This window comes from Pinus tabuliformis, chromosome 1_2 (genome assembly GCF_031772625.1).
Source record: "Pinus tabuliformis cultivar Carrire ecotype Pingquan chromosome 1_2, CPIR1, whole genome shotgun sequence".
Lineage (NCBI taxonomy): Eukaryota > Viridiplantae > Streptophyta > Pinopsida > Pinales > Pinaceae > Pinus > Pinus tabuliformis.
Window position 1 is genome coordinate 1,205,965,742 of NC_142298.1, and position 72,089 is coordinate 1,206,037,830.

The 72,089-nt window shown below is 34.1% G+C and overlaps 3 pseudogenes; all 3 read left to right on the top strand.

Annotated features, from left to right (window-relative positions):
* The first annotated feature begins 18,835 nt into the window (after window positions 1-18,835).
* On the top strand, window positions 18,836-19,518 carry LOC149210597 (hyperosmolality-gated Ca2+ permeable channel 4.1 pseudogene; annotated as a pseudogene).
* Window positions 19,519-23,096: 3,578 nt separating this feature from the next.
* LOC149210598 (hyperosmolality-gated Ca2+ permeable channel 4.1-like) lies at window positions 23,097-46,690 on the top strand (annotated as a pseudogene).
* On the top strand, window positions 27,683-28,759 carry LOC149210599 (hyperosmolality-gated Ca2+ permeable channel 4.1 pseudogene; annotated as a pseudogene).
* Window positions 46,691-72,089: the final 25,399 nt, after the last annotated feature.

Sequence of the window (72,089 nt, forward strand, 5' to 3'; positions counted from 1 at the left end):
ACAGGAAGACGCAGGCAACCCGTTGTCACAGGTGCGGCCCCGCTCTGTGCAGACGGCAACAGCGCGTCCAAAGACGCACTGTGCAGTACTAAGAGGGTGCGTCCGTCTGGAAAAATGAAGAAAAACCAAATCTAACTAAATCTAAAGCTAAGCCACCCAAATACTAATTCTCACAGTCAAAAATCAGAAAATAAAAATGATTTTCTCAAAGCAAAGTTCATATAAAGGAAAAGACTCTCTCATTAATGGATTCCCCAGTGGAGTCGCCAATTTGTCACACGGAATCTGTCAAGGGTGCGGACACGACTGACCTTCCTAGAAGTCTAAGACATTCTAATGACAAACAAGACAAAAAGGAGTGATCTTTCTCTAAATACACCTTTTATAACATGAAAACTACAAGTGTTTAGGCTTACCTTATTCCAAAACGCTGTTATTGAAGTCCGTTCTTGACGATCCGGATGAGCTCCTCCTTCAAGTCAATTCCTGCAACCACAAACAATCAAACAATTACCAAGCACTTGCATTTCATATAATAAAACATATATCCAACATGCAGACCAAGGAACACATGAAATAACTCATTAACACAAGCTATTGAGAAAAATAAACCAGTTTGTATTAATAACGAAACAAAGAAACTCTTACAACCTGGCCTTGGTGTTGTGCAAGTTCCTCCCAGGGTCCATCAAGGGTTTTCCTCTACTTTGACAAAGCTCACCCTCTCCCAAGTAGAATCAAGTGAAGACAATCTCTCCTCACAAAGGCTCTAATGGAAGACCTAAATCCTGCAGCATTTACCCAAAGAAAATGTATAGCTCCAACCTCCTCTCCTTCTGGCTCAATGCCTTTATTTATAGTGCTGTAAAGAGGTTATTCAGGTCCACTATCAATGGGATCATCCCCCTCTATGGGTGGGATAGCTCCCTTATTGATGGGATAAGTTCCCTCTTAATAGAGATACATGAACCAACTGGAGGCGCATCCATTCCATCAAACCGACCTCTAGAATGTTCTAGAAGTAACCACAAGTAACTTTTTTAAGATGAAACTTGCGCATTTTGCCTTTTACAGAAGGACGCACCTGTCCTTTGACATACAGAGCGTCCAAAGACGCAGACTTTGTGAACATTGCCAGCGTCCCCGCAGGTAAGGCTAGAGAGAACCTGCGACCCCAGAGATAAACATAATTTTTACAAGACTTTCTCTCTTCTTTGAGTTTGAGATGGATAACAGAGGCATGAGACTTGCCTAAGAGGGTAGCATGACTGTTGATTTGAGCCATACTAACTGTAAATAGTCAAGGTGACATTTTTTAGTGTAACAGATTGCCCCCTAAAGTGCGAAGCCTGGAATAGAATAGGGTTTTGTAATTCTAGGAAGGGTGAAGCGCTTTATCATTTCAAGGATTTCCTTGTGGATGGCCTGGTTGGAACCTGCAATTTTCAACACAAAATACATGGATAAGATTATATCATCACTGAGGTAGGCATTCCCATACTCAGATTCAAAACTTTAACTAATGGACTAACTATTCTGATACAGGAATGATCTTGGTTGTTAGATTTTGGAAATTCTCATCACATGAGTTTACACAGAAATTGGTTCACTTCAGATCAAGATGTGAATGGCAGTTATGTGTTTATGGGTAATAATGTATCTTGTCAAACTATTGGGGTGGGAAATGACATAATTAAAATGTATGATGGTACACTTAGAACATTGAATGATGTTTGACATGTACCTGAGTTGAAAAATAATTTCATTTCTTTGGGAGTATTGGACTCAAAGTTTTATAAGTTTATAGGTCAAGGTGGAGTGTTGAAAGTTTCAAAGGGTGCCTTGGTTGTTATGAAGGAAGAGAAGATTGGAAACATTTACAGACTTAAAGGAAGTACTTAGGTCAGTGAGGTAGCAAATGTATCTGAGAAGGCAGAAGAAGATACTCACCTATGGCATCAACGATTGATTCACATGAGTGAGAAGGGCCTTTAGGTACTGATGAATCACAAATTATTTCCTAATTTGAAATAATTGATTTTGGATTTTTGCAAACATTGTGTATATGGAAAACAATGTAGAAATTTTTTAAAGCTGGTGATCATAATAGTAAAGGAGTTTTGGACTATATTCATTCTGATCTTTGGGGACCATCTCCTAAAATATCTTATGGAGGTGCATCTTACTTCGTAACATTTATTGATGATTACTCCAGGAAAGTCTGGGTCTATATGTTAAAAAGAAAGGTTGATGTATTTAATGTTTTTTAACAATTTAAAGCTATGGTGAAAAAAAAAACAAGAAAAACAAGAAAAAAAATTAAACATTTAAGAACTGACAATGGCAGTGAATTTACTTCCTTAGAATTTGAAAATATTGCAAGGATGAAGGGATTGTTAGACATAAAACTTCTGTCTATACTCCTCATCAAAATGGCGTTGTTGAACGTATGAACCAGAGTATTATGGAGAGAGAAAGAAGCATGATCAACAATGCTAACATGCATAAGGAATTGTGGGCAAAAGAAGTATCCACTACTTCTTAGTTAGGAAATCGATCACCTTCAATTGATATTAATTATAAAATTCTTGAAGAAGTTTCATTGGGTTAGCCTTATGATTATTAATATTTAAGAATTTTTGGTTGTAATGCCTATGCTCTTATTCCAAAGAATCAACATTCTAAGTTAGACCCAAAAGAAAAATGTTATGTCTTTTTTGGATATGGCGATGTTGTGAAAGGATACAAGTTGTGGGATCCTTCTTCACGTAAGATAGTCATTAGTATAGATGTAACATTTGATGAATCTTGTCTTTTAAAATCAGATGTTGATAGAGTTGAACATGAACATGTATCGCCAAATTATAAAATTTAGTTGGAGACTCAACTGTTATTAGAAAGTCAGAAGGAAGAAGAGACTTCTGAAGTAAAAGGTGAAGAATATGTAAAGGAAACTATAGAAGTCAGGAACCAGTGCAACAACCAGTCACCTTAAGGAGGTCTACAAGGGAAAGAAGAACACCCAAAAGGTATGAAGATTTTGCTTCATCTATTGCGTTGATTATTGAATATGAAGAACCTTCTTGTTATCAGGAAGCAATGGATGATGTAGATAATGAAAAATGGAAGAAGGCTATGGACGAGGAAATGGATTCCTTAGCCAAGAACAAAACCTGGGATCTTGTAGAACTTCCTAAAGGGAGAAGTGTTGTCGGATGTAAATGGGTCTTCAAATTGAAGTGAAATGTTGATGGAAGTATTGAAAGATATAAGGCGAGGCTGGTAGAAAAAGGGTATTCTCAGGTAGAAGGTATTGACTTTCATGAGATTTTTTCACCAGTCATAAAACTTGTTTCTATTCATACTGTGTTAGCACTAACTGCATTACTTGATCTTGAGTTAGAACAATATATGTTAAAACAACTTTTAGTCATGGAGATTTGGATGAAGAGATTTATATGGAACAACCAAAAGGTTTTGTAAAAGGTCGCAATAGAATATTAGTTTGCAAGCTCAAGAAATCATTGTATGGACTAAGGCAATCTCCCAGGAAGTGGTACAAGAAGTTTGACGCCTTCATGGTGAGACAAAAGTTCACCAGAAGTGAGTATGATCATTGTGTGTACTTTAAAATTTTCAATTACATAATCATTATCTTGGTTCTGTATGTTGATGATATGCTTATTTCAAGAAAAAACACAGAAGATATTAACAAGTTAAAGGCTCATATTTCTTGGACATTTGATATGAAGGATATTAGAGATGTAAAACATATCTTTGGAATGGAGATAAACATAGAGAGGAAAAATGGAAAGCTTTGGTTATCAAAGTAGCAGTTGTGGAGAAAATACTTGCAAAGTTCGGTATGGACAATATGAAACATTTTACTATTCCTTAGGTTCCCATTTACCTTTATTTGGGTTTGAGTCCTAAAATTGATGAAGAAAAGAAGCGTATGTATCGTGTACCATATGCAAATGTGGTAGGCAACTTAATGTATGTGATCGTATCTACAAGACCTAACATTTCGCATGTAGTTGGAGTTGTCAATAGGTTCATGGAAAATCCAGGAGAAGAACATTGGTGAGTAGTGAAATGGGTGCTTTGCTATTTGAAAGGCACAAACTACCATTGTATCATCTTTAATGGTTGTGGAGATTCATTCTATGGATATGTGGATACTGATTATGCAGGTGGCTTGGACAAAAGGAGATCTACTATAGGATATGTTTTTACTCTTGTAGGTGGAGGAATTAGTTGGATGTCAAAGCTTCGAGAAGCAATTTCTTTTTCCACTACTAAAGCAAATTATATAGCTGCTTTAGATGCCTATAAAGAGACAATCTGGTTGAAATTTCTACTTGATGATCTTGGAAGGACGCAGGAGAAAGTGAATGTATTCTGTGATAGTTAGAGTGTTATTCATTTGGCTAAAAATCCAACTTATGACATAAAGACTAAGAAAACTGATATTAGATACCAATTTATAAGACATGTGATCGATGGCAGAAAAGTAGCTCTCAAGAAGGATGCCACGCAGGAGGATTGTGCAAACATGTTAATGAAACCAGTATTGGTAGAGAAGTTCCAGTGGTGTTTGGATTCTCTTGGATTGCAGAAGATATGATGAATGGGCATGGGCAAGGGATTAGGAGAATTGTTTTCAAGGTGGAAATTGTGAAGAATGACAATAATTATAGTTAAAATGTAATTAACTTAGTAAATTTGGGTTTGTCATTTAGACAATTTTGCAACCAGAGGGAGTTATGTAGCGAAGTTTTTCATGTTAGAAAATGATGATTTCCCGAGAGGCTAGATGTAATGGTTGGAGAGCCATTTTGGACCTCGAGCAATAATAATTCAAATCCCTTTCCCCGCAGAGGTTTCTTTGACACATTGTCATAGTTTTACGATGTAAATTCCTTGGGTTTTTTCTTGTGTGATTCAATCTCATTATGTGCATTTATTTATTATTTATATATTTAACGAGCTCGAAGACCAACATCAAGAATACTTTGAAGAAGGTTATCCTAAAAAGGTGGATAGAGCCATAATGTCACCATATTTGGCTTCTTTGGATGACCTAGTACATGATATGGTGAAAGTTCGTGATGATATTTCATGGTTGTAGGCTCATGTCCATAGAAGAACAATTTCTCATACTGCTTTTATTTTGTAGCTCACCACTTGCAAAACTAAGTGCATTATAGACTGTTGGAGGAATTATTAATGCTGAGGCAATGGAAAATGTTGAGTTGAGGTTGGCTTGGGTGCAAAGCTCCAACTGGGAAACAACTTTATTTTTCTAGTTCTTGCCAAATGTGTTATTTTTTGCGAGCATGTACTTGATTATTCCTGCAACTCTTTCTTCACCTTCCAAATTTGAAAGCCATTTGTCTGTTTCAGGATATTATCAGGCCACATTGGTAAAAACATTCTTCTTTTTCCTAGTCAATTCAATTTTTTTGTGGGGATTATTGGAGTCATCCTTGGATTTTTTTGTGCACATGCGTTAAAGGAGACATAAGCAGTTAATTTTGTGAAATTTTTGGGGTGAAGAGAGTGAAGAGTGAAGTTTTTTTGGTGGAAGTATATCTACGAGGTAAATTAAAATAAAAAGGGTGTATTTGATAAAAAAAAAGGGTGAAGAGCAGGTGGAGTAAAACTATTTGGGTATTGTAGATGTGGTAAAATTTATGTGTATGATGTGGCAATATTGTGTAAATCAGAGTTGTGGAAGTGTGGTGAAAAAGTGTAAATTTGAAGGAGCGTGTTATGTTGAGGAAATAATTGATTGGTGAGTTGCCCATGAATTTGTAGCTGATTGTGGGCAAAGAAAATGTAAAAGTGAAAAGGAGCATGCATATCAGTCATGGGTCACCAAAGGAGAATTAAACAGTTCCAAAGAGAACTGAAGCAATTGAGGCGAAAGAATCAAAGGGAAGAAGTTGCAGAAAAATTTGGAATGTTTCTAGCAAAAGAACCTATACATGAGGATCAAAATGTAGAATTGGGCCAAATCAATGAAGAATTTGAAGAAACTGATGCAATATTGAAACGATTAATGCCAGTTTTTCCATCTTTCTCAGGTAAAAATTTTGAGCTCTGGGCAATTAAAATGGAGGGTTTGCTTGGTTCAGTAGATTTATGGGAATTTGTTCAAGAAACCTCTATAAATTCTCAAGATAAGAGTAGAGGTGCAGTAGCATTGTTTCTTATTATATCAGCACTGGATGATAATATCTTGTCTAGTATTTTGAATGAATATGGTGAAATACATAATGCAAAAATATTTTGGGATATTCTTGAAATGAAGTACAATATGAAATGGGGTGAGAAAGCTTACAAAGATGATGTTGGGTCCCTATAATACTAGTGATTACCCCATTACTATTATAGTTATACCCCTTATTTATATTGTTGTGCCCCTATTACCCCCTTATTGTTATTTCTGTGCCCCATAGAATCCCTCTATTGTTATTTTTGTGGCTTTATATTATTATTGTTAGGTCGGCTGGATTATATTGTGACTCCTTAGACTCCTATATATAGAAAGGAGGTTTTGTCATTTGAATCATCAAGGAATTGTTCATTTATGTAATGTAAAGGAGGTTGCCCCCTCGAAGAGGCTGAATTCTAAGGCGTTGATCTATCTTTTCTATCTTTTCTTGAGCTGGTTTCATAACATTTGGTATCAGAGCTTTGGATTCTAGGGTTTCGCTGCTCCAAACAGGTCATCGTGGCATTTTTTCTATAACTTTTTTCTGTGACGTTTCAGAAGTCACAAAAAAAACCCATTTGAGAAGAATTCACGCTGAACCTTGGGTCCGAATTTCAGAGCTTTTCGCGCGATATTTTCGGAGATATGATCTGAGGAAGTTGGTCTTTTTGCAGACTCCTGAATTACATTCAAAACAGGTGACCTGGGGAAAATTGTCATAACTTTCTCTCTGGGAATCAGATTGAAATTTTGTAAGAAGGTACAGAAAGAGGACGGACTGTAGTTTCTTGTATATCATTTTCAGAACCAAATATCGAAAATTGTACACGTGGCACTTCATACAACTTCGCTCTACTGAAAGTCTATAATCAGGTCATCTTGGGAGATTGTGCATAACTCTTTCTTGGAGAATCCAATTTGGATCAGACTGGTGGCATTGGAAAGAGGACACAAAGAGCTACTACAGGTCACAAATTCAGAACTAGATGATTGGAAAGTACAGAGATACATCAGAGTCAATATCGAGCTCCTACAAAGTGAAAAAAGGTGTGTAGATTTTTTTAAATTTTTGCTTAAGCTTGGTTTGAAAATTTATTTTGAAGGAATTCAAAGGGCATAGTAGAGCATTATTATCGGTAACTGATGCCCCGAGGAAAGAAAATGCAAACACCTAGTAAGGAACCTGAAAGCTCTAGCATGACTCATGAAGAAGAGGAAGAAATGCTACATGATATATCAAAATTACAAGAACAAGTGCAACAAATGTCACGCTCACAAAAGCTAACAGATGCTAAGATAAATGGCGTGGAAGCTAAGATAAATGGCGTGGAAGCTAAGATGGACAATTTGAAGATAGATTTGAACACAAATTTGAAGACAGGCATGGCAGATTTGAAGACAGATTTGACAAATTTTCTACAAGAAATACTTACTAATGGTGAAAAGGTAGTAAAGGAAACTCATGATGAGAACAAAAGAAATGTTAATCATGATTCCATAGACGCTAATGTTGGATCGAAGAATCACCATATTCCAAAAATCGATATGAGGAAGTTTGATGGCAAGGATCCCGCCACATGGATATTACAGATGGAGCAATTCTTCGATCTCAATAATGTGCAAAACACACAAAAGGTACGTATGGCAACTGTATATTTGGAACCAAATCAGTTTGTATGGTATCAATGGCTTTTTTCTCGTAAACAATTTATCACTTGGGCAATTTTTACGGAAGAATTGATAGCACATTATGAGGATACAAAAAGCAACACTTTTTTTAGCCAATTGATAAGTCTCAAACAAAAGGGTTCAATAATGGAGCACATTGAGGAGTTCCAAAAATTGAACATAAGGGTAAAAGATATTCCAGAGGAGCATAGGATTGATGTGTTCATAGGGTCTTTAAAGGATAATATCCAACATGATGTTCGCCTTTGGGAACCTGATTCATTAGAGAAGGCATTCAGGTTAGCAAGAAAAATGGAAAGCAAAATTATGGCAACTAGGAAGCATACCACTCACAACTATAAAGATGGAAGTGTTGTTGCCCCTAGTCTTCCACAACCTACAAGGTTGACACCACAACAATTGGAAGAAAAAAGAGCAAAAGGGCTTTGTTACAATTGTGATAGCAAATACACAAAAGGTCATAAGTGTGCTGAGAAGAAATTATTCTACATAGATTGTGAAGAGGAAGAAGAAAAGGAGCAAGAAAGGTCAAAAGAAGAGGATATATTCCAGGAACAAAGCCTAGATGAAGAACAAATAAATCCGACCATATCTTGTAATGCATTGGCGGGAATTACCACTCCTCAAACCATCAAGATAGAAGGACAAATCAAGAAGAAAAAGGTAATAGTGTTGATTGATTCAGGAAGCACCCACAATTTTATTCATTGTAGGGTAGCAAAAGAATTGAATTGCTTCCTATATCCAGCACCAGAGTGTCAAGTGATGATTGCAAATGGAGGAACAATAAATTGCTCTGGAAAGTGCCATAATATCAAGCTATCCATGGGAGAATATGTATTGACTAGCCCAATGCTTTCCATTCCAATGGGAGGTGCTGATGTTGTACTAGGAGTCCAATGGCTACAATCCTTGGGTACAATAGCTTTTAATTTTCAAGAACTTTTCATGAAATTTTCTGTGGAAGGAAAGGAAGTTGAATTAAGGGGTATTGCAGGGAAACCAGGAAAGATAATCAGCTCTAATGGCATGACAAAGCTTCTAAAAAAGGAGCAAAGAGGTGTAATTGCACAATTATGTTCGCTAGATGTTTCCACATTGGAATCATCTATTTCTCCAGATCTCCAAAAAGTCCTGGACAATCATTCCAAGGTATTTGAGACTCCCAAAGGTCTCCCACCTATGCGTGATCATGATCATGCTATTCATCTGATTCCAGGAAGTGTTCCTCCAAACATCAGGCCGTACAGATATCCCTATGTCCAAAAAAGTGAAATTGAACGTATGGTTGCAGAAATGCTAGAGGCTGGTATAATTCAACCGAGTCAAAGTTCTTTCTCAGCTCCAGTAGTATTGGTGCACAAGAAGGATGGATCATGGCGCATGTGTCCGGATTATAGGGAGCTCAACAAGCTCACTATTAAAGATAAGTTCCCCATTCCTGTCATTGATGAATTACTGGATGAATTGCATGGATCAATTTACTTCACCAAGTTGGATCTTCGTTCGGGATATCATCAAATCAGAATGAAGATTGAAGACATTCCGAAAACGGCATTTAGAACTCATGAGGGTCATTATGAATTTTTGGTCATGCCTTTTGGCCTTACCAATGCACCTTCAACATTTCAAGGTTTGATGAATTCAATTTTCAAACCATTCCTTAGAAAATTTGTGTTAGTATTTTTTGATGATATACTAATCTACAGCAAGTCTTGGAAGGATCATGTTGAACATGTTGACAGGGTGCTACAACTATTGGAGGAGAAACAATTATATGCAAAAAGATCCAAATGTTTCTTTGGAGTCCAGGAGGTGGAATATTTGGGTCATATTGTATCTCATGAAGGAGTTAAGGTAGACCCTAGCAAAATTAAAGCCATTAAGGAATGGAAAATCCCCACATCCATAAAGCATCTGCGAGGATTTCTTGGGTTGACAGGGTATTATCGCAAGTTTGTTAAGAATTATGGGAGAATAGCAGCACCTCTAACAACATTATTGAAGAAAGATTCATTTTCATGGACTCCGGAAGCAACAAAGGCCTTTGAACATCTTAAAGAGGCAATGTGCCAAGCACCGGTCTTAGCTACACCGGACTTCACAAAAACCTTTATTGTGGAATGTGATGCTTCAGGAAATGGAATTGGTGCTGTTCTAATGCAAGATGAAAGACCCATTGCTTTTGAAAGTCGTCCAATCAAGGGAAAGTTTTTAAGCAAAGCTATTTATGAGAAGGAAATGTTGGCAATACTCCATGCACTTAAGAAATGGCGACCCTACCTAATGGGAAGACACTTCAAGGTAAAAACGGATCATGATAGCCTTAAATACTTTTTAGAACAAAGATTATCCTCTGAAGAGCAACAAAAGTGGGTCACAAAGATGTTGGGTTATGACTTTGAAATCATCTACAAAAAAGGGAAGCAAAATGTGGTGGCAGATGCACTCTCAAGAAAGGATGAGGATGTGGAAGCATTGTTGTGTGCCATTTCTATTATCCAACCAGATTGGATAAACGAAGCAAGGGAGGAATGGAAGAATGACGAAGAAGTGTGGGCACTTATTCGAAAGCTACAACAAGATTCCAGTACTTCTGATACATTTAGCTGGCAAAATGATTCGTTATGGTACAAAGATCGCTTATACCTCTGTAAGAATTCCCAGCTAAAACAAAAGATTCTTATGGAATTGCACACTTCTCCCTTAGGAGGGCACTCAGGATTTTTAAAAACTTACCACAGGGTTAAGAAGGAATTTTTTTGGGATGGCCTTAAATCAGATATTCAAAAGTTTGTGGCGGAATGTTTGGTTTGCCAACAAAATAAAGTTGAAACAATTAAGACACCGGGTCTATTACAACCTTTATCCATTCCAAGCCAACGTTGGGAGGAGGTTTCAATGGATTTTATCACAGGTTTACCCAAGTCTGAGGGAAAGAGTGTCATCATGGTGGTAGTTGACAGACTTACCAAGTATGCACACTTTTGTGCATTATCACATCCATTTAAAGCCAGTACAGTTTCTACTGCATTTATGGAAACAGTTCAAAAGCTACATGGAAACCCAAAGATTATTGTAAGTGACAGAGATCCCATTTTCACTGGAAATTTTTGGACAGAATTATTTTCTTGTCTTGGTACTCAGTTAGCTCATAGCTCATCTTATCATCCTCAATCTGATGGGCAAACTGAGATAGTAAACAAATGTTTGGAAGGATATCTTCGTTGCTTTGTATCTGATAAACAGACACAATGGGTCAAATGGTTGCCTCTGGCTGAATGGTGGTATAACACTTCCTTCCATACAGCAACAAAAATGACCCCATTTATGGCACTTTATGGGTATCAACCACCATCCATCACATCATATTTAAGAGAAAATTCTAAGGTTCAGGCAGTGGAACATCACATCGAACATCAACAACAAGTCCTCCAACTCTTAAAGGATAACCTCGTGTTGGCACAAAATAGAATGAAACAACAGGCAGATCAACATCGCAGTGAAAGAAGTTTTGATGTAGGTGATTGGGTATTCCTACGGCTACAACCATATAAGCAAATGTCCCTAAAGCAAGCTAAGAAGGATAATAAATTATCACCAAAGTATTATGGTCCGTACAAGGTGTTGCAAAAGATTGGTACTATGGCATACAAATTGGAGCTTCCTGCAGCTTCTCGATTGCACCCAGTTTTCCATGTTTCATGTTTAAAGAAGGTTATAGGTGACAAGCTCCCAATTCAAACAATATTGCCAGAACTTGACGAGGAAGGAAAAATTATATTGGAACCGGAAGCAGTCACAGAAACAAGAACTCGACAGCTACGAAATCGATCAATTTCAGAGTATCTTATCAAGTGGAAGAACTTATCCGCTGAAGATTCCACATGGGAGGATGAGAATTTTATGCAGAAGTATCCAGAACTACTCAAGCGTTGAGGACAACACTTTTTTGAAGGAGAGGGGCATGTTGGGTCCCTATAATACTAGTGATTACCCCATTACTATTGTAGTTATACCCCTTATTTATATTGTTGTGCCCCTATTACCCCCTTATTGTTATTTCTGTGCCCCATAGAATCCCTCTATTGTTATTTTTGTGGCTTTATATTATTATTGTTAGGTCGGCTGGATTATATTGTGACTCCTTAGACTCCTATATATAGAAAGGAGGTTTTGTCATTTGAATCATCAAGGAATTGTTCATTTATGTAATGTAAAGGAGGTTGCCCCCTCGAAGAGGCTGAATTCTAAGGCGTTGATCTATCTTTTCTATCTTTTCTTGAGCTAGTTTCATAACAGATGAAGGTAGAGCTTTAGTAGTAGATCTACTGAAAAAAAATTGAGATTGCTGAGAAAAAAGTTTTGGAGGACTCAATAGCAACATATGAGTTGAAGAAAATGAATATCCTCTTTGAAGTAGAGGTGGTGAATTCAACAACTATGGTTGCTAATGTTAAAGAGGAATTTGCAAATTTTGATGATGGATATTTGTTTTATGAAAATGAATTGCAGGTTATATTTGAAAAGAATTTGATTGATAAACTATTGTTTGTTGTTGATAAAGTGGAAGAATATGAAGAGGAAATTGTAGCTGCAATTAAAGGGACAAGAAATTTTGAAGGTTCCAAAATTGATTATGATGCCGAGATAAAGTTTATTGAAAATGGGTTTGAGAAATCTTTTGAACAAATTGCTGTAGGTCTCAAAGCAGCAGCTAGAATAGTGAAGGCTCTTGAAAATGAGCACAATGGTAAATCAATGAATGATTCATATGATATGGAATTGGAACCAGTGGAGGACACATTTGAAGAAGTTCCTGGTATTTTAATATATTGGAGCCTAGAGGAAATAAAACATTATTATGGATTGATGAGGCAACAACCAAGTAAACAGGAAACTAGTGATGATGAAAATGAACTTGTTGAGAAAGGAGTTGAGATGGATTGGTATCATCCTAGTTGGAATAAGAAGCAATATCCATACTTCATGATCTGGAGTAAGAAGAAGACTAAACATGTTGAAAGTGTCAGAGTTTGGAGCAGCAAGTCGAAGAAGAAATTTCATCAATATGTTGATGCAAAGAAAGTTAAAATGAAGTCATATTTGTAAGCCTAGCTGAGACTGAGACCAGCAGGCATTCTTATGCATTGTTGAAAATCCATTTCTCCATTAAGGGGGGATGTTGGAATAATGTAGAAATGATATGTCTAGATAGAGTTGATGAGTTGTATTCTCGTAGTTAGTGTTGAGTCTATCTGTCATGAGTTGTGTCTTCGTAGTCTGTGTAAGTGAGTTGTATCTGAGTCATAGACTCTACCTTACATGTTGTTATGTTAATTGAGTCTAGTGATCCCATCATTATATAATGGGACACATTCTGATGTATGTGATGAAATCAGTATACATGCTTAGCCTTGAATTAATAATATGTTTCGTTGTGTCAACTTTGGATTTTCTAATATGGTATCAAAGCTAGAGAGAGATATATAGTGAGGCCTCAAATCTAAGAGCAAGAAGCCCATATCTGTGAGGGCTATGAGATTGAGGGTTGTGAGATTTTGTTGTTACATGGCTTCTCTCCAATTTTTTGGTATAAGTATGAGTATGAGGAACACTTTTTGGGATGGTTTAATTCCTTCAAAGTGGTTCCCATCGTCAACCTCTCCCCATGAGATGAAACAGAAAAGAAACATATGGATTATTTTGGTATAAGTATGAGTATGAGTATGAGGAACACTTTTTGGGATAGTTTAATTCCTTCAAATTGGTTCCCATCATCAACCAATCCCTATGAGATGATATGGTGGGGACTAAACCCCACACAAACAAATTGGTCTACACCTCATGGGTATATGAGGGATCAAATCTCTCGAGGTGCAAACCTTTCCTCAAGCTTTACAATAAAAAAAAAAGGTTTGCACCTTGAGAGATTTGATCTCTCGACACTTAATAAATCCAGTGTTAATATAGATCTAAGTCGGTTTAATTATTAATAATTAATATTAATAATTTAATGAAGTTTTTTATTCTATTTTATTTTTATTTTTAATTTTGAGTAATTCTATCGAGTCCAAATGTTTTAATTAATACTTATAATTAATCATTTATTTTTTATTTAATTTTACTTTTATCTAATTTGAGTAAGTTAGAATGTACATAACATAACATAACCTTACGACATTTCTTCCATATTGAGTTAGAGAAACTCTGGACGCAAAGACTTTTGCGATTTATTTTTTAATTTATTTTAAAAATATTAATAATGGAAATTTTCCAAAGAATATTTTCAAAATTGAGCTTGATAAAGTTTGTTAAAAATAAAACAAACACTATGGAGAGGAGGGCAAGGATTAATGAATAGGAAGAGAGAAGATATTGGACTTTGAGAGAGTTCTTACTGCCTCAATCCTTTGAATTCCCAATTAGAGGATGACCAATTAGAGATGAGAACACTCTCCTTCAGGTTTCTAGGGAGGATAGACCATAAATCAGGATCTCATACTGGGAAGTTGTAGGAAATTATGGAGTTATGTTCTTTCCAACTGATCCATAGAAGGAAACCTAGAAAAAGGATCTAAGCCCTCTTGATTATAAGGATGGAAAGGGGTGAGGAACTCCATGAAGATAAAGTATTGGTGATGTTGGATGGATCTTTGTTAGTTTGTCCAAAGAGTGTTATGGATCTTAGCCATAACTGGTTTAATAGAGGGCTATGAGGGAGATTTGTAATTCTTTTTGTGCTCAACTTAGAGTTGACAGATGTCCCTTTTAAAATAAAAATAAAATATTTTTAAATAAAAAAACAATATCGAGTATAATAAAAAATGAAAATACATGTTTGGTTAGTTTAAATTAAATGCATTATAAAACATCTATAAGGAGAAGTAAAAATATTTCGCTTTTACTCTCAACCAAAAATAAATAATTTATGAGTGTCAACAAGTATGTGTATTTTTTATACCTTTAAAAACATTTTAATACAAGACTCTAACAAACTATGTGAATATCCATGTTGACTAATTTATTTCAATATTAACTTCATATATATTTATACCAACATAGATCCATCTTAACCATGAATTGAGAGGGATCAAATTTCTTCAGTTGCAAATTTATTTTAGAGTGCAAAAAACAATGTGTAATTTTTCATTGTTTAAATTGTATCTTTAAATGCTGTAGAGATTACATAGCATATGCATTGAGCCATTTTATCAGCACAAATTAAAATAGTTTTTTTGTTATTAATATATTTTTAAGTATAAGTCAATATTAATTCATAACCTATAATTGATATTTTATTCTATAAAACATTAAAATATCTTTCTATTTTAAGAATATTTTATTTTTATTTTAAGAGTGACACATTTCAACTCCAAGTTGAACATGGACATACTTACACATCATCTTCACACTGGGTTGTGGAATGAACATGGCCATACTTACACATCATCTTCACACTGGGTTGTAGAATAAGCCTCTCAACTCAATTATTCTATACAACATTAACATTTTTTCTTTTAATATTTTTTTCTTTATATAGATATATATGAGGTTGATATCATATTTTTGAAAAGTATAAGGTTTTAACATCTTACTCACATATTTTTTTACTTCTAATTACTTTACATGAAAATATATTAGATCATATGGACAACTAATTAAATATGCATAGCATATTTTGTTCGCTTTGTTTTTCTATTTAGAGAATTTTTATTTTTATTTTAAGAGGGACACATGTCAACTCCAAGTTGAGCACTAACATACATACACATCGCCTTCACACTAGGTTGTAGAATGAACCTCTCAACTCAAAAAGAGAGAAAATAAAATAAAAATATTTTAATGTTGGTCATAATAAATATTTTAATAAAAGATAAATTAAAAGTAAAAAAAATCAAGAGTAATGAAAGGGAGATATGTAATTCATTTAATTCTTAATATGAAATTAATATATAATATTTTAGAAATATTATTATTAGTAATAAAATTTAATGTAAGTTCTAAATGAAACATTTCAATATCCATGTTAAATAAAATATTTAAATGTCATGCATACTTTAAAAAAATAAAAATTATGTACATGTTATATAAAATAATTTCAAACCATATATATATATATATATATATATTAAATTTAAAATGTTTTAAATAGTTTTATTATACTAGGCTATGTTGTTTTTTGGGTCTATTATTTGGTCAACTTTATTTGAAATCTATGAGTTGAAATCTCAGGTTTAAGTTATTTAGTGTACACATTCAAGTGTCCAAGTAAATACTTAAATAAAAAAAATAATTAAAGACAAGAAATTTTTAAGATATTAAATCCATTTATACATCAATACAATTTAAACATGAAAAATTACACACAGTATATTGTATAATTTTTAGATAAATTAAATGTATAAAAATCTAAACTTTTATTCAAATTTAACACTCTAAAACAAATTATCCCTCAACAATTTTTATCCCTCTCAACTCTTTACTAAATTCATAATTAAAATACATCTATACTAATATAGCTTTAAAATTTAAAACATATATAGAATTTTGAAAAGCTATTGCTTGGCATGCGTGATGTTTGCAGCAACATTATTTACTTAATTATGGTCCCTATAGCCATATAACTTCATCCCTTGTCCATCGAACATTGTTCCTTTAAGGTGACTCGTGTCCTGAAACTTCCGCTTAAAGTCTGCTTGTAGTTACAAGAGGGTGCAATTGGCATTGTAAGAGACCATTCCTTTTCTTTACGTAAAATAAAATACATCAAATTCTATGTTTCAACTTTAATCACTTTATCCGTACAAAGTATTATTCCACTCTCTCGTGCTCACTGAACTTGATTGATTTGATGACGGACCCCACAATACCGATGGGTTACTCAAAGGCTGTGGCTCCAGTCACCACGGTGACCACATAAAGAAAGATGCAGATAAAAGTAACTTATGATTACCACAATTTTACCACACGCACATGGCGATAGCGTCATCCTCCACTTACTTTGGCTCGATATGGACATTAGATAATTTGAATTATGCTTTAGGTGAACTACCTTAAGTAGAGTGTTATATAACATGACTTTTTGGGTTTGGCATCGAGAATTAAATTATTAAGACTTCTTCTTCACCAACTAAGATCTCAAGTAAAAAATGGAAATTCACACCTTTATTGATTATAATATTTATTTTAAGCAACTAAATTTATTTATAGAGAGTGATATAATTGCATAAATAAATTTCAAGAATTTATAAACAAATTAGCTGAATAACCTTTAGTACTGTAATATTTTGGAAAAGAAATTGTTTGTTTAATTGTACATATTGTTTAAATGGCAACAATTTTGTATTTATAAAACACCCATTTCAGGTTCATCCTTTGACCAATATATGTATCACTAGGACCAGGGAGGCTTAGTCCAGGGTTGTAATGTGAGGTCCTCTTCATGTGGATAAACACCTTTTTAGTTCTTTTATTGAAAAAAGTAATTACCAAAGTTTAGGGTAAATTTGAAATCACAAATGCCTTGTATAGTTGTTAGTGTACTTGTGATCAACGTATAGGTAGCCTCAAGGAGGAAACCTTTTATCATTTCCTTTTTCAAGTATTGCAACAAAAGATATGAATTCCTTGTATAGTTCTTAGTGTACTTGTGATCAAAGTATAGGTAGCCTCAAGGAGGAAACCCTCAATCATTTCCTTTTTCAAGTCTTATAACAAAAGATATGAATGTCGTCTTACATAATTGATATGTCAAAGGTTCGATTACTACACATTCTCTCTCTTTACATTTGAAACTAGACTCAATTTAATCCCACTATAGTTGAGTGAACTTTCCCATCGTATAACAATTACGCCGTAAGGCATTCCCCTTTGAGAAGAACTGCCCTAGCTGCCACTCTATACTGGTTTGCAGCGTTGGATTAATCGTTAGACGATTGAATAAGGGTGTGTCGTAAGATGAATAGTTAGCAAATAATTAGGGAAAAGATAGTTAGTTAAAAGACAATAAGCCTTGGCACAATTATGGAAAAACTGAATCACCTCCGTCACAAACAACTTAGTGAACAATGGCATCGAGACTACCTTTAGATCTAGAGACTCTGCATTTGGATCTTTACCAATATGTTTCAACCTATCTATGGTCGCAGGAGAAGAGATAAGAGCATATAAGCCAATTCAAGTTTTAGAGCCAACACCATTTATTTTGCTCAGGTCCAAATCTAGATGCCTAAGATTCCCCAATTCATTTGTGTTTTCCGTAATGCGCTAGAATTCCAAAGGATTCTATTGATAACCAAGTTATTTGAAGGAGCCTTCTGTCTGCTTTGACGGTTTGGATTGAATGACATGTTTTCTATTCATGAGAAGGGGCTTTGAAGTCAAATCTCAAAGCTGATCATTTTCCATTTCGAGCTTGCCCAGATAAAATACAAAGACTTCCCAGGTGTGTTTGATTAGTTTTTCTCCCTGTTATAATTTTGTTGTTCTTGGTTTTTGATATGAAGGAAGAAGGCCATATAAGACCAGAATTTAATATTTTCAAATCTAGGGATCAACTTTGGATGGTGGGCAGCCATATGTTGTATTTTTTGTGGTATTTTGTCCATATTTTGGAGCTCTTAGGAAACAGTTTTTGTTTTAATGTTTTATAAGGGATTTGATTGGTTATTTTTGTGTTTTGGTCTCCATTTTGCATGAATTTGATGAAGAAGTGATGATTCTGAGAGATTGGGAGCCTGGTTTGAGGCCTTATAGAACTTTTTATTAAACCCTTGTCCTTTGGCTTGAACCAAACAAGAACATGAGGAGTAGGGAATCTATTATGTCTCTAGATTAAACTGTGTAGATTCCAGGATGGCCTAAAAACTGTTTTATATGGGCTTCATTGGGATATTGCCGCTATTGTATATATTTGGATCAACCATGATGGTTGTAAGTGGGAATTGTGGATTGAATGGCACAAATGATAGTTTAGTTATACCAGAGTCCCCGACCCCATCCAGTGATATAGGAGGAGAGGGTACATGGTATGGAAATATACAATATCTTTTGAATATCTCTTCCATTGGGACATTGTGTTGACTACTTCTATTTTTGTTTGTGAAATTGTGGAGCAATCACAAGGTGTCAGGACCTTCTAGCTTGGTTGAAAAATTATTGGAAATCTGGAATACAACTGATCAACAAATTCCTCAAACCTGTAGGGCTAATGCAACACAATTTCTTTATGTGGAGGGTGGAAGTTTTGTTGCCTTTGCTCTGATTTTTTTTTTTTAGCAATTTTTCTTCTCCTCTCGCTTAATATCTATGAAAGAATAGTCCCTATGGAAGATCAATTTCCAAAACCTACTATTAGTTATATTAAGAAGGGTTCTCCCTTATTATGGATGCACATATTGTTTATGGTGGTTGCAGTTACTGTGGTTCATTACTATATCAAAGCACTTGAGGTGCGATTAAACACTACAAGATTCCATGATGGAATTTTCTTAATTGATTATGTCTTTGTTTATACTCTTATGATCCAAGGAATTCCAAAGACACAACACACTTTCAAGAGACTACTTCAAGTGTTAAGAATGACAACAATTATAGTTAAAATGTAATTATCTTAGTAAATTTGGGTTTACCATTTAGACAGTTTTGTAACCATATGGAGTTATGTAACGAAGTTTTTCATGTTAAAAAATGATGGTTTCCCGAGAGGCTGGATGTAATGGTTGGAGAGTCATTTTGGACCTTGATCAATAAGAATTCCAATCCCTTGCCCCGTGGATGTTTCCTTGACACACTGTTAGGGTTTTACCACATAAATTCCTTGTGTTTTTTCTTGTTTCAATTTCCCATTATGTGAATTTCTTTCTTATTTATATATTTAACGGGCTCGAATACCAACAAGTGGTATCAGAGTTGTAAGGCTGTGAGGATCATGAGGCAGTTGTAAGGAAAAATTTGAAACCTAGAGCAAGAGTTGAAGAAGTCTGCCGCCATAGAGAGACCGACCTAGATGAAGCGTTTCTAGAAAGGGAAAGTGAATTTGTCTGGAGCCAATAATGGAGTAGTTGAGTGGATGAATTTGACTCTAACCAGATCCACCACCATTAAATTTAGAACCTCGTAAGAGGAGCAGACGATGGAAAATTCTATGTAAGAGAAGTGGACGACGGAAAAGTCTACAACATTTTTTTTCTAATTGAGGGGACGCAAGGGAACAATTCATTGGACTTCAATTGGGACGAGGGAAGAAGAAAAACGAATAAAGGAGCTATTTTTTTTAAATCAAACAATCATTGTTTCTTTTTTAGATAAATTTTTAGGGTTGACTGCAAAGAAGGAGAAGTTTTGAAGTTGTGTATGTAGAACATGTCTGTAAAATGAGAGTCACACATAAGGTTAAGCCTTAAGGCTCGTTGTGATTGAGTGCTGCTGGAAATTAAAGGAGGTCAGACCCTGGATAACCACCAGGAAGTAATAGTGAGGTATTTTTTCTTTTTAAAATCTTGCAGCAGAAATTTACACAATATATATATATATATATATATATATATATATATATATATATATATATATATATTGTGGTAGAAAGAGAAATTCTCTGAAGCATTGGCTGAAAATAATTTTTGGTGTTTATGAATATCATTTTTTTAAAGAAATTTTTCTCTAAACAATAAGTTTGGAAAAGGGTTTCTTTAACAATAATATTTAAATGGGTTTTTTTGAAGTAAAAAGAATACCTTGAAATTTGTAAAAGGGTAGCAGTGAAACACTAGTAAACCAGTGAAAGGAAATTCAAAAAAACCCTAGCTGAAAATTTTGAAATAAGGAGACAAGAAATTTAAAAGAAAAGCCTAGAGAAAAGAAGAATATTTTAGAGAACCTAGTCATTAATAAAGGAATCTTGAAAGAGCCTGTGTAGGAAGAAAATGACTAAAATGATTAATGTTAAGTTTGAGGTGGAGAAGTTCACTAGTAAGAACAACTTTTCATTGTGGAAATTGAAGGAATGGGATTTTCTAGTGCAACAAGGGTTGCACAAATAATTAGATGGGATTAGAAAGAGACCTGTTCGCATGACAAATTTGGAATGGGAGGACTTGGATGCCCGATCTCTCAGTACCATCATATTGTGCCTAGTAGATATTTTTGCAAACATTGTGTATATGGAAAACAATGTAGAAAAACATTTAAATCCGATAATCATAATAGTAAAGGAGTTTTGGACTATATTCATTCTTATCTTTGGGGACCATCTCCTAAAACATCTTATGGAGCTATATCTTACTTTGTAACATTTATTGATGATTACTCCAGGAAAGTCTGGGTCTATATGTCAAAAAGAAAGGCTGATGTATTTAATGTTTTTAAACAATTTAAAGCTATGGTGGAAAAAAATAAAATAAAAGTAATTAAATATTTAAGAACTGTCAATGGCAGTGAATTTACTTCCTTAGAATTTGAAAATATGGCAAGGATGAAGGGATTGTTAGACATAAAACTTCTGTCTATACTCCTCAGCAAAATGACGTTGTTGAATGTATGAACCAGAGTCTTATGGAGAGAGAAAGAAGCATGATCAACAATGCTAACCTGCATAAGGAGTTGTGGGAAAAAGAAGTATCCACCGCTTGTTATTTAGGAAACCGATCACCTTCAATTGCTATTAATTGTAAAATTCTTGAAGAAGTTTGGTTAGGTTAGTCTTGTGATTATTCATATTTAAGAATTTTTGGTTGTAATGCCTATGCTCTTATTCCAAAGAATCAACATTCTAAGTTAGACCCAAAAGAAAAATGTTGTCTTTTTTGGATATGGCGATGTTGTGAAAGGATACAAGTTGTGGTATCCTTCTTCACGTAAGATAATCATTAGTATAGATGTAACATTTGATGAATCTTGTCTTCTAAAATCAGATGTTGATAGAGTTGAACATGAACATCTATCGCCAAATTATAAAATTCAGTTGGAGACTCAACCTTTATTAGAAAGTCGGAAGGAAGAAGAGACTTTTGAAGAAAAAGGTGAAGAATATGTAAAGGAAACTATAGAAGTTCAGGAACCAGTTCAATAACCAGTCACCTTAAGGAGGTCTACAAGGGAAAGAAGAACACCCAAAAGGTATGAAGATTTTGCTTCATCTATTGCGTTGATTATTGAATATGAAGAACCTTCTTGTTATCAGGAAGCAATGGATGATGTAGATAGTGAAAAATGGAAGAAGGCTATGGACGAGGAAATGTATTCCTTATCCAAGAAGAAAACCTAGGATCTTGTAGAACTTCCTAAAGGGAGACGTGTTGTTGGATGTAAATGGGACTTCAAATTGAAGCGAAATGTCGATGGAAGTATTGAAAGATATAAGGCAAGGCTGGTAGAAAAAGGTTATTCTCAGGTAGAAGGTATTGACTTTCATGAGATTTTTTCACCAATCGTAAAACTTGTTTCTATTCATATTGTGTTAGCACTAAATGCATTACTTGATCTTGAGTTCGAACAATATATGTTAAAACAACTTTTCTTCATGGAGATTTGGATGAAGAGATTTATATGGAACAACCAAAAGGTTTTGTACAAGGTCACAATAAAATATTAGTTTGCAAGCTCAGGAAATCATTGTATGGCCTGAGGCAGTCTCCCTGGAAGTGGTACAAGAAGTTTGATGCCTTCATGGTGAGGCAAAATTTCACTAGAAGTGAGTATGATCATTGTGTGTACTTCAAAAGTTTCCATTACATATTCATTATCTTGGTTATGTATGTTGATGATATGCTTATTGCAAGAAATAGAACGGAAGATATCAACAAGTTAAAGGCTCATATTTCTGGGACATTTGATATGAAGGATATTGGAGATGTAAAACATATCTTGGGAATGGAGATAAACATAGAGAGGAAAAATGGAAAGCTCTGGTTATCACAGTAGTAGTAAGTGGAGAAAATACTTGCAAAGTTCGGTATGGACAATATGAAATCTATTACTATTCCTTAGGTTCCCATTTTAACCTTTATTTGGGCTTCAGTCCTAGAACTGATGAAGAAAAGAAGTATATGTATCGTGTACCATATGCAAATGTGGTAGGAAACTTAATGTATGTAATCGTATCTACAAGACCTAAAATTTCACATGTAGTTGGAGTTGTCAGTAGGTTCATGGAAAATCCAGGAGAAAAACATTGGTGAGTAGTGAAATGGGTGCTTCGCTATTTGAAAGGCACAAGCTACCATTGTATCACCTTTAATGGTTGTGGAGATTCATTCTATGGATATGTGGATACTGATTATGCAGGTGGCGTGGACAAGAGGAGATATACTACAGGATATGTTTTTACTCTTGCAGGTGGAGGAATTAGCTGGATGTCAAAGCTTCAAGAAACAATTTCTTTGTCCACTACTGAAGCAGATTATATAGCTGCTTCAAATGCCTATAAAGAGACAATCTGGTTGAAAGTTCTACTTGATGATCTTGAAAGGATGCAGGAGAAAGTGAATGTATTCTGTGACAGTTAGAGTGTTATTCATTTGGCTAAAAATACAACTTATCACAGAAAGACTAAGCACATTGACATTAGATACCATTTTGTAAGACATGTGATCGATGGCGGCAAAGTAGCTCTCAAGAAGGTCCACACACAGGAGGATTATGTAGACATGTTCACGAAACCAGTATTGGTAGAGAAGTTGCGATGGTGTTTGGCTTCTCTTGGCTTGCAGAAGATATGATGAATGGGCATGGGCAAGGGATTAGGAAAATTGTTTTCAAGGTGGAAAAAGTTAAGAATGAAAATAACTATAGTTAAAATGTAATTAACTTAGTAAATTTGGGTTTATCGTTTAGACAATTTTGTAACCATAGGGAGTTATGTAACGAAGTTTTTCATGTTAAAAAATGATGATTTCCCGAGAGGCAATATGTAATGGATGGAGAGCCATTTTGGACCCCGAGTAATAATAATTTAAATCCCTTGCCCCGCGGAGGTTTCCTTGACACACTATCATAGTTTTACCATGTAAATTCCTTGGGTTTTTTCTTGTGTGATTCAATCTCATTATGTGCATTTATTTATTATTTATATATTTAACGAGCTTGAATACAAACATCAAGAATACTTTGAAGAAGGTTATCCTAAAAAGGTGCATAGAGTCATAATGTCGCCATATTTGGCTTCTTTGGATGACCTGGTACATGATCTGGTGAAAGTTTGTGATGATATTTCATGGTTGCAGGCCCGTGTCCATAGAAGAACAGTTTCTCATACTTCTTTTATTTTTTAGCTCACCACTTGCAAAACTAAGTGCATTATAAATTGTTGGGGGAATTATTAATGCAGAGGCACTCGACAATGTTGAGTTGTGGTTGGCTTGGGTACAAAGCTCCAACTAGGCAACAAATTTATTTTTCTAGTTCTTGCCAAATGTGTTATTTTTTGTGATCATGTACTTGATTATTCTTGCAACTCTTTCTTCACTTTCCAATTTAATATTTTTGTGGGAATTTTTGGAGTCATCCTTGGAGAGAACCCTTCTCAATATGGGTCGATGTTATATGGATGGTGATGATTGCAATAAAAGTGAGAAATAAATGAGCACATATTTCTTGTCTAAGTCTTGTCTTTCTTCTCTTTCCTTCCTTATTACAACCACTTTCTTGGGCATATCTTATGACTTGCTAGCCCAATTCCTTGGATAAAGAAAAAAATGTAGAAATTTCAAAATAATGACTTGATACAGCTAGCTCGATAAGAAGCCGAGGTCCACCTCATAGAGAGCCAAGATGACAGTTTGGAAGATTCTTTGTTATCTGAACATTACTTCAGTCTTGACAGTGGAGATAACTTAACTCAAAATGGGAACTTAAATGGTCCTGAACTACAAGCATGAGATATTTCAGTTTATCTGACAGCAAGAAACCCTCATTCAATGATGAAGAATTTTTATTTTTCTCAATATTATGCATTTAATATGATCATCTTTTCCCTAACACCTATTTATTTTTCCTTTGCACCACTTATGGTAGTGCCTCTAGGTTCATCTTACTTTGGGTGTAGGTATGTGGTAGGAAAATATAAGTTTCTATTTGTATATAGGGTCTGAGAATTTCCAGTAGGAAATGATGGAAAGCCCATGGCAACCATGCTAAAAATAATGCAAGTTTGTGTGGTTTTGTTCCTACTTTCTATGTTATTCTTCTTCTCAGTCCGGGGAGATTTTGGGAGGAAAAAAATTAAAACAATGAAGAGAGACCTATCAACCTTGTTGTCGCTACCTGATGAGCTAACATTATCATCCAACTTTAAAATTGGTAGTGTACCAAAATTTGGAAAACTGTGGAAGAAACCTTTTTTCATCCTCGTGAATTCAAACTAAATCTAATTAGATCTTGTGCTATTATGTAAATTGTCAAAACACTTTATTACCTACTTTCACTATTGTGAATTCTAAAAGCACTGTATTACAAACTTTCACTATTTTATGTGTCATCATTCTATTTTAATTAGCTTATTGTATTTATAAAAACGTTTGTGTAGAAAATAGTCCAAAATATTTGTTGGCGGAAACCTTTTTTTAAGAATTTTTTGACTTGCTTCTGAGAAAAAAAAAAATCTGGTTCGACATGGTGAACTTTAGTTGACTTATGCTCTAATAGAATATTGTGTAAAATGAGAGTAATTTCATTCAAAATTTAGCTCAATTTATGGCGCCCTTCAAACTTTGAAGTTGCACTTAGGAAGTTATTGTAAGGATGGGATGGGCCACATCTTAACTAATAAGTATGCTCATGCGTTGAAAAGAGGGCACTTTGAGATGGCATATAATCTTCCAAAATATGTAGAAGTTAGATAGGCTTTTCTTTCATCAAATAGAGGTTCCTTGTAAATCTAAATGACCGCATAAAATCAAGAAGTTTGATATTGGTAAGATTATCATTAGGCGTGGTGTTTTGCGTTGTTGTTATACATGCTAAATTGGGAACTTATGTCATTAATTTTTTACAGAATTCTAAACCATGTTAATTTCAGGATTATATTACATGGTTGCAGGATCGTATCCATGGAATAAAACTTTCTGAGGAGTGGGAAATATTTTTGGACTATTATGAGCAAGATAGAACTACATAAACTAGTCTCTCCACTGAATGGTGGTACCATGGTTCCCATTTCTCCAATGTGAAGCAAAAATTATGACAATTTGTTTTGAAATTGTAAGGGGTAAAGAATTGGCTTCTTTTTAATTTGGGATTTACCGAGGAAGAGAGGTTGAGGAGGCTTGAAGCCTGACTCGCAAATTTAGACAAGTTTATAGAAATGGACAAGCTTAGGGTTCTGGTGTTGCATTTTTCATATTCAAGGATGTTAGCACTGCAAACATGGCCCTTCGGGATATAAAAACTGAGCAAATGAGCTTAGTTGGAATGTTTGTCTCTATTATGGAGCTACAACTGGGACAAATTCATTGGAAGGTTGAGATAGCACCGCTGGATGCTGACATATATATGTGCACCATTTGGGTGCCAACAAATATTCAATGAAAATGCGTTGGGTGGTTGTGAATGTCGACCTTCTCATACTACTTTTCTTTAACTCACTAGTTGCAATAATAAGTGAGGTACAAAAAGTTGGGAGAATTATTAATGCAGAGGAAATGGAAAATGTCGAGTTGTGGTTGTCTTGGGTGAAAAGCTCCAGCTGGGCAACAACTTTATTTTTTTAGTTCTTGCGAAATGTGTTGATTTTCGTGAGCATGTACTTGGTTGTTCTTGCAAATCTTTCTTCACTTTCCAAGTCTGAGAGCCATTTGAATATATCAGGAGAGAATAGGGTTGCATTGGTAAAAGATTCTTCTTTTTCCTAGTCAATTTGATTTTTCTGCGGGCACTGGTGGAGTCATCCTTGGAGGGAGCCCTTCTTAGGATGGGTCGATGTTATATGGATTGTATTTGCATCCTTCCAATACCGATATGTCCAGTCAACCAAATCCAATTTTAATCTGATTCTAACTTCAGGGGGAGATATTTTAAGAGGGTGGCTTTGAAACGCGACCTCCATTCACCTCATGAGCTACCCACATGGTGATAACTGTCAAATATTTAAATTATGATCATGTCCATTGGTCCACACCTATTTTGATTTTCACAAAGGTAACTAGTTACATATATCTTTTAATTTGATTAATCATTATACATTTAATTCTGATTTGCATGGATATGTTCTCTTTACAATGGAAAATGGTAAAAAGTAGACTTTGATCATCTTTGTTCTTTTCGTGGTTCAAGGTATTCTTTTCATTTTGTATTTGATCTAAGTCACACTATATTTTCTTATGTTGAGTTTTGATAGATGCAATCTTTTCCTCAAGATCAAATCGAGAGACAAATGTTTCTTGAGAAATTGTCACTAGAATTATATGTGAACCTCTCATTTTACTCTAACAACTCATGGATGCTATCAACCATGTGATAATATCTTAAAAATTACTTTGAGCCCTCAATTTCACTATCTGAGTTCAACATTATTTGGAGTGTTGTAATATAATCAAAATACAATGCTAGATTCTCAAGGAGTGTCATATTCTATTGTTGTGCATGTTGGATTTTTCAAAACCTGTGAATGGTTTATAAATTTTATAAACATACGAATGATTTATAATTTTTATAAACATATGAATGCTTTATAAAACAAATTTTAAAATTTTGTGACTTCATGTGAAACTTGGAGATTGGGTCTTCCCAAGATTGCATCCATACATGCAAAACCAAAGACAAAGAAAAATTTCAACCATGGTAGTATGGACCATATAAAATTTCAACAAAAATAAGACCCGTTCCTTATACCTTAGATCTTCCAGCAGGTGTCCAATTGCATAATACCTTCCACATTTCATGCTTAAAAGTTGATGTGACAAAGTGTTAAAACTTCAAAAACTCTACCTTATTTACATCATGATAATTTGATCTTGACTCCAAAACAGATTCTGGCAATTTGGGAGAAGAACTTATAGCTAAGATAACATCTAAATATCTCATTTAGGAGAAGGATCAATCGTGATGACTGTAGGTGGGAATTCTTGATTGAATGGCACGGATGATAGTTTAGTTATACCAGAGTCTTAGAGGGGACATGGTATGGAAATATATTGTATATTTTGAATATCTCTTCCATGGGGGAATTGTGTTGTCTTCTTCTATTTTTATTTGTGAAATTGTGAAGCAATCACAAGGTGTCAAGACCTTCTAGCCTGGTTGACAGATTGTTGGTGGTGTGGCATATGATCGATCAATAGATTTATCGAACCTATGGGGCTACTGCAATTAAATTTCTTTACATGGAGGGTGTAAGTCTTGTTGTATTTGCTCTAATTTGTTTTTTTAGTAATCCGTCTTCTCCTCCCTCTTAATCTCTATGCAGGAACAATCCCTATGGAAGATCATTTTTTGGAAACTACTGCGAGTCATATTAAGAAGGGATCTAAATTATTGTGGATGCATGTATTGTTTATGGTGGTTGTAGTTACTGTGGTTCATTAATGTATCAGAGCACTGAAGGTGCGATTAAATGATACAAGATTCAATGATGGAAATTTCTCAGAATATTTTGCCTTTGTTTATACTCTTATGATCCAAGGAATTCCAAAGACACTAGAAATTTTCAAGAGATTGCTTCAAGAATAATTTGAGGAAGGTGATCCTGAAAAGGTGCATAAATTCACAGTGCCACAATATTTGGCTTCTCTGGATGACCTAGTACATGATCTGGTGAAACTTCAGGATGATATTGTCCATGGAAGAACACTTTCTCATATTGTTTTTTTTATTTATCTCGCCACTTTCAATAATAAGTGCGTTACAAACTGCTAGGAGAATTAATAATGCAGAGGCAATGGACAATGCTGAGTTGTGCTTGGCTTGGGTGCAAAGCTCCAGCTGGGTAACAAATTTATTTTTCTAGTTCTTGCCAAATATTTTTGTGAGCTTGTACTTGGTTATTACTGCAACTCTTTCTTCACTTTCCAAGTTTGAAATCCATTTGACTATCTCAGGAGAGCATTAGGATGCATTAATAAAAATATTATTCTTTTTCCTAGTCAATTTATTTTTCTTCGGACACTAGTGGAGTCATCCTTGGAGGGCACCCTTCTCAAGATGGGTTGATGTTATATGGATGGTGATGATTGCAAGAAAATTGAGCAATACATGAGTGCATATTTCTTGTCCAAGTCTTGTCTTTCTTCTCTTGCCTTCCTTATTACAAACACTTTCTTGGGCATATCTTATGACTTGCTAGCCCCAATTCATTGGATAAAGAAAAATTGCAGAAATTTTGAAATAATGACTTGATACAGCTAGCTCAAGAAGAGGCTAAGGTCCACGTTATAGAGAGCCAAGATGATAGTTTGGAATATTCTTTGTTATCTGAACATTACTTCAGTTTTGACAGTGGAGATGACTTAACTCAAAATGTGAACTTAAATGGGCTTGATCTACAAGGACGAGATCTTACAATTTATCTAATAGCAAGAAACCCTCATTCAATGATGTAGACTTTTGATTTTGCTCAATTTTATGCATTTAATATTATCATCTTTGCCCTAACACTTATTTATTTTTCCTTTGCGCCACTTGTGGTGCCTGTAGGTGCATCTTACTTTGGGTACAAGTATGTGGTAGACAAATATATTTTTTTATTTGTATATAGGGTTCGTGGATTTCAATAGGTAATGATGGAAAGCTCATGGAAACTGTGCTGAAAATAATGCGAGTTTGTGTGGTTTTGTTCCTAATTTCTATGATATTCTTCTTCTCAGTCCGGGGAGATTCTAGGAGGCAAACGATTAAAACAATGAAGAGAGACTTATTGGCTTTGTTGTCACTACCTAATGAGCTAACATTCTCATCCAACATTAAAGTTGGTGGTGTACCAAAATTTGGCAAACAGTTGAAGAATCTTTTTTTCATCCTTGTGAATTCAAACTAAATCTGATTAGATCTTGTGCTATTATGTAAATTATGAAAACACCTTATTACCTACTTTCACTATTGTAAATTGTAAAAGCACCTTATTACCTACTTTCACTATTTTATGTGTGGTCATTCTATTTTAATTAACCTATTGTATTTATAAATAAATTTCTATAGAAAATGGTCCAAAATAAGTGTTAGTGGAGAAGTTTTTTAAGAAGCTTTTGACCTTCTTTTGAGAACAAAAAAATATGTTTCAGCATGGTGAAATTTAGTTGACTTATGCTCTAACAAAATATTGTGTAAAATGAGAGAAATTTCATTCAAAATTTAGTTCAATTTATGGGCTTGTTCGAACTTCAAAGTTACACTCAGGAAGTTATTGTAAGGATGTGATGGAACACATCTTAATTGATAAGTATGCTCTTTCATTGAAGATGGGGCACTCCAAAATGGCATATAATCTCCCAAAATATGTAGAAATTAGATAGGATTTTATTTCATCAAATAGAGGTTCATTGTAAATCTAAATGACTGCACAAAATCAAGAAGTTTGATATTGGTAAGATTATCATTGGGCACGGTGTTTTGCATTGTTGTTATACATGCTAAATTGGGAACTTATGTCATTAAATTTTTACAAAATTCTAAACCATGTTAATTTCAGCGTGATATTGCATGGTTGTAGGCTCATATGCATGGAAGAACACTTTCTGAGTAGCGGGAAATATTTTTGGAATATTATGAGCAAGATAGAACTCCATATGTTGATCTCTCCGCTGAAGGGTGGTACCATGGTTCACATTTCACCAGTGTGAAGCACAAATTGAGACAATTTGTTTTGAAATTTCAAGGGGTCAAGGATTGGCTTCTTTTCAATTTGGGCTTTATTGAGGAAGAGAGGTTGAGGAGGCTTGTAGCTCAACTTGTAGATCTAGAAAGTAGGTTAGCAGTTTACAGAAATGGACAAGCTCAGGGTGTTGGTGTTTCATTTGTCATATTCAAGGATGTTAGTACTACAAACAGGGCCCTTCAAGATATAAGAACTAAGCAAAGGAGGCCAGTTGGAATGTTTGTCTCTATTATGGAGCTTCAACTTGAAAAAAGTCATTGGAAGGTTGAGATAGCACCATCGACTGCTGACATATATTGGCACCATTTGGGTACCAACAAATTTTCAATGAAAATGCGTCGGGTGGCTGTGAATGTTGGCCTTCTCATAATTCTTTTGTTTTTTAGCTCACCACTTGCAATAATAAGTGTGTTACAAACTGCTAGGAGAATTATTAATGTAGAGGAAATGGACAATGTTGAGTCGTGGTTGGCTTGGGTGAAAAGCTCTAGCTGTGCAACAAATTTATTTTTCCAGTTCTTGCCAAATGTGCTAATATTTGTGAGCATGTACTTGGTTGTTCCTATATCTCTTTATTCACTTTCAAACTTTGAAAGCCATTTGACTATCTCACAATAGCATCAGGTTGTATTGGTAAAAACATTATGTTTTTTCCTAGTCGATTTGATTTTTCTGCGGGCACTGGTCGAGTCATCCTTGGAGGGAACCCTTCTGAGGATGGACTGATGTTATATGGATGGTATTTGTATCCTTCCAATATCGATATGTCTAGTCAACCAAATCCAATTTTAGTCTGATTCTAACTTCATGGGTAGATATTTTAAGAGGGTGACTTTGAAATGCGGCTTCCATTCACCTCATGAGCTACCCAAATGGTGATAAATGCTAAGTGTTTAAATTATAATCATGTCCATTGGTCCACAACTATTTTGATTTTCATAAAGATGAATAGTTATATTTATTTTTTATTTTGATTAATCATTATACAGTTAATTCTGATTTTCATGGATATGTTCTCTTTACAATGGAAAATGTTAAAACTAGATTTTGATCATATTTTGTTATTTTCCTGGTTCAAGGTATTCTTTTCTTTTTGTATTTGATTTAAGTCATGTTAGCTTTTCTTATGTTGAGTTTTGATAGATGCAATCTTTTCCTCAAGATCAAATCGATAGACAAATATTTCTTAAGAACTTGTCACTAGAATTATATGTGAAGCTCTCATTTTACTCTAACAACTCATTGATGCTAACAACCATGTAATAATATCTTAAAAATTTCTTTGAGCCCTCAATTGCATTATGCAAGTGCAACATTATTTGGAATGTTGTAATATAATCAAAATACAATGCTAGAGTGTCATTATTCTCCTGTTGTGCGTGATGGATTTTTCAAAACTTATGAATGGTTTATAAATTTTATAAACATATGAATGGTTTATAAAACAAAATTTAGAATTTTGTGACTTCATGTGAAACTTATGAAGAAAAGTAGAGATAATTTGAGGTTGGAGACTGAGTCTTCCCAAGATTGCAGCCATACATGCAAAACCAAAGACAAAGAAAAATTTGTACCACGGTACTATGGACCATATAAAATTTAAGAAAAAATAAGACTCGTTGCTTATACCTTGGAGCTTTTAGCAGGTATCCAATTAATAATACCTTCCACATATCATGCTTAAAAGTTGATGGGACAAAGTGTTAAAACTTCAAAAACTCTACCTTATTTACATGATGATCATGTGATCTTGACTCCAGAACACATTTTGGCAATTTGGGAGAAGAACTTAGAGCTAAGATACCATCTAAATATCTCATTTAGTGGAAGGATCTGCCTTGGATGATGCCACATTGGAATGCCAAGAAATATTGCGGCACCTAGCAATGCAATTGCTTTGGGGCATACCAATTCAAAGGAGGATTGTTACAATGCTAAAGAATAATCAACTTCATCACTACCTATTGGCATTTCTAGGGTTCACTGGGACAAATTTTGCATAGATCATTGAAATGTTTAAGTCTTTTGTTAGTAATGGAACTTCATATCAGTTGGAGTTTTTTTCTGTTGGTTAATTGAATTTATATATGTATGTTGTACTTTGAAAAAATGTATTTATCCCTCCTACAAAGGACAAAAGAGCTAACATGGGAAATTAGCTATAAAAGTACTCATACTTATTAGAGTACCTACGTTTTCAAATTTTAGAATTAAAGGAATTATTTAAGGCATTTTTACTGAGCAATTTACATGAAAATTTTAACATTTGCAATGTTTCTTTTTGTTGCTTTGTGGGTATTATTTGTTTCTTACGATGAATTTCCATATTGTGTCTTAATAAAAACTATTGAGAAATAGACTGAGATGCCTTATGTTATTTTATTTCATTTACTTATTCTCTATGATTTCAAATGACAAAACTATCTTATTTTTAATAGTTGAAATTGCTTCAACATGACTACAATTAAATGTATGCAATGTATATAGTTAAAATTGTTGATTTTTATAGCTTGGGAGGTACTCCAAGCCTTGAGGATCGAGCATTTGGAGGAAGGAACTCCACAAGTGGCCTTGTGGGCTTGAAACCCAAGCTTGGGGTTTTTCACAAATCAATGTTTGGGCCAAAACCATGATGATATTTCAACATGTGATGGATAAGGATGATAGTAGATGACGAGACAAATCCAACACATCAAGAATAATCCAATTCCGAATTGTCGTTGAAGATATATTAATTTTTGAAGATATGATGGGTTTATTTGTCTAGTTGGGCAAGTTGGCTTCAGGTCAAAATGGTGCCCAAAGACAAATTCGTTGGAGCCACTTGATGCATATAAATATAGGTCAAGTGTGAGGTTATTTGATACATCCAAGAGCATCAAAGGAACACCAATTTATCTCTAGTGCAACCATAACACTTGAGGGCAAGGCGTGGAGAAAAATAGGACTATTTTGGGTTGTATTTGTCTCCATTGCAGGAGGGTGCCGCAATGTTTAAGGGTGTTTTGAGGGATTCTTTATGGTTAAATATTTTGGGGAAGACTATGTTTAGGCAGTTGTAGAGGTCTATCATATTACAGGAGGTGGAAAGGCTTGTTTAGAGGTTGTTTGGGGCTGTTGCAGGGTGCCACATGCTTAATATATGTCTGGCTTTCCTATAGACAAGCAATACTTGACAGAAAAAGCAAGAAAGAGGGTGAATACAGTTGTAGGAGAGATTATCAGCCCTAACTAGGACCAACACCTTCAACAATTGAACAAGCCCCAAAACAAGGTATGTATTTTTGAAGTTAAGGTTGTTTTGATGTAGGTGGATGGGTGCCCTAGGAGAGGACATGTTGAGAAGTCTATTGGTAGCCAAGAGGAGGATTTCCTAGGTGGGAGGATTTCCTAGCCAGAGGAAGATGCTACAAAAAGGATTGATCACTATTGGTCTGTTAGAGGGTAGTGTGAGAGTGCACCAAGTGTGGATAGTGGATTGAGAATTTATCATCCTTTGGAAAGTAGTGTGATCATGCCCAAGTTGGAGCCTGGTGTGCACCATCTTCATTGGACTTAGGTGGTTGCTAGAGTGGCAGTCTTTGAGCTCAAGGTTTGATGAACTGGAGGAGCATTTGAGCAACCCTAGACTTGTGTGTGGAGAAGGAATTCTACAATAGATGATGGGACATCCTCCTAGCCCATTTTCAGTGTGGGAGATTGACATCTTGCAATGATAGGTGGAAGCCCTCTTTACCCTATGTTGGTATTCATTAGTGCAGAGCAGAAAGACCATATTGGGATGAAGCCCCTGAGTAGTTGAGGAGCATAAATGGGAATGTTGAGAGTTGTTCACAAACGAAGTTGACAAACGAAGTTGTGAACAACTTGATAGGAGCCTCGATGTGTTGTAAGCTTGATGGAGTAAGGCACAACTGGTGAGAAGATTGATATTTGAGGTTCACTGGTTCGATGGACTTGGAGCATTGATAGAGGCAAGAGGGGTCAAGTGAATTTGTTCCATAAATGAGCAAAAATATCTAAGAGGGATAGGATATAGAGTACACAAAGAGGAATCAAACAAGTAGATCAAAGATACAGATAAACAGAAAGATCAAGTTCAAAGGAAAAGCATAAGCGAGGCAAGGGTAAAGGGCAGGGGAGGGGGTCAGGGGAGGGGAGGGAAAAGGGAAAGGGGAGAAAGGAGAAGGAAATAAGAATAAGAGAAAGGAGAAAAGAAGAAAAAATAAGAATAAGAGACAAAATTGGTTGAGATTTCCGCATCTTTTAATATCTTTCCAATTGAAAAGATATTACAATCGGCATTTTGATCCCATTAGTTTCAATTCAGTATATGACAAGAACACGAACAGGGGAGGGGAGGGAAAAGGGAAAGGGGAGAAAGGAGAAGGAAATAATAATAAGAGGTTGTGCACTGTAGTAGCCCATAGGCCCTAGGCCATACTTCCTCATACTTGCAACCATTTTCTATTTAGAGAAAGAGATCAGAGCAACCTCACCTTCTAGTTGGTTTTTCCCTTGAAAGGGTTTCCTAGTTCATATCTTATGTCAAATCGTGGTTTGTGAGTTGTATTTTTTGTTCTATAGTTTTGAATATTATTTAATTTTCATGCTTACATAATTAAAATTAATCTATAGATCTAGAAATATAAAGAGAAATAAAACCTTGATAGTGAATATTTTGTATTTTTAAATATGGTTTTATCAATTCCGTTATGACAAACTATCAAGTGGAATATCCATGAAAATTTACGAATCAATATCAAGGATGAGATCCAAAGGGAGTTCCCCTAAAACAATCAAGTGACACCCTCCATGAATTCTTTCATAATATAATCCATTATAATGGTGCCTCTTTGGGAAACAAATTATGACTGAATTATCTAATATTCTTAAACACCATAACCATTTTCTTATGACCTTTATAGCTATAAAACATTGTTGACTTTAACCCCTTGCTTAGGTTTAATTATCTTTACATGCACTAACCGATGTGAAAATATGAAGTATCTTTGTTGATTTATTTTCTCTTGAATATATGATCCATTTTAAAGTATATCCCACTAGACACATTCAGGAACTAGGATAATGATGATATGTGTACTTGTTCCCATATAGTGCTTAAATTTTTCTTTCGTGCCTTAAAAGATTCCATATTCTTGATAACCTAACATTGGTTTGCAACCCAAAGGATTAAAATGGGGATGATAGTCAAGTTAAACATTTTATACTATGATAGAATTATGCTTCAAGTCTTGGCAATGTTATTGAAATACGATTAAATGCATTTTGGTGATGATAGTTATTTCATTCTTGAACCTAATGTCATGTATTAATTATATACGAATGAAATAAATATTCAAAGGTAACCTTGAATCTCTAGTGCATATATAAAAGGCTTGTGTTATCTCATAGGAACTTGAACTAAGTTGAATGTAATAAAATTTTGGTTGTGTGACGTTAAAAAGAAGTTTAGAGATAACACACATAATGGAATTGTATGAAGAATTTGGCTATCGATATGTAAGGCTTACATCAATGTCACACAATGGGAGGATATTAAATGCATTTTGGTGATGATAGTTATTTCATTCTTGAACATAATGTCATGTATTAATTATATACGAATGAAATAAATATTCAAAGGTAACACTGAATCTCTAGTGCATATATAAAAGGCTCGTGTTATCTCATAGGAACTTGAACTAAGTTGAATGTAAGAAAATTTTGGTTGTGTGACGTTAAAAAGAAGTTTAGAGATAACACACACAATGGAATTGTATGAAGAATTTGGCATATTGATATGTAAGGCTTATATCAATGTCACGCAATGGGAGGAGAGGAAGAAGATGAAATAATGGTTGATTAGTATCACATGAAGACAAATAAGAAGAGTAGAGAGATGCAAGTGCTAGACAAATATGTATTTTTGAACATGTTACAGAACATATCAGTAATATTAGTTAAGTTGAGAAATATGACAATAATGGAAAGTACTTGGGATTTTGAGATAGAGTACTAAATATTTTGAAATTAGAAGAGAAAGGTTAATGAAGAGTAGATTTCAATAAAGGTTAATGGTGCAAACAATGTTCTTGATTATTTGATTTGGTGTTTTAATTAAGGATCTATAAATAATCAACATCGAGTTATGATCCCCTATATTGTTGTAAATTCCCACATAATTTCAAGAGTGGCCCATGGAATTGCAAAAGATGCGCTAAAGAGATGAAATTGGGGGTGAAAAATTTCCGTAACAAAACATGTACAAAATTAGGTATACAAGCGAAATCTTCACAAAGTTAGAAAATTAGTTTTCTAAACAAGTTCCAAGTAGAATCTTAAGAGGAAGATTGTGCTAAAGAAACCTAATCATGTAACCTTGGGACATTTCTTCAATTGTTTGAGGTTAACATATTTATCAAGGTATTGTGAGTCTTTTAACACACCTTTTAATTATGTCAATGAATTAGTCATGGGCTCTCTTCTTATGTGGGTTAGATACAAGTAGGAAGTAATGACTCCATATGCCAATTACATTGGAATATTGGTCTCATGAAAGATAGTGGAAAAGTATGTCAAACATCTCTTGCAAAAAGAAGTTTGGATATTTTTTATCCTCATATGCCATGAATTCCTCGAGCAAGTCATGAGAGTCCATAAAATGTGTTGAAAAAATTACAGTAAGAAATTCTCAATTTGATTTTTCCTTGATTAAATTGAGAAAATGTGAATTTCCACATCAACAGACAACTTGGATGATGTTAACTTGTGTGACATTGCTTGTGTCACCTAGTTTACTCAGTAAATTTGAGTTGAAGGAGTTAGAGTTTAGTTTTTTATGTGTGATTGTTAATTTGTAGCAATGAAGGTCAGTTATCTCAGGTTGTTTTCACTTAAACTAGTTCTAACTTTTGGAGGTACTAGTGGAAGGTCAATTAAGTAGTGGGACTTCAGTCAAACTCAGCGATCATCCAGTTAACTAGTCAATCAACCCAAAATAGCTAGTGCATGTTGAGAATTCGTGTTACCCAATTGAGGTGGAGATTCCAAGGAAGTGTAACATCAATTGTAGACGAGTCTTGAGTGTATAGGTGTTGCATGTAGTCAAATGATCGACCTAAGGAATTGCACAATTAAATTAGAGGAATTTCCTAAATAATAGGGGCAAATTCCTATAGGAACAATGCAAGGAAATATGAGCTCAAGCCGAGGCAAAATTTTGACTAAGTCTAGGTCAGAGGCCTTTAATGAGAAGAGAGATAGGTTGTGCACTTGCAGGGTGAGCTTAGTTAAGAAAAGAAAATGTAATACATCTCTATTCATTTGATTAATGAAAACATGCATTGGGGTTTTTAGCAGATTGTTTTCCCTAGATACAAAAACTTGTTGCATGTGTGTTATTTCTTCTTGCATGTCTGAGATTTTTGTTCTAAATTGTGAATTAATGTTCGTAGAGAATTAGAGTAGGTTTGTTTCTTGTGATTTTAATTAAAAATTCATGAGAAGTGACAAATATAGAACCTAATTTCTGCAAGGTATCAGCGCTGGATTCACATTAGAGCAGGCAATTCGAAGTTGTTTCTGAGAGGTTCAAATTTGAAGATTAGTGTAGTAGGATTTCTTCAGATTTGAGAAGATGACCTTCAATCAACTAAGGCTAAAGGATGCCTTGGAAGGCACCTCTAATTTTTTTGCATGGAAGGACCACATGGAGGAAGTATTGGATGAAAATGGGTTACTAGAATACATCAAGTCATATGTTGCAAAACCACAAGAATTTTATGCCCGGAACCTTGCTCAGTGGAAGAAAGATGTAGCCAAGGTGAGGAGAATAATCTTTCTTGGAGGGAGTATGAGATCATATTGTCTTGAATCTCCACGGAAAAGAAAATCCATTTGCAATTTGGAAAGAACTGAATAATTGTTCGAGAATAATAGTGATCACAGGAAGATGGCGCTCAAGGATAAACTTCGAAGCATCAAGATGTAGGAGAATGACACAATTCCACAGTATTTGAGAAATTTTACACAGTGTCATGTTGAACTTGGTGGGGTTGGTGTTAATGTCCCTGAAAAAGACTTGGTAATCTTAACTCTTCTGGGCCTTCGAAAGAGCTAGCATAGCTATCAAGATTCGATGACTGGGAGGGAGAAACTACTAATTTGGGAGCGCTTATGGTCTGATTTGGTATAGGAGGAAATGAGGCGGAATAATAGAGATGGGATTTCATCCAAGGGCGAGGATGAAGAAAAAATTTCATTGGATGGAAAGGAGAAGAAGGGGAATTGGAAGAAATCCCAATCAAAACCAGAATCCAGTCAAGGGGGCAAGAAGAAATATTTGTCAAAAATTAAATGCTTCCATTGTCATGAACTCAAGCACTATGCCAAAAAGTGTCCACACAAGAAGGCAAGCGAGAATGCCTCAAGAGAAGTAACAGGTGAGGCTTTGGCTTCAAATTTCAAACTTGAATTTACCCTCATTACATGCATGTCCATAACTGTAATGATGGGGAGTGTGTGGTACCTGGACTCAGGTGTATTGTTCCACATGACAGGGAATAGAAATTTTTTCAGTGACCTGGAGGAGAAAGATTTTCATATGCAGATCGAGATGAGAGACATAGGAAGGTATAGCACGACTGGTATTGGTAAAATCACCTTTCAAAGGGAGTTGGTCTCCCCCCTCATGCTCAATGATTTCATATTCATTCCAAGCCTAAAGAAAAATCTCGTCTCTGTTTCACTTTTGGAAGACTATGGTTATGATGTGATATTCAAAAAAAGGAAAGACATTCCTGAGACATATAGCCATGAGATAGGTGAAGAAAATCGGGGTTCGTGTGAAGAACTTGTACAAGCTAGATGTTGATGATTGTGTTGCATTGAGCACAAAGGTGGAGAAGGTGCAACGACACGATGTCAGTGAACTTTGGCATAGAAGACTTAGGAATTTGCATTATGGCGCTTTGAAGATCATGCAAAAGATAACCACAAGCCTTCCCAAAAGAGAACTTGAGCAATATGATGTATGCAAAGGATGTAATTTGGGGAAGTACACAAAATCCACACTGCAATGATCAGGATAACAAAGCACATGAATTCCTTGAAAGGATCCACTATGATGTCTATTGACCTTTCTCAACAACCTCCACTACCAGGCACACATATTTTGGCATTTTTATTGATGAATTTTCACGGAAGTGTTGGATCTTCTTCATGCGGATGAAGGATGAGACATTCTCCAAGTTAGTAGAATTCAAGGCACTGGTTGAGAAAGAAATGGGAAATAAGGTGAAGGCTCTTAGGAGAAATAATGGAGGTGAGTACTGAATTTATTAATTTTGTGAAAAACAACACCCCACAACTCACAAGAGAATGGGGTCGCTAAGAGAAAGAATCATAACATTGTGGAAGTAGTGAGGGTGATGTTGCATGATCAAGGCCTACCTCTGTATTTATGGGTCGAGGCATGCAACACAACATTCTATTTGCAAAACCAGAGTCCTCATCGGATTCTTGGCATGATTACATCAGAGGAGGCTTTTTCAGGGAGAAATATGGATGTGTCAAATTTCAGGATTTTTGGAGCCTCTGTTTACTGCCATGTCTCCAAAGAATCAAGGAAGAAGCTAGAGTTGACAACAAAATTGGGGGTATTTGTGGGTTACACAAAAACTCCCCACAACTACCATGTGTACTTGCCATCCCTCAGAATGATAGTTGTGTGAAGGGATGTAAAATTTGACGAAGATAAAGCCATGCGGTGCTCTCTTGAGAGGGAGCTTCAGATCCCACCAGAAGAAGATATTTTATCTCCAAAGGAGGAACCTCAAGAAATTGTGGAGCAGCCACAAGTTGAGGAGCAGAGAGTGGAAACAAACACTCAAGAAAAACCATCGCAAGAAGGAAAAAAAGGACCGAGGAAGCTGAGAGACTTGTGTAGGATGTGAGGGAGAATGTGGGTGCTTCTTCAAATTAGCACAAGTAGAGAAGGTCACTAGATCGGTACACTAGCTACTGGCTCTAATGAATGAGCTTATAGAGACTAAGCCATCCACTTTCGAGGAAGCAATAGAGAAACCTATATGGATTGATGCAATGGTGGAGGAATAAAACTCCATTATAAAGAATAATGTTTGGGAAGTGGTCCCGAGACCAGTAGACAAATTATTTGTGGGTGCGAGATAGATCTTCAAGGTAAAGCATGCAATAGACAAAAACATAGAAAAGTAAAAGGCCAAATTTGTGGCCAAGGGGTACTCTCAAGTTGAGGGGATTGACTATGAGGGGACATTTACTCTTGTAGCAAGCTACTCATCCGTCATATCAATTCTTGCTCTGGCTGCCTAGATGGGGTGGAAGATCCACCAGATGGATGTAAAAACAACATTCCTCAATGGAGTTATTAAGGAGGAGGTGTACATCGAGAAACTAGAAGGATTGGAGACTTTTGATCAGGAGTCTCATGTGTTCAGACTCAAGCAAGCATTGTACTGTCTCAAGCAAGAACCCCGTGCTTGGTACACCAAGATCAATGACTATATCACTGGTTTGGGATTCACCAAAAGTGAAGCAGATGCAAACCTTTATCATATCTTGGTATAAGGTGAGTTGTTGATTATTGTCTTATATGTTGATGACTTGATTTTAAATGATGATGAGAAGTTAATCAGATCTTGCAAGGAGGACCTTGCAAGAGAGTTTGAAATGAAGGACATGGGTCTCATGTACTACTTCCTCGGATTGGAAGTATGGCAAGTTGATGGGGAGTTTTTTGTCTCTCAGGGAAAGTATGCCAATGAGATACTTTAGAAGTTCTACATGGATAGTTGCAAACCCATGAAGACACCACTAGCGACCAACTAGAGGAAATGGGATTCCACTTCAGGTGAGGAAGTGGATGCTATTGTTTACTGATAGCTGGTGGGTTCACTAATGTATCTTGTGAACACACAACCAGACATGTCCTATGTAGGAAACCAACTGAACCAAGCTATGGTTAGTCCAACCAAATTATTTTGGATGGTAGCTAAGAATTTTATACGGTACCTCAGAGCCATTGCCTAGTTTGGAATATGGTACAGACAGACAAAGGGAGTGAAGTTATGTGGCTTCAAAGATGTAGATTCAGTGGGGATTCCATTAGACGGAAACAATACATTAGGTGGAATTTTCTGTGTTGGGTCCACAACGGTTTCTTGGTACAACAGGAAGCAAAGATCTATGGCACTCAACTCAGGAGAAGCAGAATACATGCTGCTAGTCAAAAAACATGTGTGGTGATCTGGATGAGAAAGTTCCTTGTTGGATTGTTTGGTCAGATGATGGATCCAACTGTGATCTACTGTGATAATCAAAGTTTCATCACGCTCTCTGAAAATCCTATTTTTCATGATCGATCCAAACATATAGATATTTTGTATCACCATTTATGGAATTGTATGTAGAGGTGGATAATGTTGTTGCAATACATTCTGACAGAGGAAGAAGATCTTGAAATTTTGACAAAGGCCTTGTAAAGAGGGAAGTTCGAGTTCCACAGGTGCAAGATAGGGGTGGTTGATAATCCCTTTCTTGCTAAGAGGGAGTGTTGAAAGAATGCAAAAAGTTTTCAATTTGATTTTGCCTTCATTAAATTGAGAAAATTCGAATTTCCACACCAGTAAACAACTTGGATGATGTTAACTTGTGTGACATGGCTTGTGTCACCTAGTTTAGTCAGCAATTTCAAGTTGGAGGAGTTAGAGTTCAGTTTTGCATGCTTGATTGCTAATTTGTAGCAATCAAGGTCAGTTATCTCAAGTTGTTTTCAGTTAAACTAGTTCCAACTTTTAGAGGAACTAGTGGAAGGTCAATTAAGTGGTGGGACTTTAGTCAAACTCAGTGATCATCCAGTTAGCTGATCAATCAACCCAAAATATCTAGTGCATGCAGAGAATTCGAGTTACCCAGTTGAGCTGGATCTTCTAAGGCAGTGTAACATCAATGGTAGACTAGTCTTGAGTGTACAAGTGTTGCATGCAGTCAAATAATCAACCTAAGGAATTGCACAATTCAATTAGAGAAATTTCCTAAATAATAGGGGAAATTCCTCAAGGAATAACACAAGGAAATATGAGCTCAAGTTGAGGAAATATTTTGGCTAAGTCTGGGTTATAGGCCTTTAGTGAGTAGGGATATAGGTTGTGCACTTGCAGGGTGAGCTGAGTTGAGTAAAGCAATTGTAATACATTTCTATTCATTTGATTAATTCAAGCAGACATTGAGGTTTTTAGCAAATTGCTTTCTCTAAATAAAAATGCTCGTTGCATGTGTGTAATTTATTCTTGCATGTTTGAGATTTTTGTTCTAAATTGTAAATTAATGTTCACATAGAAATAAAGTAAATTTGTATTTATAATTTTAATTAAAACTTCATGAACAACAGTAAAGCTACAACCTAATTTCTACAAAATACTAAAAAACCACTCTATGATCTCATAATAATGTAAACATGTGAAAACAAAGCGATCCTTGGTTTCCACCTCTAAAGTATGTGTGACAATTACAAATAAGTCTAAAGAATATAGTGACACTAGTGAGAGCAAACTCTCATTTATGCAATACGAACTTTCAAACTTTCAAATTTAAAAGCAATTTGGTTTTGGAGTTTCATATATATTTAATAAGCAGTGGAACAAAATATGTATTATAATAATAATAAATCTTAATAAAAATGGTCTATGGGTGCAATTTTTATGAACTAAAATAAGATCCGAAGATCTCATCTTAAATGCCTTTTTTATCTCACTTTTAGAGATAATTTGTCTATTAAAAAGCAGCTTGCAATTAATGTTTCAATATCAAGACCAACTAGCAGGACCAATTAGGATGCTTTGGCATATTAATTGGAGTGGATAACATAATTATTCTCTTACACGTAGGACCAAGCGAAAGATATGAGTACGTTAGATTTATTTGCCTAAATCATTATTACAATATGGACCACTATAAAAATAAAAATAATAATATAAAGATGCAGTTCTTTAAACAACCTCACTCTTTCACCATTAAATGGGTAGCCTGAAAATAAGGGAAAAAGAACACATATTTTAACCAAACATTTTAACCTTCTATAACTTTTTCCTTGCCATAAACTAACCTCCACCCTCGTTGCTAATTTTACCATATGCCCTAATAATACTTTCAAATGCATATAAATGGATAACGTAAATGAAAGTAAATACAATAATTATTTTGTAAGACAAGATAGTGGGATTACGCTTTCTTTACTCATAAAATTAATACATCATTTCAGAAATCGGGCACCGCGGATTACACTTTCTTTACTCATAAAATTAATACCTCATTTCATAAATCGGACACCACTATTAATATCATATGAAAGTTTGAAAGTCAAACATGAGTGTACATAGGGTGAAAATGGTATTTCATAAATCCAACAACTATATGCTTATTTCTTTGTCTTAAAGCGATAAGACAAAGAAATTCCATTAGTTAGGTTTATTTTTAATATATTATATTGTCTTTTTAGTCCATCAAAGTTTGGTATTATTATTAGGTTAAATGGAATATAGTTGTCTTCGCTACTTCTTGAATAACATAACAATAATGGTGTTCGAAATAACCTAACATCTCTTGATATGAAACTGCAATCAATTTTAAATAAAAGGTCTTTTAGTTACCGTATGTTTTAAATTATGTGGGCAATATATAAATGGTAGCACATAGTTTATATGTTTCAAAAAGTGGGTAAAGATGGTTTTCAAATAAATGTAGTAAAGTTTATGATAGGATTTATTTTGAAAATATTATTATTATTATTATTTAATTTTAAAATCAGAGTTAAGTTAGACATCAAATTGGTGTATAAGATTTAAAGATATAAAATTTGTAAATGAGATTCTCTTGTTTGTGGGATAAGGGATCAAAATTTATTATTATTATCTAGTTTTAAAATCAGGGTTAAGCAAGACATCAAATTGGTATATGAGACCCCCAAATATCAAATTGGTGCATGAGACCCTCTTGTTTTTGGGACAAGGGACCCACCTCCCCCCAAGGATTTGACTACTAAATCTGCAAAAATATACATACTTTACCCTTTTAATTGCTAAATCTACAAAAACATACATATTCTACTTCTTTAATTTTGAACCTATGACTTTTTTTTTGAAGAAACACATACTCTTAATCATTAATTGTGTCACAACATTTAAATTTAATTATACTTATTTCAAATCACATATTACCCTAATTTAATACCCTAATTTAATTTAATTGCACATAAAAATTAAAAATAAATTAACAATGATAAAAATACATGGAAATTTGAAATGTCATAGATTGACAATGTTTGCTCCAAGGTTATTGACTCGCTCACTTCTGGGCCCTAGATCATTTACTTATCTTGGTGTCCAATGAATATTGATACTACGGGAGGTGTTGTGCTGAAACTTCCTTAAGGCTACTTTGTCCTCGAAATAGGGTGCAAGTGGGTGCAAGTGGCATTGTATTTTTTTTATGTACTATAAAAAAAAATTAGAATTTTAAATTATTATTTTTTTAGAATTTTAGGGTGGTTTAAACCAGTTTACGATTATTTTTGGAGTTGAATTTAATCTCAAATTTAATTAAAAATTGTGAAAAATGCATCTCTATATTTATAAAATATTTATCTCACAGTTTGAATTATTTTAATAAAAAAATGATAAAATTGCTTCTCTATATTTATAGAATATTTATCTCATAATTTGAATTATTTTACTACGTATAAAATATATGTTAAAAATTTGTATAAACAATCATTTAAGCAACATTGAGGGGTTCAATATCAAGATAGTATAAATGAAGGTGTAATCCCTAACATTGTTCATTAATCTTTGGATCTGAATTTTCTTTTATAGCTGCAACCAAAACTAGGATTTGAATTTTCTTTTGTAACTTCAACCAACAGAAGCTATGTCAAATGACCTAATTAACTTGAATATTTATTTTGAATAAAATTTGTTTTATGATTTATTTATTGTATTTTAAGTCGTAATGAGCAATAAAGTGGCATGAATAAGAGAAGATGGTGAAGGATTTCAGTCGGTTTAATGCTCAAGGATGGGTTTCCAAGGATGAGTCTCGCATTCTCTTGCCCTTCAATTTCACTCGCAAGGCAAAAATCACGATGTTGTAACTTATTAACCCTATGAAAAAATGCCATTCTAGAAGAGCCCGTTGCAATTAAGGGTTTGGCTTCCGTTAAGGACGAAAATCAAGGTGAATTTGCGCTCCTTGTTGGAAATATTACTGTTAGAGCTGCTGAACTTGGGACCTTGGATTGTGGAGAGGCCAGAACCATGATGGGAGGAGGTAATGAAGCCAATGACAAGGGTTTACTTATGAATGGGAGCATTGTTTATAATAGAGAAGTCACAGCTGCTGAGCAAGAGCCCTATAATGGTGAAGCTATGGTTGCTGAACAAGAAACCTGTCATGGAGAAGTTGCAACTGTTGAGCAAGAGCCCTTGCCTAAAACCATGGAAGATGAAACACCTTGCCCTAAGGGTTTACCAGGGTTTCTGAAGCAGATCGATGTTGAGGAAGCCGCTGGTGAGAAAGCTAAGTTTGTCACCGCTATGAGGCCTATTCGAATCTCAATCAAGTTGATTTCTGGGCATTCGATGTTTTCTTGGGTCAGATCTACGGATTTGGTAAGAGACCTCAAGCTATCGATGGAACTCAAAACAAGGCGACCCTTTAGATTAAACAACACCTTCTTTTTGAAGGTAAGCAAATGGAAGATCTCTTTCCTCTCTCTATTTATAATATATTCATGGATGTCATAGTTTTCTTGGCTCTTCGACTGCGTGGGGGAGCATTGGGAAAGACTTCCTCCTCCCAAGCCTCGTCTTACAAAGACACGATCCGAACCTAGGTTCCCTAAAGTGCAGAGTCGCCTCAAGAACGTCCCATTCCCTTAGGCAAGGCGACGCAAACCGAGATTGCTTCGGGTCCTTTGTATAGTAGACAAAGTTGAGGATGTTCCTTCAGTGGAAATCACTCATCCAAATTTGGATGGAATCTATGAGTTGTTGGCAAGTAATGGCCTCATCTACCGTTTCAATGGGTTATAGCCATGTACAATAGATCTTTACTAATGGATCCATTCGACTTGGACTAAGGCATGCAAGGTCCTCTTTTGTTCGAAGGGTTTCTTCATCATCATTTTTGACAATGACACATATTATTGAAACACTCTTTCTAGGGGGCTCTGGTTTTGGGGAAAAACTGGGCTCTTCTTGACCCCTTAGTTCCTACATTTTGACCCCTCCACAACTGTGATCACAAAGCTACCCATTTGGGTTAGGTTCCTGAATTTGTCAGCCCATCTATGACATTCTTTAGTGTTTCTGGGTATTGGAAACACCTTGGGACATTTTCTGGCCGCAGATCCCTTGTGAGACAAGTGTGGAGTCTTCACCTATGGCAGGATTTAAGTAGAACTCGACATCAACAAAGGCTTGTCTGATAAAATAATTTAAAAATAGGTGATTTTCATTGTACCCAATAGTTGGACTACACAAGCACTACATTTTGGTGCCGACTTTTCCATCAAACACGTCATCTTCAGAACTATTGTTCTAAAAACCAGTTAAACAAAAGCTTAGATCTAAAGAATGGAAGCCATGCAACCCACCTCCTTGAGAAGAGGAGGATTCCTCTTCCTCGGATCATGAAGATGATGACTCTGATGATGACATGCTCCCATCAGACGAGGCCCATAACTAATATCTCCAAAAGCCTCGTGAAGGAGGCCAGGATATCCAAAGTTTTTCAGCCAAACAATAAGAACTCAGTAACAACATTTCAACGGGTTCCATGAAGCGCACCCATGAATCAACCTCCTCAGACTTTGACAAGGATGCCTCTTTAGATTGTTAGAACAATCTTAAGGTAGATTTGGTAGCCACACCTCCAGAAGGTTGGATCAAAGTAACAAAGAAGAAAGGAAAGAAAGTACATAGTGGTGATCAACCCCAAGCTGCGTGATTCCAATATTTTTTGTTTTTTTCCCTATATGTGTTATGTACTTTTTTCATGGCCATCCTTAGGCATGTTTTGTTTAATGACATATTTAGATCGATTCTATCATATGGCCATCATATGCTATCAATGTAAAACTTTTTATATCAATATAAATCTTTTTGTAAGTATAACTTAAAAAAAAAAAGTCGTAATGAGCAATGAATCAAATATGGATGCTATGTATGGTGTCTTATTGTTATGAACTTTGAAATTTTAAAATCTTCATAACATTAAATTTGAACTTGAACTTTTATATATAATATTATATAAATTTTAATATTTTTTTTACTTTTGGGTGCCATTGTATAGATATTTGGCCATTGAATAGATATCAGGAAAATGTTAGCGTTGAAAAGTCTACTCTAATATTAAAAAATCGTGTATTTTGAAATAAGTCGTAGTCTAATTGTTGGAGTTTTGAAGGTTCTTTATTTTTATAATTTGGAAAATATATACTTGAATTATAAGTTTGACTTGTGAACTCTCCACAATCCAAGTATTTTTGGATTTTTCAACATTCCAAATTTATATATGCAATAAAAAAACCAATTTAAACAATAAAAATAATATTGAAAAATCTACATAAAATAAGTCATCATGAAAAATATGTAAAACATGTCTCGTGAAATATGTATATGTAGAATATTAAGACAGGCAAAATTCATCGTAACATGTCACATTTCACATTTTAATATAATTTTGTGAATCAAAGAGTTTTATATTTTCTTTTGTATATGTGTGTGTGTGTGTGTGAAAGACTCCAAAAAAAATTCCAAAATATATAAAATATATGAGAGAATCAAGATTCATTGAATTTTAGTTTAATGCATAAATTTCATATTTTTATAATTTTATATTATTTTTAAAAGTTGAATATATTCATGGAAGAAATTTTTTTTTTTCATTGAAATCATAGTTATGATTAAGTATCTTATGTATAAGAAAAAAATATACATTATGTTCAAGTTAAGAGGTTTTCTAAAATTGCTTTAAATTCTAGATAAAATTCTCATTTTTGGCTCAAGCAAAGATGGCATAAAGATGCCCAAGAGTGACTGGTTCATTGAAGGATAAAGAAGGAAATCATCTTGCATCATAAGAATAATATTAAAAATATTATTACTTCCAAATTTAAGGAGAATGTGTGAGGAAATGAAGAATTAGAGTAAAAAATAAAACTAAGATAGTATAAAGAGCTCATAAACCTTAATAATGAAAATGAAAATCACCTTTTTGTCGTAATAATGTTAAGAAAAAAATGAATATTGCTAAGATAAGAGTCAATGTTGGTCAATTCCCAAAACACCATGGGATGAAAGAGTTTGTCACTTGTGCAATACTAAAATGGTTGAGGATAACAATCACTCTCTTAGATAGATAGTCTTATACTCACATTCTATCTAATTTTCAAATTTGTTTATCACACTACCAACCTTCTTGACCTTGTGAATTGTAAACATTGCTCTCACTTCTTTTCTAGCATAAGACTGCAATGTTAAAGAATACCAATTAATCTCTTACCTTCTTATAGGTCTAATAGATTTATAAAACTTAGTTAATGTAACAAAAATTGTCATCATCACTATACAAATTGTCTTTCAATAAAATTGACTTTAAAAAGATAATATCAATTGTCTTTCAATAAAATTGACTTTAAAAAGATAATATCAAATAAAAAATATTAAAAGTTATATATTTTTTTATTCGTAAATATATATATTATTAACTTATTAGTATATTATGTTTAAAAAATATATAGATATAACGAATTTAAATTAAATTATTATAAAATGAAAAATGTTAATGTAAAAAGTATTGAGATTATTAATAATACTCACACACATAAGTTTAAGGATAAGGATGAGGAAAAATAAAAAAATTATAAAGGGATTGTTCATCCCAATCTATATAATCAAAAGTATTTTATATTACAAATATTTTTAAAATGTGTTAAACACATACTAAAATAAAAATTATAGAATTAAGATTAACATGTGATTCTTATTCTATTCACAAGATGTACATATTAATACTTAGTTTTCTGAGCATTGGTTTTCATTTTCCAAGAAGGCGCTTGGACTTCGATGATTATTGGAATTCCTCCACAACAACCCTAACATGTTAGGAATCCAACATTCCCCCCTTAATCCAAAGGGGTGTATATGAATGCAAGAAGAGAGTTGAAATGCTAAAGTGCATGGCAACCAATGGTTGAATGTGCTCTTAGAAATGGTGGTTTAAGGAATACCACAAACCAAATGAGATAAAAGAACCCAAAATTTCAACCAGTAGTTATTTAAGGTTAATGTCCAACTCTGGAACTAAGCTTGAAGTTGTTACTAGAACAATTCTGAATCTGGCTAGAAGTTGAAGTCTTTTGCATTTGCTTGTCCTTTCTTCCCTTCCTAGCGTGCCTTTTTCTCCTACCCCAACCTTTTATGTCTCCTTCGATCACTCCCATGAGTATATATTTATTGGTTCCAATTGCTTATTTGACAAATGTCATAGGCGAAAGAAGCGCACATACTCAGAAAAATTCAGAAATCCTTTGACAAGATAGGCACATGGACAGGCACTCAAAGGAACATTAGATTGAATTGAAGATATGAAAACACGGGCCTAGGTTAAGGAAACAAAATTGTGGTTCACAAACAATTAAGGAATACACTTGCTTTGATACCATGTTTTTTATTTTTGTCAGTTAACAAGTTTTCATTATATTATTGAAAGGAAACTAAGTAAAAAATTCATCTCCAAAGGCCCTTTCTTCTCATGCTAGATGGATTTAGAGAGCATAGGGTCCGGATGAAAACAATTACACCCAGTACCAAACTTTTTTCCCACCTGGCCTACTGGCCATACCATACATTTACCAAAATTGAGCCACATCTACAATAAGAAATAACCTCTCAAGGAGGTGGATTAGGCATAAATACAAGAGGGGCAGCAAACAGAGTTTCATGATCATGCATGTGGAAGTCAATGTGTTCTATCCTCGCCTCCAGAGTGCGAAGGTGATCATTGGTGCACTGGTGTTGTCATCGAAGGCTTTCCAAATTGTCCAGGATCTCATTTTAGACATGTTGTACATCATTGATGTAAGCCACCAGTTCATTCTGGTCCTCGTAACGCTTGTTCCTTATAATATCTATATTTGGTGGGACATGGTGTAGCTGGTCTGCAATCATATCCAGGGTGCATGGAGCTAAAAGTTTCCCCGCAAACCGAGAAGGAGAAATGACCACATCCTCCTCTGTGTCCCTTCTGGTGACATCATTAGAGGATGAGTGGTTGCCCTCATTATGTTGTTGATTCACTTCTAGACGAGGAGAAACTCCCCCTCGGCACGGACAACCCCTCTGGTGCGACATTGAGGCGAGCCAAGGGGAATTGGGGACGACCAATGAAAAACAGACAAACCCATTCTGACCATAGCAACAATTTCCAACGGTTCTGCAGTTTAACATCCATTTTGATAGAAAAAACCAAACTGAACTGAAATGAGCAGTGAACAGGAAATTACAGAACTAATTTCCAGCCCCTTCCAACCCCGGACTTGAGGCTCGACACTTCAGCTTCATGAGGCCCTTCGCGCCACCTCAAATCAAGCTCACGTAAATTGTACCCCTCATGATGAGGGTTGTGCGACCCACCAAGACAGTAGGACAACAAGAGGTAGTCGTCACAAAACCGCCCCTTCCAATACCGATGCAATTAACCTGAAGCAACTCCCACATCGAAACCAAACTGGAGCTAAAACATAGACTGAGGAGCTAGTGACGGCCCATAGCACAACCAGTCCTTCGTGGGTAGAACTGGATGCATAAAAAGAAAACTCAGAAGACCCTTATAGAGCCATAGTGCCGCAACTACCCTCGACGTGCCAGGATCCCATGGGCCTCTCTAGGACGAGACCTCGCCTTGATCCCAGCTAATCCATACCTCACATCCCTCGCTTGCATAAGGCCATGACCATTGCCGAGCAAACCCCAATTCAAAACCCAAATTATCTACATACCCCCACCTCATCGTCCAACACAATACACTGAAAGCCTTACCAGGCCGAGATGGAGATTTAATGGCGCAGCCAGCGGGAAGGACACTCACCTGCTGGGTATTAATGATGCCCATAGTCATTAAGGATCATTCAGTGGGTGCGTGGAAGCCAGGAAGACTTCGTATGCTACCCGTTCGCCATACATTATTTCAATTTTGTCACCCCCATCGGGGAGCTTTGCGACCATGTTAAACACACTCTAAAATAAAGATTGCATAATTAAGATCAAATTGTGATTCTCAATCTATTCACAAAATGTACATATTAACACATAGTTTTCTAACCCTTGGTTTTTTTTTTCCAAGATGTCTCTTGGAATTTAATGACTATTCTAATTCCTCCAAGCCAAGCGTAATGGATTAGGCATCCAACAATATGAAAATTAATATTGTTAAAATAAGAATAAACTTTTACTGAAATTTTATTTTAAATAAATATTAAAATTTTGTGAAATAAATTTTTTTATCATTTTTGTAATATTAAGAAAGTAGCTAATGGAAATCACTTTCTTACAATGTTCTCTCTATTCTCATATAAAATCGTAAATTCAAAATATTTGTAACACTTGATCTTTTTGTTAAACTAATAATTCTAAAGTTTATATAATATTAAGAAAGTAGCTAATGGAAATCACTTTCTTACAATGTTCTCTCTATTCTCATATAAAATCGTAAATTCAAAATATTTGTAACACTTGATCTTTTTGTTAAACTAATAATTCTAAAGTTTATTTGTATAGGCATTTTCTTAAAATAATAATAAAAAAATATTTTAGAAGTTGGTCAAAGACACGACGGTTGTCGAGTAAGGTATAAAAGTTGTATATACAGTATGTCTCTTACCTATTATATCATTTTATTTTCAATTAATAAAATTGTGTGTCAACACTGGCGAAAGTTAACATGGTTTCAAAACCATGGTAATGAGAGAGCCATCAAAATAAAAAAATAAAATGGTCACGGTGATGAAAAAGAATTAAAAAAGCTAAAGTAATCAAATCATTCGAAATAAAAAAATAAAATGGTCACGATGATGGAAAAAGGAAAAATGAAAAAGCCAAAGTAATCAAATCATTATATCCATTGTTATTAGAATCATACCACCCCAAAATCCTAAACTAAATCTCAATTGAAAAGATGGAAACAAATTGAAAAGATGGAAACAAATCAGATTGACAAGAAAACATTCATGTGAATCTAAACCATTATCCACAAATATGCAAATCAAAATATATCAACCAAATGTTTTTAAATGATTTTTAAAATTTAATAATAAACATAATATTAATTGAATTGGCCTACTTGGTGATTTATGAAATTGTTTGGTTGGTTCAATATGATGTCGATTATTTCCAATTCAGAACCTTGAACCAAATCGGTATGGCCCTAAAACCAGTCAAACCTGCAGATATTGCAATAAACTAAACTAAATCGAAGGCTTCGTTAATGTCTGTTTAGATTAATTGCGGCAAAAAACCAACGTAATACACAATGTGAGAGGCCTCAGATTTTTTACAATCCGGAGGAAAATCAATTCCTCGTGCACTGCTTGAAACTTGGAGCAGGAAGGAATGGAGTAGATCCCATTCTATTGTCGAAAGCTTATCCATAGTAAAGTTTTTGGTTGAAAAATATTGTGTTAAGCACAAACTGTTGGGAATGTTTCGCATGGATATTTCCATGCATGGTTAGTACGTGTTAGGGGAGTGAGGAACGCCCATTTTTCCTTTTTGATTTTGGCTTAGATATATAATAAAAAAAAAACATTTTTGGTAGTTTTTGTTGGAGTAGCCTTTCAGTGTTAGTTTAACTGTTTTTAGCAGATTTTTATTTGGAATATGGGTAAAATATTTGTGGCTAAATTTTGTTTGTGTTGTTTAAATTTGTTTTTTGACTGTATATATGGATTCAACACCCTCAAAATTTTTTTGGACTTTTTGATTGTGAAGAGTTCACCTCTCAAACATGTAATTTCAACAAATTCCTTTTAGACAAACTAGATTCCAAAATAAATCTGAAAAACTTGAAAAAAAATAACACTTAAAAACTACTCTATTTTAATATAATAATATTTGACCTATAATTATAATTATAATTTAATCTTATAGCTCTATAATTTAATCTTAGTGATTCCAGTTTTAGATGTGACTATATATATATTAGTAAAATTAATATAATAATAAAAAATCATATACTCTAAAATTTGTTGAGTTTTCTAATTAATTTTTTTAAAAATAAATCTTTATATAATAATTATTATATAGATATAAATATATAATTAATGGTTACTGTTATATTTATATATATATATATATAAATAAGTATTTTATAAATTTAAAATTTATAAAAATTGAAATAAAATATAATTATATTGATAAGTTTCAACTATATTGGAATTGGAGTTGAGGAATTTTTTTTGAAATGGAGGCATGAATTTTAATTTAAATTAAGATATTGTTCGTTACAATGTTATTTAATAATTTTTATTTATTTAATTATACGTTTTCTCTCCACCCCCAAATCACTCTGCATTTTCTAGTTCTTGATTCAGATTCTCTTGCAAGGGTTGGCCACTGAAATGAATATAACACGAAATGCCCTCCTCGTTCCTAAACTACTAATATTTGCAAAAGTTGTTTCAGTTCACAATGCCTAATTCACAGTTAAAGAAACAATTTCATTCACGTTTTGATCATTTTCATGATTCAAATCAGTTAGTTTTCTACTACTCATTGTGATTATCGACCATGAATCATTCCCTTGCATCCATGAATTTCTTAGCAATGCCCAGTCCCTCTGTAACATTCCCTGTTAACCTCACATGAAAATAGATGGAGTTAGATTTTTTTTTTACACGATTACCCACAGGTAACTATCTAAATTACTATTCGAGATTCGTCATTAACCATTAGATAGAATCTTTATCATTACATAGAGTAACTTTAGTAAGGGAATAGTAAATTATATAACCATGAACAACCATTGTTGTAGCATATTAACATAAATTTTTTGATATAACCTTACATCAATTCCATGATTATTTTAACTCTATTAGTTAATCATATTCTTGACAATATAAATGTCACATCATGCAAGGAATCAACATCATAAAATTGACACAACATGCAACCACATCATTAGACATTGATATAGCCTAAAAACCCCTTAGGGTAAAACCAACAAATATTTAATTTTATTATTAAACGTTCCTGAGGGTGTTCACCCCTCACTATATGGTTATAACGGAGTTCATCCCTTAACCATTATCATGAAACATTAGAAAGAATATTATCTCAAAAACAACATAACTTGTTATAAGCTATTACAATCATCATGACATCATTTACCCACAAACCCTTGAGCATTGTGTCTTTAAGACCTGGTTCTTGCCATCAGAGGATTATTCTGTAGCCAACATTCCTTCAATCTGCATAGACCACTAACTTATTGCTTGTCACACCTGTAACTTAATCCATCTTTATATGTCATAGTTTTTTCATGCAATTGTTATTGTTAGCAACCCTTAGTATCATGATTAAATCAAGTATTAATCAAACCAATTCATAAATCTATACTAGTGGTGCTTTCCATCTATTCATGTATATTCATGAAATGAAAACAAAATATCACAACATGCTTCCTTTAACAACACTGCATATGCATTAGTTAGAAGCATATAATATTGAAAGAAGATCTATAAATTAATACCAAGTTAACTATTATTCCCCTTGCACAATCACACATTCTTGCAAGACAAATCACTACAACTCTCCCACCATTCCTATAAAGGGAACTAACACACCAATTATGATCTTCGTGCATCAAAATTACATAAGATTTATTCAAAGCACTAGCCCTTCAACTATTACTTTTGGTGCATGCAAATACATATAGAAAACTAACACACAGAATGTTTTTGCTATGCATGAAAATGCATATACTTTACAAAAGAACAGACAAACACATGTTTCCCTTTCGAGGAAATATATCACAATAGGGCATGCAAAAATATGATTTCTTTTCCTTAAAACTAATGCAATAAAACATGTTTTATTTTCCAAATATTATATAAACATTACCGGCATATATATATATATATATATATATATATATATATATATATATATATATATATTCCAAGGAAACCAACACATTACTATGGTTTTTTTGTATGTAAAGTCATATTTTTTCCCAAAGAATTTTTTCCAATGTAGCCTAAAACAACATGTTATCATTTTCTGCATGCAAATGTATATTCTTTCCAAATGAAAGTTAATACAAATCTTGCATACATATACATGATCTTATTCCAAAAGAATCTAACATAATAGTTATGATAGCGTAAAAATACTCACATATAATTTTTCTAAAGAAATATATCTCAATAGTTCTTTTATCGATGCTAAGAATATATTTCTATAACACAATGACTACTCTTTTTGTATGAAAGAGCTTATCATAATAAATCTTCTTTAATGTACGCAACACATATTCCCTTATCTATAATTCTACCATCATTAACTATTATTTTCATGTAAACAAATATATAATTCTTTTTCAAAAGGAAGTTGATATAACATCGTTTCTCTATCTTTTTATATGAAAGTTTCTCATGCTTCCCTTTTAAGAAATTACCATATTTAACCATCTTTTATGCATAAAATCTAGAGAACAATAACAAGACTAACTTAACATTTTACGCACCTAAATCAAGAAATTAACACAATTCATCTAGTGAGACAATATTTTCAAGAGATTATTCTTTTCAAGAAAATTAACATAATATTTTTCTCTATCTACATGCAAAAATATATTTTCTATATCATAATGACTACACTTTTGTGCATGCAACATGTGTTTTTTTTGAAACACAATTACCCTTACTTAAAGGCACGTAATCTTTTCAAGGAACAAACATGTGTTCTTGTTCTTATATAAACCAGATTCACATGCATCTTTTAAGAAAACAACTGTTATTTTTCACCAATTTATGCACAAAATCCTATGCAAGTCTTTCTGCACTCAAATCTTTGCAGTCTTTAAATATATAACATGGGCAATGTATGCATACAGACTCATGAAAAACCTTCCAAGAAAAGTAATCTAATTAACTTTTCTTTTTTCCAAGAATCTGATAATGCATGCAAAGACATTTCACTTCAAAATCTAAAACAATATTGTGCACATATTGCTATTAAGAGTCTATAGGAATCATGCTAATATCTCCAAGGAAATTAATAATCTAATTTTCTCTCATAATTTCCTCACAATCTTTGCTTTAATGCAATAATTTATTTTCTTTCTATTTTCATAAGAAATGTTTACATGCATACTTTTCATGAAAAATATCATGATTTCTTTAATTTTTTGTGTGTATAGGTTTCATCCTGTGTTTTATTTCCAAGAAAACAACATCCCTAACTTATCTTTTACCATGCAAATTTTCTTTCAGTAAGGTAATATGATTTCTTTATATTTTATCATGTAATTTTCTTTTAAGAAAGTAATATGATTTCTTTATCCTTTACCAATGAAAATTCACATGCATTATTTATGAAAAGTAGTATCACTTCTTAAATCTTTTTATGTGCACGATTCACCTGCATTCTCTTTTCAAAAGAAACAACATTTTTGTAATATATGTTTTTTTAATAAAACAACATGGTTTCTTTGTTTTTAATATGTAAAGTTCTCATGCATGTTTTAAAAAAATTATTGCATAGAAACCATGTATAACCTTCCAACGAAATAATTAGTTCCTCTACACAAAAATCCCTCAACTTTCAAAAGTCTAGAGAAATATTTCCAATCAATAAAATAACCAATAATGCCTTGCACAAAAGACATATGCAATTTCTTTCCCAAAAAAGTCATGATTAAGCCACCTGTGCATACCTCATGTTTAAGAATACCTTTTGTTGGAGCCACAACATTTCTCACCAAAATTGTGTTAATCAATGCCTCTAACTTTCAGATGATGAAATATAATTGTGTTGCTAAATGGTTCTTATTTTCAACCATTTCGTTAAACATGATAAAAATAATCTTTCCCATTGTAAATGCGAACATAAATGCAGTTTATGGAGATATTACACCTTCGCCCATCAAAAGCGTGGCGATCGAGTCCATACCGACCATACTGGACGCACTAGGCATCAAATCGAAAATATAATCAATTGAAGATGTTATGTTGAAGCCAACAAAGATATGGAATGAATATCAAGGTGTCCACAACTACGAGACAATGGTTGATCCTATGGACGACAGATTTTGAAAGGAGATAATTAGTTATAGAGAGTTTTCCCACGCTTTGTTAGCATGCTTTTCACTTCGATCCATGGTTTTCTGAACGCTTATGTATTCATTTCCAATGGACAAAAGCATATTTTTTGAATGTTTGCTTCCAAATCTAATTGTATAGAGAAATGTCCTATTTTCATAACAGAGCCAAGTCGTCATGCATTGAAACCAAATTTGAACGAAGTTTATGGTGAATTAAAATGAAGGAGTTGTCTATAATGCAACTTTTTGGAGATTTTGGTGACGGAATCCGGCGGAAGCAATTGAGGTTAAATCTTGATTTGTTGCAGTTAAAATGGTTTTTTAACTGTATATTTGGATTCAGCACCCTGAAAAACCCCTGGGACGCTTTGATTGTGCATAAACTAGCTATCAAACTTGCGATTCCAATAAATTGTTGCCGGATTTTGACCGGAAAAACCCACCGGAAAAGCTTCCAAAAAGTCTCATTATAGACAACTGCTAAAATGAATATACAATCAAACCTACAACCAATGTGTGGCTTGTTAAACCCATGTTTTCAAAGTTTCAATGTAGGAACAAGTAGCTCTAACTATATTGTTGTGCTCCTCTTATCACAAAAATAAATTTTGAGAATGACTATTTATAATACGCCTTCATACATATAATAACATGTCTTCCAAATTTAAAAGTTTATATCACTTTGAGAATCATGTACATAGATAAGGAATAATTTGTCTACACAAGGCATGAGAGATCAGACTAGGTACTTATGACATATAGTCACAATTTCATTGGTTAATTCCCTATGTTGACATAATAAGTTACAAAATGAAACATGTAATTTTTTGAAGGATATTGTTTTTGTCCTTTTAATTCACCACATTAAGTAGATTGAACAAACTAATTAGAGAAAGGAAGTGACCATAGAACTGGCTAAAGCATACTAATCCATTCTACCAATTAGCGTGTGAAACTATTATAAAATGCGTTTTCTCTCTCCATTGCATCATGGATATATAACTAGCATCAGTTTAGAGGGTAGTATGTTTGGTTTGCATTACAATTATTTGATTATATTGTAGTTGGGGGTGAGTGAAGTGCTTTGATCGAACTATGAATAAAATATGTATACATGCAAGAAACACAAGCAATAAAGTTGAAAAACTAAAAGACTCCAATATTTTCCTGTATTAGTAATGAGCTTCCAACTTAGATTGCACAATCAAATAAAGCTGGAAACAACCGGAATGAAACATAATGAAAAATCCAAACATTACAATCGTGCATGTTAATATATTATATGCAGCTCTGAAACAGAAACAGTTCTCAAAGACGATTAAACTTATGTTAAATTTATACATAAAACTTAAAGTTATATGGTCAGTATAGTTGATCTACATAGCATGGAATAATAAGAAAAACAATTGAACGCAATCCACTATTCAATCACTAATGTGTGAGCAATTTGTAAGACTATAAACAACTGAAGATGGTATGGGAAAAATTTTGTGTAGGTTAATATAACCCATGCAATTTGTACCCACCAAGCCATGAAAAGAGTTTCTCGAAAATTGATGGTAAAAAACAGCGGTGCAAAGAGAAAGGTTCCGGGAAAGGACAACATTGATGCTTATCATACGGGACTTCATATTAGGGTATTTTAGTATTGAATTTAATATTAGGGTTAGAACATCCTTCATTTATCATATTAGGGTATTTTACTATTGAATTTAAATTGGGTTTATAACATCCTTCATTTATAGTATATATTTTATTCAATTTTATAAGATCCCCTCGTTCTTATTATATAAGTGATATTATCCCCCATAATGTTAAAGCTTTAAACTTTAAAATATTTTCAAAATAGTTTATTTCTTTGCTGAGGTTTCTTGCATAAGAATCTTTTGACCAAATATATACTGGTGTTGGCATCGTTCACATTTTAATATCTTGTCTATATGCCCTGTTAATACCTTTCAATTTGTCTATTATACAAACTACTTTTACTGTATATTTCAATCGTTGTAATATTAATATTAATGTGTTTTCAATATAACAACTATTTAAAATGGTTGAGCTGGAAATCCATAAATTTTTGTTACTCAAATTTCTGGCTTGACAATGGGAGTTTTTATCAGGCAATTATAAATTCCCCTCTTATTATTATCATCAGTACTTTTGTTTAAGATTGTTATTCAAATTTCTGGCTTGATAATGGGTGTTTTTATTAGCGAATTATAAATTCTCCTCTTATTATTATCATCAGTATTTTTGTTTACTATCTTAAAATAAACATGAAAAATAAATCATTATCATCAACTTAATTTATCATAAATTATAGTTTCAATTTTGGTTGATATTTAAATTTCTGGCTTCATAATGGGTGTTTTTATTAGCGAATTATAAATTCTCCTCTTATTATTATCATCAGTATTTTTGTTTACTATCTTAAAATAAACATGAAAAATAAATCATTATCATCAACTTAATTTATCATAAATTATAGTTTCAATTTTGGTTGTATAATCACTATTACATGTAATGTAGGTCCATTGACTTTTTATTTCCACTAAAATGAAATAGATTAGATTTAAGACTTTTGTGATCCATAATGAAAATATCAATCTTTCAAATTAATCACATGATTACAATTTGGTTCGATATTTTGAACCAAATAATATAATTCATCTTGAGAACAAAATAAAAAATCAATAAATCTGAAAAAATAAATAACAAAAATACATGCCTACCTAAAATTAACCATTGAAAATTAAATTATTCATTAATAAATTATTCATAATATCTTCATGAATTAAGTTGTTGGCTCACACTTCAATTGTTCAATTCATATGTCGTTGACATATGCACATCATCCAAGATTGCGTTGTTAACTGCAGTATAACAGTTGCAAAAGAGAAAACACGATTATATATTATTCTAAAAAATTTAAGATCTAATAGGAGTTATCCATTTTAAAATCTGAGAAATTGTTTGGGCAGAAAAGGTCATGGTTCATTTCTTTATTCATTGAAAATGTATTTTGATTAGTAGTAATATGTTGAAGATGATGAGGTTATTCAGCATTTTGAACCATATTTCCGAAAAAAATCCAAGCATTGGATATGAATATAAGATGCAATGAGAGAAACACTGATTTACATATTTTAAATTGATTATTTTTTTAACTATACGATTTTAAATTTCTATATTTAACATCTATAAGTTAAATATTATTGATTTATTTGTTGTTTTTCATGCACTTTAATTTATCATAACGATACCATCTTCCTTCTATGGCATCTCGACGTTTATAACATCAAGTATATTGATAAATGCATAATAGGAATGCCTTCCCCTTTTGTGATTAACATTTGGGCACATTATGAATAGTTTTCACTCTATTAATGCCTTTAAATGCATTGATTTCTTCGCATGTTCGGAAGCATCTATAATCTGGTCCATATTTCAATGGAATATATGAATAATGTTACATATAGTGATTTAGGTTTTAATTGTTGCTACATTTTCTTTGTTTTAAACCTTAATGATATAATTTTTTAATTTTTGGTGTTTGTTTATTGTGGTTTACTAATTTTATTTTAATATTATTATCATAAAAAAAATTAATGAATCTAGCAATTAAGTCTCTATCTGTCATACTAATTATATTAACGTTTATAATATTAGAATTTATAATATAAATATTTAATATTAAAGTTTAATTTTAATCATAAATTTATTATATTTTATATTATAATTTATAATATTAAGTTTTATAATATTAGAGCTCTATAACATTAATATATTAATTTTAATATTTATAAGGTCAGGTTTTATAATATTACTTTTAAAATTTAATATTAAAATTTAGAATTTAATTTTATAGTTTAATATATTAAATTTAGGGTTTAATATAATAATTTTAGGATTTATAATTTTATGGTTTAAGATATGAGTTTACTATATTAATTTTATGGTTTATAATATTGGATTTTATAATGTTATTGTTTATAATATTTAGTTTAATATTGTGATATTAAAATGTTACATAAATATATTGCATTTAGGGTTTATAATTTTATGTTTATATTATTGAGTTTAATATTAGGGTTTATAATATTGGGTTTTATAATGTTAGAGTTTATAATATTTGGTTTAATATTATGACATTGGAATAGTATATAAATTTATCCAATGTTATATTGTGACAAACATTGTCTCAATCTCATAATCATTTTCACAATGCTACACTATATTGCAATTTATGCAACATTGCATTGCGACATTACAAAATTGGGATTTAATATTTAGGGTTTAATATTCCGTTTACAATATTAGGGTTTAATATATGATTTATAATATTAGGGGTTTAATATTCAATTTACAATATTAGGGTTTAATATACGATTTATAATATTAGGGGTTTAATATTCAATTTACAATATTAGGGTTTAATATACGATTTATAATATTAAGGTTTATAATATTAATCCTAGGATTTACTATTAACCTTAAGATTTAATATGTTGAACTTAGGGTTTATAATCATAGGGTTTATTATTAAAATTAAGATTTATAATATTAATCCTAGGGTTTATTTTTAATGTTAGGGTTTATTATAATATTAATATTAGGGTATAATGTATTAATCTTAGGGTTTAATGTATTAATCTTAGGGTATATATTCTTATGGTTTATAATATTGAGTTTTATAATATTACTATATTTATTTTAGTGTTTATAATTTTAATCTTAGGATTTATAGTCCTAGGGTTTATACTATTATTATTAGGTTTTATAGTCCCAAGGTTTAATATTTTAGTCCTAGGGTTGATCAATGCTACAATAAATTTAACAATCATTGTCACAATTTGTTACATTGCATTACAATTTATTCAATGTCGCATTGCAACGTTACCAAATTGAGATTTAATATAACATTAATAATATTCATCTTATATTTAATATTAGGGTTTAATATAAATATTAATCCTAGGGTTTGCAATATTAATCTTAGTGTTTAATATATTAAAATTAGGGTTTATAATCTTATGATTTATTATTAGTATTAGGGATTAAATGTTAATCATAGGTTTTATAATATTAATCCTAAATTTGCACACGGGGCTTTGGATTGACGATGAATGGGTGCCTTGTTAAGGCACTACTTGCGATAGGTCACCGATTCAAATCCCCGTGGGTACTTAGGTTAGTCTTAACAAGAAAAAAAAAATATTAATCCTAAATTTTATTATTAATCCTAATTTTTATTGTAATATTAATCCTAGTGTTTAATATATTAAACTTAAGGTTTATACTATTATGTTTTATAATTTTAGGGTTTAAAATATTTGTTTTAATATTAGGGTTTAGTATTGTGATGTTATAATGGTATAAACATGTGTCGAACTACACATTGTGACAAACATTTCCTCAACACGACAATTAATTTGACAATAATTGTCACAATGTTACATTACATTGTAACTTATTCAATGTCGCATTGCGACATTACAAAATTAAGGTTTAATATTAGGGTTTATAATATTCATATTTAATATGAGGTTTATAATATTAGGCTTTATAACACTAGTCCTAGGGTTTAATATATTAAACTTATTATTCCAATCATGTGATTGATTTCCCTTCCCATTCTTTTTACTTTGATAATAATAATAATAATTCCTCCCATGAAAATTCTCTTGTGTTTAATTTCTCCTCCCATAAGGTTTTCAATAATAATAACATTAATAATAATAATAATTATTATTATTATTCTTTCTCATATTTTAGTAATAAGGTAGTTAATATTTCTAGTTTTTCCTTTGACCCCATTGTCTTTAGTCTTTTGGGGAAGGGATTAAACTTTGCGCTTGCCCCTAGAAAAATCCCTATGGAAGAGATTATATGTGATATATAATATGGGATAAGGGACTTTCCAGACAACACTAAAGATACCATCATGCAAGACTGTGTGGTTGTCCTTAGAAAGGAAAAGACCCCAAGAGAAACATTAGCAAGCAAGAGTTCGATGCCTTCAAATCCCTGAACCATAACAAGGACATCATTATTCTCAAGGTTGATAAAGGTGGGACAATAGTTATCTTAAATATAGTAGATTATCGAAGAAATATGGTGGCCCATCTTTGTAACAGTGGAAGCTATAAAAAGCTTAGTAAAAATCACTTAAAGAGGATCCCCAAAACTGTTACTCTTACTATAAAATCCAGTTGCGTGGTCAACTAATTTAGCCATAAAATCATCGAGAGTAACCCTCTGACTCCTAGGATCTATGGGCTTCCCAAGATCCATAATGAGGGACCTCCCCTCAGACCCATCGTCAACACTATAGGAGGACCAACCTATCTTCTGGCTAAGTATCTAGCCCAAAAGCTTAAACCTCTTGTTGGCCTTACAAAGTCCTTTTTCAAGGCCTCTTTATCATTTGTCAATGAATTAAAAGGTATTAAGATTGATCATGTCGATATTCTTGTTAATTTTGATGTAGTCTCCCTTTAAAATAATATCCCTATTAATGAAGCCATTGAGGTCATAAAGAGCATCATGGTCCAGATACTACTAAATTAGTCGAAATCCGTCTCACCTCTACTTTCTTCAGCCTTGAGGGTGAATTCTATGAACAAACATGTGGGGTTTCAATGGGATCCCCCCTTCCCCTATCGTAACAAATTTTTTCATGGAGGAATTTGAATATAAAGCCCTGACCTCGGCTCAATTCAAACCAAAATTATGGAAGAGGTTTGTGGATGAAACTTGCATCATATGGCCCCATGGTTGGGAAAAATTGTATCTCTTTTTCCAACATGTCAATAATCAATCTAGCTCCATTAGGTTTACCACGGAATGTGAAATTAACGAGTGACTTCCTTTCCTTGATATCCTTATTCCCAAGAAGGTTTTTGGTTCTTTCTCCCACCAAGTTTTTCATAAGAAAACCCACACGGAGCAGTACCTTCATGCTAAGTCCCATCATTTCTCTTCTCAAAAGCTAAGCGTCCTAAACACCTTGGCTACTCATGTGTTAAGAGTTTTTGATGAGAACCACCTTAATGATGAAAAGACCCATCTCCTGAATGTGTTTAGAAATAATGGATATAGTAGGCACCAATGTCTAAATGCTTTCCTTAAAGCTTGTAAAGTTCCTAAGGTTAAAAATGAACCTAAATATTAGAATATAGGGGTGCATCTTCCATTTATCTAAGGGACCACTGATAAGATTGCGAAGATCCTAAGGAAACATAAAGTTCCCTTGACCTTTAGGCCCCTAAACACCATTTGTAGCTCCTTAAGGTTAGTAAAAGACCTTGTGGACCCTAAGAACATGAAAGGTGTTTATGTTATTCCATGTGCATGTGGGACTCCCTACATTGGTGAGACAGGCCGCTCAATAAATCAAAGGATTCAAGAGCATGAAACCGACATCAAGCATGGTAGGGCCTGCTCCTCAGTGTTAATAGAACATGCTAAGAAGACAAAACACCACATATGCATTGAAGAGGCCTAGGTCATTGCAATGATTTATCATTTCCATCACCGAAAGTTTAGGGAATCACTAGAGATCGAAGGGAGGCTCGGTAATTTGAATAGATATGATGGATGGAAAATTAGCAGTTATTGGATCCCTTCCATCTCATCTTAAGTTTTATTTTTCAGGTTATTTTTCCTTTTTCAAGTTTTTCCTCCCTTCCTAGGTTTTTATCTTTGTTTCCTTTTTTCCAACCTTTGTTTCTTTTTATCTTTATTCTGATTCTTAATTATCTATTATTTTTCATTATGTAATTCTTTGATTTATTTTTGATATTATTAATATTATTTTTATTAATTTCTTCATCCCAAATTTATTTCCCTCTATATTCAATATAGGAACAATCTTTTAATTTGTGATTTATGGATTCTCATTTTAAATATTTGTCTTGTTCCTTTCAATATTATATTTCTCGGTATTTGATAATAATAGTAACTAGAATAATTAGGCTAACAAATTTGATTAATTATTTAATTAAGTTAATATAAATTAATTATAACTTTGAATTTTGACCCTAATATTGATTTATTTATCATTTAATTGGGGTAACCTTACCCTATTCCTTTGGTTAAATTTGACCCTCATTATTATTTTTTAGGGATTTTTAATTAAAAATTCAGATATATTCCTATTTTAATATTATTTTTATTTGATTCAAATTAGCTGTTTTAATCTAACCGTTGGAGTTGTCTTTCTTTTCTTGACTCCATCTCTATTTAATATGGTGCCTAGATCTAATTCTTCATCTTGTCCCGACGAAGAACAACACTGGATGGTTTGAAATGCGTCGACAAATTTTTTGCAATGTGATTTTTACCGAAAGATGTCTCAAAATCAAGATATGGATCACATAAGCCTAAATTGGAAAATATTAAATTTAGGTTTATAATATTATGGTTTAATATACTAAATAGGGGTTTAATCCTATGGTTTAATATACTCGTATTATGGTTTATACTATTAATGTTAGGGTTTATAATATTTGGTTTAATAATAGGTTTTAATATTATGAAATGTATTGAATGCCACATTGTGACAAACATTGTCTTATTGCGAAAATCAGTTTGCCAACTATTATCACATTGTTACATTACATTTCAATTTACTCAACATTGCATTGCAATATTACAAAATTGAGGTTTAGTATTATGGTTTATAAGATTAGGGTTTCATATTAGGTTTATAATATTATGGTTTAATGGCAAGGTTTATAATATTAATCTTAGGTTTAATATTAATTCAAGGATTTATAATATTAATATTAGGGTTTATATTAAGCGTGTCTAACATTAATATTTATTTTATTTTATTTTTTTCTGAGTAAAGACTAATTCTATTAAAAAAAAGAGAAAATTATGTACAATGAGGTTGAAACCTCAGAGGGGGCAGAGACCAGCCCTCAGCCATATATTCTGAATCATACATATACTGCTGATTTCCTTTTCAGGACACAGACTTCAAAAACTTGAAATGTTAGACAATAACCCTCTGAAAATCCATTTTGTTCTGAGTCTAACACCTTATGACAAAAGCATACAAAGATGTTGCTAGTAAACAAACTGACATTCTCGTCTTGGACAAAAGAGACAAAACATAACCAGCCAAACTCAGCCTAATTGCTGTATAATGAGAGCATGTTGGCTCACACCAAAAAACAACAGGATTTGAGACCATATTCGTATGCAGAGACCCAAAAAAACTAAGACCCATGAACATAGACCCAGGAAACATAGACAGATTGCAGAAAGGAAAGCAGAGCGAAGACAAAGGTACCATCCGTTGGTGAAAAATCAGCCTTAATCGTCCTGATGCGAAAAATCGGTCACGTCCTTGTCCACCCGGCTAGACGAAGCCACCCAGGTAACAAAACCACTGTCTTCAATCCCTTCTGGAGGAGTGACCAAGTTGAGGATGCCGCTTTCATGATGAACCGGTTCGCAGCCAAGGATTTCGTGCTGATCAGAGTTAGCTTGATGCGTAGAAACTTCAGGCACCGGGCAATCTTCCTGCATATTGTCTGCATTTGACATCACTCTCGCCATTTCCCCCTGAACGATGTTGTCTTCCTGGGAATGAGAGGAGGAGGTATGGGCAGAGCTTTTAGGATTATCCTCTTCCTCAGCAAGAATAACCGTGATACTGGCAGTCAAAACTGGTCTGTTGAGCCTGCTCTGGAAGGTGAACCGGGAAGTTTGGAATGAATTATGCGGAAGAGGATGAGCATATCCAGAGGGTGGTGAGGAAGGAGAGGCCGAAGCAATGGGAATAACATTCTGGGGCAAGGAACTAGAGGCTCTGCCTCTATTGGCGCTAGAGCCTCCTCGGCGGGAGACCCCTCTGCGACGAGGCATCTTCAGATTGACACAGCGGCGGAGAAAAGGGGAGTGGCAGAGCTGATGGGAGAGAGAGTGGGAACAGAGGAACCCGGCCGAGCCTACAACCCAGGCGTGCTTCCAAGCTATCTGAGCGAGGCAGGGATGCGGAAATACAAGCTGGTGGAGGAAAAAAGAACCAGAAGCAATGGGATGAACCATAAACCGTTCCATGTATAAAGCATTGAGCTTGAGCTCTCGTTCCATGCGCTCATTAATGGCTAACTGAGCGACCATCATTCCACTTATCCTCCAAATAAATTCGCATACCATGAGATCTACTTTCTGAGTCCTCCAGTCAGGTGCGAGGCCAGGTGCCTTAATTATCCAAGACCTCATAAATGTGTCGTGTTGTCACCCGCATCCGGGTGAGTTTCATGCTCCTGAAGCATATCATCCTTGACTATATTCTGGAATTCAGAGAGTTGGGCTTCGGTGGCTATGCTGGATAATGAGCCTGCATAGAGATCTACCCCCATTTCCACTCCGATATTAGCAAGAAAATCTGCAAGCTTATTTCCCTCTCGCTTGGTATGCTTGAAAGAGATTTCTTGATGTTGTGATAGCCATATGTCTATTAGCTCAAGTCTATGAGCCATCCTCCAGCTGTTGCTGAACTTATGTATAGGGGATCCCTGCATTAGTTTTGTGACCATATTTATGATAATTTGCGAGTCCCCTTCTATGATGAGTGGAAAGAAACTGTTGTCCTGAGCCAGGGTTAAACCTTGCCATAGTCCTTCCAATTCTGCTGAGTTGTTAGTATCCCAGCCTATTGAGCCGAGAAAGATGAGTTGAGGAGTGCCAAGATGATCCCTGAAGACTCCCCCATAACCTGCTTTTCCGGGATTGCCTTTTGAAGCTCCATCGAAGTTGAGCTGATACATGTTGCTGGGCGGCGGAGTCCATTGTGCAGTCTTTTGTTGCTTCTTGGTAGGATTGTTTTTAGGGGTAGGCTGTTGATTTAGATGTATTTGCCAATTGTCCCAGACAGATTGTTCCTGCTGAGCTGAAGGAAAATCTTCTGGGGACCAGACTTTAATAGATAAAGACTCCTTGATGTTCTGATGAACTTTGGTCCATATCTGCTCGATTGACATGGATTGATCCTTAAAAATTCTTCTGTTGCGCTCCTTCCAGATATTCCACATCAGTAGACCAGGAATCAGCTGCCAAAGAGTGTTGAGGAGCTTGCTTTGATAGGGCTTGTGACTCCAATTGCGAATAGTTGCTCTGATATCCCCTTGCACTCTACCTTCTTTTTGGCAGCGGAAGGTAACCTTTTCCCACAGCTTCCGTCCTAAATGACAGGTTTGCATTAGATGTATGGTTGATTCTTCTTCTTGCTTGCAATTGAGACAAATAGATGGGCCAGAGAAGCTCCTTTTTCTAAGGTTATCCCAGGTAAGAATTTTATTGTGACATAGAAGCCATAAAAAAGTAGACACCTTCAGCCAGTTTGAGGAATGCCAGAGTTTCTCCCATAATGTGTCCTTGATTATCCTATCTTTAATCATAATTTTATATGCTTCCCTTGTAGTGAAAGTACCTCTCTCTTCATATCCCCATCTTAGTATATCCGCTCCTTCTGAGATGAGAATTTGCCTTTTTTGTAATTCTAAGGAGAGAGAGAGCTGATTTTGCTCAGAGCCATTCATTATGATTTGGTTAGCCTCTTGCCATTTTCTATATCTCTGTGTGGAAGAGGGGATCCAGAACTGATTTACCTTTGCTGACTAATTTATACCTTGCACTGGCATAGGAAGGTTAGGGAGGGTGTCCTTTAACTTTGGGAGCTGCTGCCAGGAGTCATCCCAGAATCTTGCCCTGTTTCCGCTTTTAACCTCCCAGAAACTATGATGTTGTATAAGATCTCTATGTTGAATGGCCGAATTCCAAACTACCGACCCAGTGTTGACTTCTGACATTCGAATTCTTTCTTCAATAGGGCTATTACTGGCATATTTTGTTGTCCAAAGGGAGGCCCATGGGGTGTTAGGATATGCAAGCCATCTCCACCATATTTTAGCTCCCATTGCCTTATTACTGTGCTCTGGATCTCTTAGCCCAATACCCCCTGCCTTCTTAGGAAGGCAAACATTGTCCCACTTAACCAGAGCCCATTTTCGGTTAGGGCCTGAACTGCCCCATAAGAAGTTGCGTTGGAGATTCTTTATCTCCTTGAGAACCCATTTAGGCGCAGCAAGAATAGAGAAAAGATACAAGGGCATGGAATGGAGAACCGCCTTTATGAGGACCAGTCTGCTGGCCATATTAAGTGCTCTATGAGTCCAGAGGAAGAGCCTAGCTTCGAGCTTTTCTAACAGGTCTCTCCAAGAGGAGTGTTTGAGGGCTGAGGCTATTAAAGGAGCTCCAAGGTATTTGGAGGGAAGGTAAGCAATGGTAAAACCCAGAATACGGGCAATGGCTTTTTGAGTAGGAGCAGGGGTGTTAAAGAAGAAGATTTGAGATTTGACACGATTAATAAGGGCACCTGAAGCATCCGAGAAGTTTGAGAGAATGGCTTTGAGAAGGCGAGCTTCTTGGACCGAGGGATGACCAAATAGCATGTTATCGTCCACAAATTGCTGGTGGGAAAAGGAAGGAGAATTGCTGAAAGAAAGGCCTTTGAGACGGTGGGAAACCAGAGCGGAATTCATACTTCTACCAAGTCCTTCTGCCATGATGACAAAGAGAAAGGGTGAAAGGGGATCCCCCTGCCTGATACCTCTAGAGGGGCGAAACGTAGCCGAAGGGATGCCATTGATAAGCACAGAAAAGAATGAGGAAGACAGAAGATTGAGAATCCATCTGACCCAGGACGGGGCAAAGCCAAAGGCATTAAGAATTTTCTGAATGTAAACCCAACTTATACTATCAAAAGCTTTGGACAAATCAATTTTTAGCAGCATACCTGGTTTGTTGGTTTGCTTCAAAGAATGGATTATTTCATGAGTTAAAATAATACCATCCGTAATCTGTCGGCCTTCTACATAACCAGATTGCTCAGGCGATATAATGAGAGGGAGCAGCGGCTTGAGTCTGGTAGCAATCACTTTTGAGACGATTTTGTAGATGATGTTGCAGAGAGCGATCGATCTGTACTTGTCTGGCGTGTTGGATTCCTCTGCCTTGGGCACTAAAGCGATGAAGGTGGCATTCAGCCCTGGGTACATCCATCGTAAAGTGCGATTCCTCAACCACTTTCCAAACCTCCATTTTGATAAGATCCCAAAAGTTATGAAAAAAATCGGAAGTGAATCCATCCGGACCCGGCGCTTTCCCTGTTTTCAATTGATGAACAACGTTTTCAACTTCCTACAAATTTGTGGGCTTGAGAAGGAGAAGATTATGCTCCTCTGTGATTAATTTGGGGATGTTCCGCATAATTTTATCTATAGCAGGCATTCTGTCTATACTGGGTTCTTGGTGAGCTTTCTTAAAATATCTAAGAAACTCATCTTCAATGCCTTCATGCGTCTCAATTCTATCTCCCGGCTCATTTATTATGTGGGAAATGAAATTATTCATTCTGCGCTGCACTGTGGTTTTATGAAAGAATTTTGTATTCTTTTCTCCATCCTTGAGCCATCTGATCCGCGATTTCTGCCTCCAAAGGGTTTCCTCCTGTTGTGCTCTATCTAGAAGTTGGGTTTCAATAGCTTGTTCCTGCTTAGCAAGTTCCTCGGAGCGTCCTTCGATGATGATCCTTTGCTGAACAGTTTTTATTTCATGATTAAGAGCGGCTTGAGCTTTGAAGATGTTGCCAAAAGTGGTGTGATTCCAGTGTTTGATTTCGCCTTTGAGGTGTTTTAGTTTCTGCTGGAATATAGACATTTTTGTACCACTAGTGGGGTGTGTCTAACATTAATATTAATCGTAGGGTTTATTATTAATTTTAGTGTTTAATATATCAAATTTAAAGTTAATTATTAATATTAGGTTTTATAATATTAATCCTAAGGTTCATTACTATCCTTAGGGTTTATAATATTGGGTTTTATAATGTTAGGTTTTATAATATTTTGTTTAATATTATGACATTGAAATGGTACA